The sequence below is a fragment of the Sus scrofa genome, chromosome 17 (genome assembly GCF_054392235.1).
Source record: "Sus scrofa isolate SSC_HxYL_T2T_F1_AM1 chromosome 17, Sscrofa_HxYL_maternal_Yorkshire_Landrace_v2.0, whole genome shotgun sequence".
Taxonomy (NCBI): Eukaryota; Metazoa; Chordata; class Mammalia; order Artiodactyla; family Suidae; genus Sus; species Sus scrofa.
In genome coordinates, this window is record NC_139399.1 from 33,630,339 (window position 1) to 33,701,596 (window position 71,258).

The following is a 71,258-nucleotide window of genomic DNA, read 5'->3' on the forward strand; positions in this document are numbered from 1 at the left end:
GGCGGCTACAGCTCCAATTAGACCCCTAGCCTGGGAATCTCCATATGCCGAGGGAGAGGCCCTAGAAAAGGCAAAAAAAAAAAAAAATTATAATAATCAAAGAAAGTTGGAACTTCATGAGTCATCAAGAACATGGAGATGTTGGGAGTTCCCGTTGTGGCAAAGTGGAGAAACTAATCTGACTAGTATCCATGAGGATGCAGGTTCAATCCCTGGCCTTGCCCAGTGTGTCAGGAATCCAGCATTGCCGTGAGGTGTGGTATAGGTCACAGACTCGGCTCAGATCCCACATTGCTATAGATGTGGCATAGGCCAGCAGCTATAGCTCAAATTTGACCCCTAGCCTGGGAACCCTCGTATGCTGTGGGTGCAGTCCTAAAAAAAAAAAAAGCATGAAGATATCAAAATTTTTGAGTCTCTAGCAAAACTCAGAATTTTTGAGTGTCCCTGTTTCTTCCTTTGGCCAAAGATGGCAGGAATGAAAGATGACCTGCCTCACTGGATCAGACCCCAAATCATTCATTTATCCATTAAGTTCATCAATACTGACTGGGTCATGTGGGAGCCAGGTGGCAAAGGAAAGGAGCTGGTGGCTGCTTACCTGAGCCCTGCACACAGAGGAACACACTGCGTCCAAAGTCCACCCCCCACATGGAGATGACCTGAGCAGAGCAAATGGTCAACAAAGACCAGGGCTGGGGAGGACAGCCTGTGGTCCGTGGCCTCTTCTGGGGACCTAGGGATGCGGATGCTGGCAGACCTGGGCTGGTGGATGCAAATCTGGACTCTGAAGAAATCAGAGTCTAGATGGTGATGCAATCCCAGAGGACTGGGGCGGACCCTCCATTACTAGGGAGGCTTTTCAAGGAGCCAAGCAAGCTGGTCAGCGGGTCTGAGTCACCAGGGCCGGTGGCCTAAACCTCTTAAAGGGTGCTGTCCCAAAGTGGAAGGGACCCAAGGTCTGGCCTAGCTTCAAAGAGGTGGAAGAGTAGAGAGTAAAGAGTATCATTTATTGCAAAATCCACAACAGCCCACCTTAACACCCCCCTTTAAAAAAAAAAAAAAATCGGAGTTCCCGTCATGTCACAGCAGAAACAAATCCAACTAGGAACCATGACGTTTCGGGTTCTATCCCTTGCCTTGTTCAGTGGGTTAAGAATCCGGCATTGCCGTGAGCTTCGGTGTAGGTCACAGACACGGCTCGGATCTGGCGTTGATGTGGCTGTGGCACAAGCCAGCAGCTATAGCTCCAATTAGACCTCTAGCCTGGGAACCTCCATATGCTGCAGGTGCTGTCCTAAAAAGAAAAAAAAAAAAAAAAAGAGGTCCCCCTATATGATGAATGTTACTGTTCCAATTTATGTGTTGCCCTTTTTAAGGTGTCAGGGAGAAATCAGTCAGCTCCATGGACCAAGGATACTGACTCATTACAAAGGGCCTTTGTCTCCCTCATCCTCTGCTTCACAAGCCCACTGATTCCCCTCAATTCCTAGCATAAGAAAGGCACTGTCAGGGAATTCCCATCATGGCTCCTGTTTAACAAACCCAACCAGGAGCCGTAAGGATGTGGGTTCCATCCCTGGCCTTGCTTAGTGGGTTAAGAATCTGGCATTGCCATGAGCTGTGGTGTAGGTCCCAGATGAGGCTCGGATCCCACGTTGCTGTGACTGTGGTGTAGGCTGGCAGTTACAGCTCTGATTGGACCCCTGGCCTGGGAACCTCCATCTGCTGGTACCAGCCCTAAAAAGCAAAAAAAAAAAAAAAAAAAAAAAAAAAGAAGAAAGAAAAAGAAAGGCACTGTTTCACAACACTTTTACCTTAATTAAAAGGTCTCAGATGCCCAATAGAAAAAGTGGGCAAACAACTTAGAGGAATAGCCAAAGGCCTGGAAACAGGGAAAGATATTCAACTGTTCAACATCCGTGGTTACAGGGAAATGCAAATTAAAACTACGAGTGCTGTGACTACCAGGATGGCTAAAACCAAATCTCTGGAAAGGTCCAGAGTGCCTGAGGCTAGGGAGCAGCCTGGATCATACACAGGGTCAGTGGGAATGTGAGTTGACACAGGCGCATCAAAGGACTGTAGGGGAACTTCTTCTTAAGTTAAGCATACACTTAAAATCCGACCAAGCAGTTCTCCGTCTGGGGATAAACCCAAAGGAAAGGAGGCTGTTCATGCGCAACCAAGAGCGTGCACAGAAACACACATCGCAGCTGAAATGCTAACTGCCAGAGCCTAAATACAGCCCAAAGGTCCATCAGAGGAAGAACGGAGAAATAGACCATGCACAGCACAGATGGGAAATGAGCAAACTGCTCTTACAGCCAATGATACAGATGAACCTCAAAAACAATATCAAACAAGCAAAAGAAACCAGACACAAAAGAGCACATCCTGAATAACTAAACGTACACGAAGTTCAAGAGGCAAAATGCATGCATTCATGGTGATGAAGGTTAGAATAGTGGCCGCCTGCTGGGGGCAGGGGGTGGGGGGTGGGGGCTTGAGAACAGGGCTCAAGGGGACTCACGGGATGATGAGTGGTGGTGGTCACCACTAATCTGGGTGGTGGTCACACGTGTGTAAACAGGTAAAAAGTCACCAAACCGTCCACTTAAGATCTGTGCATTTTTTTGTCTTTTCTAGGGCCGCACCTGTGGCATATGGAGGTTCCCAGGCTAGGGGTCTAATCGAACTGTAGCCACCGGCCTACACCACAGGCACAGCCACTCGGAATCTGAGCCGTGTCTGCAACCTACACCACAGCTCAGGGCAATGCCAGATCCTTAACCCACTCAGCGAGGCCAGGGATCAAACCCGCAACCTCATGGTCCCTAGTCGGATTCGTGAACCACTCATCCACGATGGGAACTCCCATTTTACCATATGTAGATTATGCCTCAATAAAAGAATAAAAGCAGTAAAAGGTTTTGGTGACCACACTTCATGGAAGTGTGGCTGAAGATCAAACTTACAGGTAATACCATGAACACAGTCATCTGGGAGTCTACTGGCACAGCCTCAGAGTCCCCAGGCCCTTGGCAACGGTTTTGATCCTTACTGCTTACCTGGTGCCAAAAGGGATGTGTCCCTTTTCAGCCACGCAGGCTATGGCCCCTCCCAGAGCTCTCAGTGGACTTAGTCCCCTGGGTTGTCCTCTGACAGCGCCGTAGCACCTGGGGCCAAGCACTGCCAGCCCAGCCCTGCACTCTGGAGGCCAGGCCTGCTCAGAGCCGCAGAGAGGGCTCTGCTGGTCCTTAGCAGAAATTTAAGGCCCTGAGCACGCTGGATGCACAGGGCTGGCCTGCAAGGAAAGACTAGACAAAGGAAGAAATTATTTAGGAAAGGCCTGTATTTAAAACACCTTCTTGGAGTTCCCGTTGTGGCTCAGCAGGTTAAGAACTTCACAGGCATAGTGTCCATGAGGATGTGGGTTCAATCCCTGGCATCACTCAGTGGGTTAAGGATCTGGCATTGCCATGGCTGTGCCGTGGGTTGCAGATGCAGTTCATTTTCAACCCCTAGCCCAGGAACTTCCATATGCCACAGGTGCAGCCCTAAAAGGAAAAAATAATAGTAAAATAAAACATCTTTTCTGCTGAAATTGTGCAGCTCCAGCCATGTTGCACCCCAGCCCACAGGCCAAGGATTCTCAAATTCAGCTGCATGTCAGAATCACAGGGAGCTTTGAAACACAGGCTGCAGACCAGCTCTACCCCAGATCAACTGAATCACACCCTCTAGCACAGTGATACTCAAAGCGTGTTCCTGAAGCAGAAACTTGTTACAAATGCAAGTTCTCAGGCCCACTGAGTCCTCCCAGACTCTGGAGCCAGCCCCCCCCACCACCACAGTCTGACATAATTATTCTAACAAACCCTCCCAGTGGTTCTGATGCACACTCAAGTGTGAGACCCGCTGCTGTCATCAGAAATGTGTGTTTCTGGAGTTCCCACCATGGCTCAGCAGAAACGAATCTGACTAGCATCCATGAGGATGCAGGTTCAATCCCTGGCTTTGCTCAGTGGGTTAAGGATCTGGCGTTGGCGTGAGCTGTGGTGTAGGTCGCAGACGTGGCTTGGATCTGGCATTGCTGTGGCTGTGGTGTAGGCCGGCAGCTACAGCTCCAATTCGACCCCACGCCTGGGAACCTGCATATGCCGCAGGTGGGGCCCTAAAAAGACCAAAAGAAACAAACCCAAAAAACCCCAGAAATGTGTGTTTCTAACAGGTTCCCAGGTGATACAGATGCTGCTGTTCTGGGAATCACACTTTGAGAACCACTGTCTAAATGCGTAGACAGTTCCGGGAGGGAGGAGGGGAGATTAAAAGCTACCCAGGTGAGTGACTGATGCAGGGGAGGGTTAATAAGCCCTTCCATGATTTTCATCATCTCACCTGAGAGGAGGCCTATACCTGGGCAGGAAGCCCACACCTGTGAGAATGCTACAGGGAAAGAAATGCAATTTGTTCCTGGGGGCTTCTTTTCATCCATAAAACTGCAATTCGGAGCCCCTGGTGGGACGCAATTTACTTTCTAGGTGCCCAGCCCTGAGAGTGTCTTCTGGCAATGTTGGACCTGGAGAGGTTTCTGGGAGAACACTGCATAAAGCCTCAATTTGGGGAAAAGCCTTATTTTTACCTTTAAAGGTTAATCTTTGGTCCAAAATAGATGGGAAGCAAGGGCAGGGATGTTGAGGAGTAAAGGGGATGAAGAAGAGCCTGTGCGGGGCTGGTATGAGACAGGGATGGGGCCGGAAGAGACAGAGCTGGGGTGGGGGAGAGGGCAGAGAGACAGCAGCTTCCTTCCAAAGAGGCCTGACTCTTTTTTTCTTTTTTTTTCCTTTTTTTTCAATTGAGCCCTGAGTAGAGTTTTGTGCAAGATTAGAGGGAGGAGTTGAGCAAGCTGATCTGCAGAGCAGGAAAGAAAAGTGGAGTTCCTACTATGGCTCAGTGGGTTAAGACTCTGACCAGTATCCATGAAGATATAGGTTTGATCCCTGGTCTTGCTCAGTGGGTTAATGATCCGGCATTGCTGTGAGCTGCAGTGTAGGTCACAGACGTGGCTCAGATCCTGCATTGCTGTGACTGTGGGGTGGGCCGACAGCTGCAGCTCTGATTTGACCCTAACCTGGGAACTTCCATATGCTGTGGGTTCGGTCTTAAGGAAAAAAAAAAAAAAGGAAAGAATTTAAATGAGTCTAGAGGAGTTCCCGTCGTGGCTCAGTGGTTAAGGAATCCGACTAGGAACCATGAGGTTGAGGGTTTGATCCCTGGCCTTGTTCAGTGGGTTAAGGATCCAGCATTGCCGCAGGTTGTGGTGTAGGTCACAGATGTGGCTTGGATCTGATGTTGCTGTGGCTGTGGTGTAGGCCGGCGGCTACAGCTCCGATTAGACCCCTAGCCTGGGAATCTCCACATGCCGTGGGAGCGGCCCTAAAAAAGGCAAAAAGACAATAAGTAAATAAACAAATAAATAAATAACTCTAGAGGGATCTGAGAGGAGTGGGGGGTAGGGAGTTTATCAAAAATACACCTCTGATCACCCCAAATACAAGTCTACCCAAGCAGTCTCTAACAGATTCCTTTTTTCATTTATTCTCTTCAAAGACCTCACCACCCTCGAATTCTTTCTCATTTGCTTGTCATCTGTCTTTCCCAGTGAGTGCAGCCATTACTGGCTCCTCCCCACCCCCCACTCCCCCACCAGCCCCCACCCCACTCTCCACCCCACCTCCAGTGTCTAGGAGCTGTTGCCTAGTACATAGTGGGTGCTCAATATTTGCTTAATGAATAAAAGTTAAACTTTCAATATCTGTGAGCTATCCAAGGAGAGATGTCTAATAAGAGTTGTCAGGTATAGGAAAGATCCAGGCTGGAGGTCTGTATTTGGGCATCATTAGAACAAACTCAGTTTTTTTCTATCCATAAGAATCAATGAATCACCTGAAGAAAGACCTAAAGAAGAAAGAGTCTGAGCTCCTCAAAATTTAGAGGCTAGGTAGAGAAAAAGCAGCAAATAAAGAAGAGCAAGAAGAGACCAGCGAGGCAGAAGGAAAACCAGAAGAAGTAGGCATCTTGGAGTCTGAGAGGCAGAAGTATTTCGAGGAGTTTCCATTGTGGCTCAGCAGAAACGAATGTGACAGGCATCCATGAGGATGCAGATTCAATCCCTGGCCTCAATCAGTGGGTTAAGGATCTGGTGTTGCCGTGAGCTGTGGTGTTGGTTGCAGATCTGGTGTTGATGTGGCTGTGGTGTAGGCCAATGGCTATGGCTCCGATTCCACCCCTAGCCTGGGAACCTCCATATGCTGCAAGTACACCCCCTAAAGAGACGAAAGAAAGAAAGAAAAAGAAAGAAAGAAAGAAAGAAAGAAAGAAAGGAAGGAAAGAGGAAAAAAGAAAGAAGGAAGGAAGAAGGAAAGAGCAAGAAAGAAAGAAAGAAAGAAAGAAAAGAAAAGAAAAGAAAAGAAAGAGAGAGAGAGAAAGAAAGAAAGAAAGAAAGCAAGCAAGAAAGAAAGAAAGAAAGGAGGAGTAGCTGCCTGTGTGGAACATAGCCTGTCAGGTGGGCAGCATGGAAGCGGTCAAGACCTTGGCGAGGCAATTCCAGTGCCGTGATGGGCAGAAGCCAGCGGGGATGGCCTGAGGGATGCGTGGGCTGTGAGAAAGTGGACTCTATCCAGAAGATCGGCTGCACTGGATGGTGGATAAACTGGGGGCAGCCACAGGCAGATACAGATCAAGGGAAGACTCTCTTCTGCTCAACTTTCCACTGTGAAAAGTATCAAACCTGCAGAGAGTTGAAGGAAGATCGCACGCCTCTTCACCCTTCACCTAAATTCATCGTTTGTCAATATTCTGCCTCATTCACTTGCCCCCAAGATATTCATTTTGGGGTGACTCACTGGAAATAAAGTTGCAGACACTCCTAACTACTTCAGCATGCTTTTCCTAAGAATGCTTTCCCATTCTCCTACATGAGCTCAGTGCCATATCCCACCCAAGGAAATTTAAGATTTGTTGCTGTTGTTGTTTAGGGCTGCACCTGCAGCATATGGAGGTTCCCAGGCTAGGGGTCCAATCAGAGCTGTAGCCACCAGCCTACACCACAGCCCCAGCAATGCAGCAATGGCATCTATGACCTACACCACATCTCACAGTAATGCCAGATCCTTAACCCACTGGGGGAGGCCAGGGATCAAACCCGCGTCCCCATGGATGCTAGTCAGGTTCGTTAACTGCTGAGTCACGACGGGAACTCTCAGTTTAACAATGAATCAATAACATCATCTAGTGAGCAGACCACATCTACATCCAGAAACATCCCTTAAAGCTACTTTCTCTTCCCCAGTCCTGGATCCAGTCAAGGTTCCTGCATTCCCTTGGGCCGTCACGTCTCTGTCCTCCTCTTTAATCGAAAGCCGTGCCCTGTCTTTTCTTTGTCTGTCATGGCACTGACACTTGAAGAGTTCAGGCCAGTTGTCACGTACTATGTCCCACATTCTGGGTCTGTCTGATTGTTTCCTCATGACTGGATTCGGGTTAAACATTTTTGGCAGGAATACAACATGGATGATGTGAACTTCTCAAGGGAGGGCTTTCAAAAGATGGAAACCACTCAGCCTATTTAAACACAGATGTAAATAATGCAGTAGATCTGAATGGATGGTGGGAAGGGAAACTGAAACACTGAATGAGGCAATAATGTCTTTGCAGTGGGGGGGGCTGGGGAAAGGGAAGTGGACCAGATGAAGAGATTTACCCTGACTGGCAGCCTATACGTCTCCTCGGTCAGAGTAAACAAGGAGGGAGTTCCCATCGTGGCTCAGTGGTTAATGAACCTGACTAGTATCCATGAGGATGCAGGTCCGCTCCCTGGCCTTGCTCAGTGGGTAAAGGATCCAGTGTTGCTGTGAGCAGTGGTGTAGGTCGAAGAGGCAGCTCAGATCCCGCGTTGCTGTGGCTGTGGTGTAGGCCTGCAATGGTAGTTCCGATTTGACCCCTAGCCTGGGAACCTCCATGTGCCATGACTGTGGTCCTAAAAAAACAAAAAAAAGAAAGAAAAGAAAAGAAAGGCATTGTCGGGAGTTCCCTTAGTGGCCCAGTGGTTAACAAAACAGACTAGGATCCATGAGGATGTGGGTCCGATCCCTGGCCTCAATCAGCGGGTTAAGGATCTGGCATTGCCGTGAGCTGTGGTGTAGGTCACAGATGCGGCTCGGATCTGAGTTGCTGTGGCTATGGTGTGGCCCAGCAGATGCAGCTCCTATTCTACCCCTAGCCTGGGAACTTCCATACGCCGCAGGTGTAACCTTAAAAAAAAAAGGAAAGAAAAAGTTTGGCAGCATTGTAGGTGGGAATGTAAAATGGTATAGTCACTGTGGAAAGCAGTGTGGTGGTTCCTCAAAAACTTAAACAGAGAATTACCATATGATCCAGCAGTTCCACTCTGGGTATCTACCCAAAAGAAAAGTAAGCAGGTGATGATCATTGTACAAATATAAATGTTATAAATTCATTGGGTAATATTTGAAAAAAAGAAAAAAAAAAAGTAAGCAGGATCTTGAAGAACTATTTACATACCTACATTCACAACAGCAGTATTCACGAGAGCCAAAAGGCATAAGCAAGCCAATGTCTATCAATGGATGAATGGAGAAACAAAATGTGATACAGACACAAAATGAAATATGATTTTTTATGTCTAAAAAGGAAGAAGGAGTTCCCATCATGGCTCAGCAGTTAATGAACCCAACTAGTATCCATGAGGAGGACGGTTTGATCCCTGGCCTCACTCAGCATGTTAATGATCTGGTGTTGGCCTGAGCTGTGGTGAAGGTCAGAGATGATGCTGTGGCTGTGGTGCAGGCTGGCAGCTGCAGCCAGCTCTGATTCGATCCCTAGCCTGGGAACTTCTATATGCCTCAAATGCAGCCCTAAAAAAGCAAAAAAAAAAAACTCCATACCCACAAATCAATAACTTAAATGAAATGGATTAATTCTTTGAAAGACATAACATACGAAAACTCACACAAGAAGAAATAGACTGTCTTAATAGGCCTATATCTACTGAATAAAATGAATCAATAATTAATAACCTTCCAAAACAGAAAGTCCCAGGCCTAACTGGTTGCACTGGTGAATTCTACCAAACATTTAAGGAAAAGATAATACCTAGTCTCTACCATCTCTTTCGGAGAACAAAAGCAGAAAGAATATTTCCTAATTCACTCTATGAAGTCTAAATCACCCTACTATTTAAACCAAAGACATGTCAAGAGAAGAATAGACCAATATTTCTCATGAACATAGATACAAAAACCCTCAACGAAATATTAGCAAGTCAAAGCAACAATGAATGAACAGAATTAGCACCACAACTAAGTGGGATTTATCCCAGGTATGCAAAGCTAGTCAACATTTGAAAATCAATTAGTGGACACCCTTGGGTTAAGGATCCAGTGTAGTCACTACTGTGACTCAGGATCCATCCCTGCCCCAGGAACTTCTGCATGCTGCAGGCACAACAGCAAAAAAAGTACTTTCTTGCTAAAAAAGAATAGCCTTCCTCTGAGACTTCAGGGATCATAATCTTTTTGCAGTAGTAACATCAACAATTCCTGATCCCAGATCTCTATCACAAATAGGCAAAGTTTGAAATATTTCAAGAATTACCAAAATGGGACACAGAGACATGAGGTGGGCAGATGCTGTTGGAAAAGTGGCACTGATGGACTAGCTGGACACAGGGTTGCCACAAACCTTGAATTTGCAAAAAATAAAATGCAGTATCTTCGAAGTGCAGTAAGGGCAGAACAATGAGCTGTGCCTGTATCACAGGGATGCATTTCCAGTCCCTCTGCTATATGTTTTCATACATATTCATGAGCTCATAGGAATCAAAGAGGGTTGTTTTATTGTGGTGGGTTTTTTTTTTTTCACATTTAACACATGAGAAAACTGTGTCCTTTTTCCGCTCAATAATGCGTCTCAGCCATCCTTCCATGTCAGGTCTTAGAAATCTCCCATCTTTATTTACACAGATTTTGTACTATGGACATAGCATATTTATATAGTCATTCTTCTATTAATAAGTTTGTAAGTTCTCTCCAGTTTGTTTTGCAAGCAACATAGCTGAGCAGCTGGACTCAGAGTCTGTGGTCCAGTGCCTGAGGCTGGCCCAGGAGCTGTTTATTAGTTATGATGAGATAAGAGAGGGGGTTGGGTGGGGAGCATAAGTACTGAAAAAAAATTTATAGCAACTTGGCAGAGTTATGTCATGTCAGATCTCACCATGAAGAATCAAGGGTGGAGGTACCATTGTGGCTCAGTAGTAACGAACCCAACTATCCATGAGGACGTGAATTTGATCCCTGGCCTTGTTCAGTGGGTAAAGGATCCAGAGTGGCTGTGGCTGTGGTGTGGGCCGGTTTGACCCCTAGCCTGGGAACTGCCATGGGCTGTGGGTGCGTCCCTGAAAAAAGAAAAGAAAAAGAAAACAATATCAGGGACTTGTGTTGTCTTCGGTTTTTAAAATTTTATTTCTCCAGCAGTTCATTTTTACAGTAAACGTAAAAATGTATGAGTTTGTGACAGACTGGGAATAAAGGCTGGTGCTTGTCCAGGGACAGCTGAGAAGCACAGCTTTTGTGAACAGCCTTACACACCCCCAGGACCCCACGCACCTATGCGAGTGTCTCTCTCCCACAGACTCAGATGTGATTCTCTGGGTTATAGAATGTGGACATTTTTTATTGTAATAGATAGTGTCAATCTGCCCTCAAAAGGGCTCGACTGCCCCCCTCCCTGCCATCACTAGCATCTTAATTCACTAGTACTTTTTTTTTTTTTTGTCTTTTTGCCTTTTCTAGGGCCAATCCCACCTCATATGGAGGTTCCCAGGCTAGGGGTCCGATCAGAGCTGTAGCCACTGGCCTATGCCAGAGCCAGAGCAACGCGGGATCCGAGCCGAGTCTGCAACCTACACCACAGCTCACGGCAACGCCGGATCGTTAACCCACTGAGCAAGGGCAGGGACCGAACCCGCAACCTCATGGTTCCTAGTTGGATTCGTTAACCACTGCGCCACGACGGGAACTCCTAATTCACTAGTACTTTTATTTAAGTATTTACTGGTCCCTTTTTTTTTTTTTTTTTTTTTTTTTTTTTTTAGGGCTGCACCCACAGCACATGGAAGTTCTCAGGCTAGGGGTCGAATCCTATCTGAAGCTGCCAGCCACAGCCACAGTCACAGCCACAGTAACTCAGGATCGGAGCCCCATCTGCAACCTACACCACAGCTCAGGGCAATGCTGGATCCTTCAACCACTGATCAAGGCCAGTTACCAGTTGGATTCGTCAACTGCTGAGCCAAGACAGGATCTCCTAATTCGCTAGTATTTTTAATGCACATGTTCTTGGGAAAAAAACACCAGTGAGGTGGAGCATCTTTTTATATGCTTATTGTCTCTTTCTGTTTCTTAGAGGAGCCTGGGAAGTCGGCCAGGCCCTTTTGTAACCTCATCTGCTTTGAAGTCCTGGGCAGTCCTAGGAGGTGGACTGGGCAAGGGTAATTTCCTCTTTAAACGCTTGGACTCCTCCAGTGGGCAGTGGAAGCTACACCCCAGCCTCACGTCATCCATGGCTATTTGTCAGCAGAGCCCAGGTCTCCTGCCCAGAATTCTCTCTCCAGACTCATAAAGACAGCCCAGGCCCAAGAGTTCACCAGGAGGACAGGCTGGGGATATACAAGGGGCTGTGAGGAATTGTCGGAATACTAGATGCAGGAGGTTGGGAGGGGCCCGGAGAACAGTGAGGATCTGGGTCCTACCACAGTATGACACTGAATGGGGAAGTTCTATTTTTGGGGGGTGCCAGAGCAGCCTGGGGCCAGAGGAAGGAAAAGACTGTCAGCCCAACAGTCTAAGCAAATAAGAGGCCAGGATTTCTTCCGTCTATTCACTGAATTGTTTAACACTACTCATTGGCAGGGTTGACATGACTCAAGTCTCCTGAAATAATGCAAGGGCTTTTCCCCATCCCACTCAACAACCAACTTGCAGCTACCAAGACACTAGGTGGAACCATCATTCCTGTTGCTGGGGCTTGCCTTGTGCAAACAAACACCCAGCCCAGCCCTGGAGGCCACTTCCAGGCCAGTGAGTGGCAGGGGGCCGGGGGTGGGGTAAAGGGACCTGCCATGAGAAGCAGGGCCAAAGGGAGGAGATTCCAAAGTCTGGGTAGAGACTTTGAACCGTCTGACACGATCTTTACCCAAATTCATGTCCTCAAGTGCCGATACTTGGTACCACTTCTAGACTCCAAATAAGTCACTTAGCTGCTCTGCCCCTCAGTTTCTTTACCTGTAAAATGGGGATCGGCATGGAGTTCCTGCCATAGCCTGCAGACCTTACCATTTCTGTGCACAACTTTGTTGGTGGACCTTCTCCAGCTGCCATACCCCGCTCTGCCTGCGTGCTTAGAAGAACTAGAGAATTAACATGCCAGGGAGCAGCTGACCCCCCTAATTAACAAGAGTTGGTATATAAATATCCCAGGTCCTGTGGACCCCAGCTCCTAGGTTTGCGTCCCACACTGTCTCCCAGGCTTTTCAGCAGTACTGAGCTCTAGTTGCCCAGATGCTGATGATGTACTTGATGATACAATAATAATTCAGTCATGGCTGCCCTTCAATCCCCATCTCACTTCTCCATGCCCCCCTGAGATCACCTCCCATAGAAAGTCCTTGCCCTTGAATCCATATAACAAGGTCAGCCTCTGAGGGAACTCAAACTAAGAAACTTTCCAACTTTCTCAGTTGTTAGTTAAGATCAGGTGAAGCTCATGGACAAAGGTCAAGGTCATCAGCATAAAATCTTGGCACTCTTCTGTCTGCCAGGCAAAGGAAGTTCCTGGTCAATTTGAGTTGGGTGTTCCCACGCTTTTCAACCCTAGGGGCTCACTGGGGAGACTTTAAGGTAGAAGGAAGAGAACTCATAAATGACAGTAGTTTTGGAGCTTAACGAGATCCTGCCTGGTTTGAACAGCTCCCTACATGACAATCACAACTTCCAACCTCCAAACACAAAATCTATGGGATGCCACAAAAGCAATGCTTAGAGGGAAGTTCACAGCAATATAGGCCTTCCTCAAAAAAGGAAGAAAAGTCTCAAATCGACAACGTAATCCACCACCTAAAAGAATTAGAAAAAAGAACAAACAAAACCTAAAGTCAGCAGAAGGAAGGAAATCATAAAGATCAGAGAGGAAATCAATAAAATAGAGATTCAAAAAATAGAAAAAAAATCAATAAAACCAAAAGAAATGGTTCTTCGAAAGGGTAAAGGAAACTGACAAACCTCTGGCCAGACTCACCAAGAAGAGGAGAGAAAGAATTCAAATAAAAAAAACAAGAAATGAAAAAAGGAGAAATCTAAATGGATACTGCGGAAATACAAAAAACCATAAGACAATACTATGAACAATTATATGCCAACAAATTTGACAACCTAGAAGAAATGGACAACTTTCTAGACACTTAGAGCCCACCATAACTGTTATCAAGAAGAAATAGATCAACTGGACAGAGTGATCACTAGAAATAAAATTGAATATGTAATAAAAACACTCTCTACAAACAAAAGTCCAGGACAGATGGCTTCACAGGTGAATTCTACCAAACATACAAAGAACTTATACCCATCCATCTTAAACTTCTCCAAAATGTTGAAGAAGGAACACTCCCAAAGACATTGTATGAAGCCACTATCACCCAAATACCAAAATCAAAGATATACCAAAAAGGAAAATTATATGCCAATATCTTCGATGAATACAGATGCAAAAATTCTCAACCAAATTTTAGCCAACCGAATTCAGCAACATATAAAAAAAGATAATACTCCACAAGCAAGTGTGATTCATCCCAAGTTCACAAGGATGGTTCAACATATGCAATCAATGTCATACACCACATTAACAAAAGAAAAGTCAAAAACCACATGATCATTTCAATAGATGCAGAAAAAGCATTTGACAAAATCCAATATCCATTCATGATAAAAAAATTCTTCCCAAAGTGGGTATAGAGGAAATATACCTTAATATAATACAAGCCATTTATGACAAACCCACAGCTAATATAATACTCAACAGATGCCCACTCTCACCACTTTTATTTAATATATTGGAAGTCCTAGCCACAGCAAACAGACAAAAGGAAAAAAAGGTAACTAAATTGGAAACAAAGAGGTAAAATTGTAACTCTATGCAGATAACATGATACTATATATAGAAAACCCTAAGGACTCCACACAAAAACTATTCCAACTGATCAATGAATTCAGCAAAGTAGCAGGATACAAGGTTAACATTCAGAAATCAGTTCCATTTCTGTATACTAACAATGAAATAGCAGAAAAGGAATACAAAAATACACCCCCAAAAATTAAATACCTAGGAATAAACCTGACTGAAGAGGTGAAAGACTTATATGCTGAGAACTATAAAACAATAATCAAGAAAATTAAAGAGGATTCAAATAAATGGAAAGATATTCCATGTTCCTGGATTGGAAGAATAAATATTGTTAAAATGGCATGCTACCCATTGCTTGGGTACCCATGGCAATCTACAGATTCAATGTGATCCCGATCAAATTACCCATGACATTTTTCACAGAACTAGAACAAACAAGCTAAAAATTTACATGAAAGAAAAAAAAAAAAGAAAAAGAAAGGGAGTTCCCTTTGTGGCACAGTACAAATGAATCCAAAGAGGAACTATGAGGTTGTGGGTTCAATCCTTGGCCTCACTCAGTGGGTTAAGGATGTGGCGTTGCCGTGAGCTGTTGTGTAGGTCACAGATGCAGCTTGGATCCTGTGTTGCTGTGGCTGTGGCCAGCAGCTGTAGCTGTAGCTCCCATTAGACTCCCAGCCTGGGAACCTCCATATGCCATGGGTGTGGCCCTAAAATGCAAAACAAACAAACAAACAAAAACAAATAAAACTTTTCTCTACCTTTTATATGGAAATATAAAAGACCCAGAATTGCCAAAGCAATTCTGAGGAACAAAAACCAAGCAGGAGGCATAACTCTCCCAGAATTCAGACAATATTACAAAGCTACAGTAATCAACACAGTACAGTGTTGGTACAAAAACAGACATACAGACCAATGGAGCATAATAGAGAACCCAGAAATAAACCCAGACACCTATGATCAATTGATCTTTGACAAAGGAGGCAAGAATATAAAAAGACAGTCTCTTCAGCAAGTGGTGATGGGAAAGCTGGACATCTGCATGTAAATCAATGAAACTAGAACACACCCTCACACCATGCACAAAAATAAACTCAAAGTGGCTTATAGACTTAAACATAAGACAAGACACCATAAAACTCCTAGAAGAAAACATAGGCAAAACATTCTCTGACATCAACCTTATAAATGTTTTCTTAGGTCAGTCTCCCCAGGCAACAGAAATAAAAACAAAAATAAATCAATGGGACTTAATTAAACTTAAAAGCTTTTGCACAGCAAAGGAAACCATCAAAAAAAAAAGGAAAACAAAGAGACAACCTATGGAATGGGAGAAGATAGTTTTAAATGATGCAGCTGACAAGGGCTTAATCTCTAAAATATACAAGCAACTTACACAACTCAACAGCAAAAAAAACCAACAACCCAATCAAAAATACTCACCACTATACTAACTAGGACTAGCCTTCCAGTCGAAAAATGGACAGAAGACCTGAATAGACATTTCTCCAAAGAAGATATACAGATGGCCAAAAGGCACATGAACAAATGCTGAACATCACTAATTATTAGAGAAATGCAAATCAAAACTTCAATGAGGTATCACCTCACACTGGTCATTAACAAGTCAACAAAGGAGTTTCTGTTGTGGCGCAGTGGAAACGAAACTGACTAGGAACCATGAGTTGTAAGTTTGATCCCTGGCCTCGATCAGCAGTAGGTTAAGGATGTGGCGCTGCCATGAGCTGTGGTGTAGGCCACAGATGCAGCTTGGATCCTGCATTGCTGTGGCTGTGGTATAGGCTGGCAGCTGCAGCTCCGATTTGACCCCTAGCCTGGGAAGCTCCATATGCCCCAGGTGTGACCCTAAAAAAGATCAACAAATAACAAATGCTGGAGAGGATGTGGAGATAAGGGTACCCTCCCACAATGTTGGTGGTAATGTAAATTGGTACAACAACTATGGAAAACAGTGTGGAGGTACCTCAGAAAACTACATATAGAATTACCATATGACCTAGCAATCCCACTCTTGGGCATATATCCAGACCAAACTTTCATTGGAAAAGACACATGCACCCCTATGTTCACTGAAGCACTATTCACAATAGCCAAGACATGGAAACAACCTAAATGTCCATCAACAGATGAATGGATTAAGAAGATGTGGCATATATACATAATGGAATACTACTCAGCCATCAAAAAGAACAAAATAATGCCATTTGCAGTAACATGGATGGAACTAGAGACTCTCACACTAAGTGAAGTAAGTCAGAAAGAGAAAGACAAATACCATATGATATCACTTATATCTGGAATCTAATACATGGTACAAATGAAACTACCTACAGAAAAGAAACAAACTCATGGACTTGGAGAACAGATTCGTGGTTGCCAAAGGGGATGGGGAAGGAATGGGATGGACTGGGAGGTTGGGGTTAGTAGATGCAAACTATTGCATTTGGAGTAGCTAAGCAACGAGATCCTTCTATAGAACAGGGAAGTGTATCTAGTCACTTGTGATGGAACATGATGGAGAATAATGTGAGAAAAAGAATGTGTATATGTATTATATATATTTATATATGAATGACTGGGTCACTGCTGTACAGCAGAAATTGACAGATCATTGTGAATTGACTATAATAGAAAAAATAAAAACCTTAAAAATATAAAAAGTAAAAAAATATAAAAATATAAAAGTAAAAAAAAAAAAAAAAAAACAACCACGACTTCCAATCTCCCAGTGACACACCAATCAACTAAGGAATATGTTTTCAGTATAATCTAGCCCATAACTGCTATCAAACAGAAGATGTAACCTGTGGCCTCAATAGCCCTCAGAACCCAAGGAAAATATCCAACGCTTCGCTGAGCAAGGCCAGCAGCAAATCCTGGAATACCGTGGGGAACCAGAAAAGATGGGGTGGGGGGAAGCCTCGTCCACAGGACTCAGGAGCCCTGAAGGAGCTCCCCACAGCCAGGGCTGGAGACATCTGAACGATGAAATAAAAAAGGATAGTATCAGATTATCACCCACAGAATCAAATATGCACAAGTCCACACTGATATGAATAACTACTTGATTAATACATCAATCGAGCAGAGGGAGAGCTCTTTCTTGCAATGGAAATCCAATTCATACCTGTGGAAGGAGGGAGGGAGGGAGGGAGGTAGAGGTAGCCAGAATCAGGCAAACACCGCTGAAGGGACAGCAGGCAAGGTCAGCTGAGGGATGCTAGAATCTGTGGGAGGTTTGAGGAGAAAAGACATCTGCCTGAGCCTCAGGGTCTCTCTCCTGAGTCCTCTGTGGACAAGGCATGGGGTGGGAGGTAAAATAACCTTACAGAGCCACTGGACCCAAGAGCAGACATCATTGCAGAAATCAGCGCTGTGATCTCCTGATACAAACGCCATGTCTGGATGCGTGTGAGGAGACCCACAAAGCCTGGGCTGAGAGATGAGCAGCCAAGTGACTGAGCAGCACTCTTCCTGGATGTCCAGGTCCCAGCAGACAGGGCACAACTTAGGAACCGTTGCTGAGGGCAGGACACCTGGAGACATAGAATGACCAAATGTGGGATCCTGGTTGTGTTCCTGGAGCACGAGAAGGACGTGGGTGGAAAAGCTGGCGAGGTTCATGCAGCATCCCGAGTTGGATTAAGGTGGTTAGTGCAGAGTTAGCCTCCCAGGTTTGATTGATGGGCCACAATTTGGAGGGAAGTTGGAAGACGAGGACAGGAGAATTTCTATACCATTCTTGCAATTTTAATTTACTACTTCTTTTTATTCCTGCTTTTGAAAGTGTAGTTCAAAATAAGAATTTTTAAAAACAGCAGCAAATGTCCGGTTTGCCAGCAGCGTTTTTTTTTTCTTTTTTCTTCTAGGGCCGCACCCACCCACGTCATATGGAAGTTCCCAGGATAGGGGTTGAATAGGAGCTGTAGCTACCGGCCTACACCACAGCCACAGCAATGTGGGATCCAAGAGGAATCTGTGAACTACACCACAGCTCATGGCAACGCCAGAACCCCAACCCACTGAGAGAGGCCAGGGATCGAACAGCAACTCATGGTTCCTAGTTGGATTCATTTCCACGCCGCCACAACGGGAACTCCATTATTATTTTAGAAAAGAAACAATCACCACACTAGTGCTGATCCAAGTGATGCTCAAAACTGGGGTGATACCCCTCAAAATATTCTGCAGTGTGGTCAGAGCCTAGGCCTTTTCTCTGCAGTGTGCCCCTCCTCCACCCCAGTTCAAAGGAGGCAAAAGTTACAAGATCCCAGTTGAACAGATTTGGCACAAAAAATGTTCAGTGCCCTGTCCAAGGGCTGGTCACACATTCATCAATGGCACTTGGGGCTCCATGCTCCACGATGGGGTCTCCCAAGCCCATGCGAGGCATCAGCCAAGGCCAGGATCTGATTCCATAGAAAATAACGTACAAATCCGTCTCAAACAGCATGTTCTTTCACCACCTCTTTATGGCTTATTCCAACTGGGATCGGGAGTTCGTGCTGCAGCCAGGAGCAGTTTTGCCACCTTAAGAACTTTCTCAGGAGCTGAGTTCTAGGCCTGTGGACTGGATACAGGACAGGTTCAGGTGACCTGGGAAAGCTGTGCTGGGGCTGCCTGGGGACATGCTTGCAGAGATGGGGCATCCCCAGGGGTGGGCCAGGGAGCAGCAGAGGGCAAGGCATGGAAGTAACAGCTGCCACGTCAGTCTGCTCTGGCCCTTTAAGCAAATACCAGGCTGTTTGAGGCCAGGGGAGAAATAAATATTGACAAAGGTGAGGAAAGGCACAAGGCCAGGAGGCTGAGCCACAGAGGGAGCCTGGTCTAGAAAGGGTCCCTGGAGAGCACTCCCAGGACCCCCAGGCCACTGAGCTCCCCTCCTCAGAGCCTTGGAGAGGGCCCCTGGCACATGCCCTTGATGCCTTTCAGCTGATCCTCCTGGGGAACTTCAGGGTGGTGGCCAGGGCAGTGAGCTGCGTCAGGGCTCAGCGGGCTGTGTTTGGCAAGGGCGTAGCCCAAAGACACTGCCTGTGACCTCTGATGAGCTCGGGCCTGGAAGGTCCCGGGTAAACATGGGTACTGCTTCGGCAGTCTGCTTCATGGATCCCAGTGTCCAAAGGGCCTGCTGGACTCCCAGGGGGTGTGGGGGAACTTCTCAAAGTAAAGGCACAGGGCCTTCATCAGAAAGGCACAGCCCTGTGCCCCACCCAGCCAACATGCACCCCTCCATTCGCTCAGGGACAAAGCCCAGGACTGTGTGTTTTTAGCACCGTCCCTGTTGATTCTGATGCCTGTTCAAGTGTGAAGCTGGTTAGACCCATTTAACAGAAGAGTAAGCTGAGTCGCAGAGCAGGAAGAGGTAGGACACAGCTTTGGTTACAAGAGAATTGAGAGGTAGAGAGGGAGAGTCCTTGGCATCCACTCACCTCTCCCAGCCTCCCAGGGGGGAGCCGTAAGTCAGCTGCTCTCCGCTTTGGGAAGGCCTTTCTTCCCTCCAACCAGATTGTCCAGACAACCCCTCTGGGCCATGGGGTCTCCATCCCTTCCTACAGGAAGCCTTCCTTGAACCCCTGCTCCAGTCCCAGGAAGGAACCCCTGCCCTCCTAAGACTCCAGCCCCTGCCACCACCACCACCACCCCCCCCCCCCCCCCCCCGCCGCCACAGTGTGACTAACCACTGACCCCTGGAGGTCCCATAGCAGCAAGGACAGTGCTGGAGCGACACCATCAGGGATCTCTCTCTCTCTGCAACGCCACATGGACCCCACCCCCACCTGGTGGCTCCTACAGGCCAGCAGCTTGTCCTCAAAGTCCCAGCACTGCCCCTCATCGGCCAACCAGTCAGGGGAGAAGGCTCTCCAGGCCAGACCTCAGTGCTCCAGCCTCGCCTGCGAGCAGAGACTGCGGGCAGCTCCAGCAGAACGGCAGGGCTGGGAACAAAGGAGAGGCACCATGGGGGTCTTCCCGGAGGAGGCAGCTGGGTAGGCAGAGCCCAGAACATGCCCACCTCCCCTTGAGGGCTGTGCTGACAAGATATCTTCATAATCCAGCCCAAGCCCATATCCCTGTCTCCTGTCATCACACTCGGTTGGTTCTGCCTTCCGGGGCCCCCCGAGCACCACCTTCCCCCATCAACCATCGCAGGATCCGCTCCCCTCACACCGTCTCCCCCTGGCCCAGCACTCCCACTTCCTCTGCCTAGAATTCCAGATACCTTCCTTGTCCAGTAGATGCCTCCCACAGCCCCAGCCCTCAGGACACTGACTTCAGCATCATTTAATACAAAGCTAACAGCAGGGCCCTTAAACCTTGGTGGGGCAGGGGCACACCCTCTACAGGGAAAGCTTCAGAGACTAAGGGAGAGGGGAAAAGGCGGGGGGCCCTTTGGGGCAACTGCCACCTGCACCTCAACCTCTCTCCACGTCCCCCAACCCCAGGCACCTCAGGGGATCAGGGTAATTTAGGAGGAAAACTTGACTTGGAGTTCATAGGTGAGTGCTCACATTTGCCGTGGTCCAGGATCTTCCAGAGTGGACTTGGGCACAATGTTGTATCTGGCAGGTGGCCCAGGAAGCCCAGGAGGGGGTATGGAGGTGAGCCAGGTCTGAGACTGTGGACCCACCTCCAACCCTTCCTACAGAGGGGAGAGGACCCTCCAGCTCCTGCCCCTCTCCCATGCCCCAGGACATAGGGCCAGCCTGTATGTGCAGGAAGAGTGTCAGGTAGCCTTGGTGACCAGGTTTAACCCAGGATACCTGCAGTGCCCTGGGGGAGAGAGGTCACAGAGTAGCTCCCCAGGGCTGTGTCAGCAGAGGAGATGGGCAGGTGGAGGACTCCTATGGTTGACCCTCCACCTTCAGGCTGGGCACTGGACTTTCTGGGTCCACCTGGCTAAGGGGCTATGCCTGTAAAGGCAGCTGTATGAGAGCAGTGTCCACAGAGGGCAGTTCCACAATCCAGGGAGCAGGGTCAAGCCCTCTGCGGGAGCAGCCTGCCCAGCCATAGAAATCCACAGCCTGTGACCTCCAGCTGCCCTGTGAACACTTGAGATATGGACTCTGGCAGAGATGGAATTCCTAGAATAAGCCCCGCAAGTAAATGGCTCCAAAGCAGAGGAGCAAACAGCCCTGACTGGGAGTCTGACGAGTGCATGGCCCTCAGTCAGGAACCAATAATAGGACATCACTTTTATTCACACTGACTATATACGGGCTTCTTTCTAAAGGCTTTGGTGGACCACCTCCCTTGGTCCTCACAGCCCCTTGAACTAGTCTGAGAGGTTATCCTCATCCTAAAGGAGACTGATATTCCAAATGCCTCTTGGGTGCACAGAGGGGGCCAAAAAGTTACCTGTCTGGACCCTCCTGTTGTGTTCAGAGCAAACCTCCTCCCCCAGTGCAAATGTGTGAGCTGCAGGAGGGAGGCAGAAACCAACACCCGCAAGGACTGAATGTCTGGAAAACATGACTAAGTTCCCACCCACAGGAGACACAGTCCAGGAGGAGAAACAAGACCTGGAGGAAAACAAGCAAGAAAAATTAAACCCCAACACCAGGCAGTGACTCGAGAGAGGCTGCCACCAGAGCATCTAGCTGGGGCCCCAGATGTCCTGCTCCTGCTCTATTACCAGTTCTGTGAAGTTTCTAAAAAGTGTCTGAAAAAGTACTTAGAATGGGACCTGGTGGATGGAAGGGGCTATTGCTTCCTACTCTATTTGCCAACAGGTTTTCCACCCCTTGCAGGGCTCTGCAAACAATTGTGCCCCTCCCCGCCCCCAAACAGGAAAGCAGCCCCTTTCATCAAGGCTGGGAGGGGCCTCCTACTGGAAACAGGACCCCCAGGTCTTGGGAAACTGCTGAGAAGACAATAAAATTAGAGGGAAGGGCAGTGAGCAAATTACAGAGCGGGAATGGGCGGGGCCAGAAGCCTCTCATTAGCCTGGTTCTCTGTGGTCAAAGCACAGGCCCTGGAGGAGGGGTTACCTACCTCCTGGGGGACAGAGGGCCCCTCCAAAGCTCAGGGGGCTCCAGCTCCAGCCTCAACCTTCTGGGAAGACCCTGTCCCCTCCTGGCTGAGCCTGGGCCTGAGCCTGATTTTCCTCATCTGTAAAATGGGGCTGATGAGACCACTGGCTCACAGGTAATGACCAGGATTCATCCAAACAGTACCTCTAACCCTGGGTGATATTGTGAAATACCAACATTTGGGCTATAGCCCAGTAACAGCAGGTTGAAGCTAGGTCATGCCTGGAAAACGGCTAATTTGGTTCATGGCACCCACACTGAGATGGCTGTTTTGGGGGTCACTCTCCTAGAACATGAAGCTATTTGATGACAATGACTGACAGTGTTGACTAAAGACAGAAAGAGGCTTGTGAAGATTTGTTAGAGAGTTAAAGCGGAAAATTACGGGGTTCCTGTCGTGGCTCAGTGGTTAATGAATCCAACTAGGAACCATGAGGTTGCGGGTTTGATCCCTGACCTTGCTCAGTGGGTTAACGATCCGGTGTTGCCATGACCTGTGGTGTAGGTCGCAGACTCAGCTCAGATCCCGAGTTGCTGTGGCTCTGGTGTAGAGTGGTGGCTACAACTCCGATTAGACCCCTAGCCTGGGAACCTCCATATGCCATGGGAGCAGCCCTAGAAAAGGCAAAAAGACCAAAAAAAAGGGGGGGGGGAGTAGATCCGGAATTAAATTGGGTGGCAAGGGAGGGAGTGAAATCTCACCTCACTGAAAGGCGAGATTTGAGCCAAGATTGGAAACAGGTGAGGGGAAGAGCCAATGGCATGAAGGACATTCCAAGACAGGGAGCAAAGGGGCTGAGGCAGAAGTGAGCTTGGGGTCCTGAGGGGCTCCAGCTCCTACTGAGTTACAAACCACCATCTTATGTGCTCTGGAATTCTGTGGGTCAAGGACTTCAGGTCTACAGGGAATGGCTCCTGTGACTTAACACTTGGGGCTTCAGCTGGGGGACCATGACTGCCTTGGGGTGACAATGACTGGACCTGGCACTCTCTCTAGATTGTGCTGTCCAATACAGCAGTCACCAGGGGCGGGTGGCTATTTAATTAAAACCTTTGAAAACTGAAAATTCTATTTCCTCAGTTGCACTAGCCACATTCCAGACTTAGCAAATAAAAATGCAGTAAATTTGGATATCAGAAAAACAATTGTTTTGTTAAAAGCACATCCCAAAGATTGCATAAGACATATACTAGTTACTTTCGGATTCATATTTGACAGGGGCTTCTGCTGTTTCTTTTAAACCCTAGCAGACACATGACTATTGGCCACTGTACTGGACAGAACATTTCCATCACAAAGTTCTACTGGTTACTGCTGCTCTGGAGATTTCTTCATTCACTTGTCTGGTTCCTGGGCTGGAGTGATTTGGAGGTGGGGCTTAGCTGGGACCCTGGACCTCTGCTATACCTGGCTTGTCTTCTCCCAGCATGGCAGCTGGAGAGAGAGAGACTCGAGATGGGAGGAAACAGAAAGAAAGGGTTTGAAAGAAACAGAAAGGGTTCTTCTGATCTATACTGGAAACCCGCCCCCCACCCCTTGTCACTCTGCCCCATTCGACAGATTAGAAATGTGTCACTCAAGCCAGCCCAGGTTCAAGGGGGAGGAGAGTCCCAGGCTGAGCAGTCACGTTACAGAAGCACGCATGGGATATGGGTACATTGGGAAAATAAAACCTCGAAGTGGGTGGGGGCTTGCAGTTGCTAGAGACTTGGGCCTTTATGTTGCATAAGATGGATCACAGAAAAAGAATGTGTGTGTGTGTGTGTGTACACGACTATATGACTGGCTCACTTTGCTGCTCAGCAGAAATTGACAGAACATTGTCAATCAACTGTAAAAAAGTAATAAAAAATCTTTTTAAAAAATGGCACCATTGAATTTTTTTGTAGATTAAAAAAAAAAAATCAGCACATGAGACTTAGATTTTAAAACGAGCCAAGGGAAGGACTGAAAGCTTGTCCAAGGCAGGGCCAGGGTGCACTCAGGCAGCCAGTGCTGGTGATGCAAAGGATCCCTGTCCAGCCTGGCCTCTGCCCACCTCCTCGCAGCAAGACCCTCATGACAGCACCTCACACTGGCCTGTCTCCAGTGAGACAAGCGATTTGCAGCCAGTGTAATCAGCAGGGGGGCAGGAGCCCTGCAGACACAAAGACTTTTGTATAGAAAAACATTCATGGGAACCCCATAGGCTTCACAGCAGGCGTTTTCCTCTCAAATGCCCAGACTGGAGATTTCCTGTCTTCTAGGTCGTCCTAGGGCAGCTAGCAGCTTCCTGAGCAGATTCCTGGAAGAACAGGCTCTACTCATGGCTTGACTACAGGCACTCCACTGACTGCCTCTCCCCTGGCCCCTGGACATCCTCTTCCTGTGTTCTTCCTTCTGCCACTTTTTCTGCCCCCCCCTCCCCCAAATCTATGCCGCCTGCTTCCCAAACATGACAAGAGTTTGGGGACACAATCAACCCCTAAGGATCAGGGAGGCCCTGGCCACTGTGGGTGGAACCAGCTGGAATCCAAGGCTGCCTTGCCCTCAAGTGATCCACTCAGCTGCTTTGCAGAAACCTCCCTTCTCCTGGTGGACAGGCCAGCAGGGAAGTTGGGAGTTTCATCCCCAGGTCCAATTACCAAAATGGAGTTCCCATCGTGGGCCAGTGGTTAACAAACCTGACGAATATCCATGAGGACACAGGTTCAATCCCTGGCCTCACTCAGTGGGTTAAGGATCTGGCGTTGCTGTGGCTGTGGTGCAGGCCAGCAGCTCCAGCTGTGATTCAACCCCTAGCTTGAGAATTACCAAATATCAGGCCTGATTCTGGAGTCATTGGAACTGGCCTTAATACCCAGCAGCAGTTTTTATTTGCTGTTCCAGAATCTTGCCTTGTCTTATATTATCTGAAGCAGAAACAGTCCCCTCCTGTGATAATTTTTTGGCCACACACATGGCATGTGAAAGTTCCCAGGCCTGGGATCAAATCTGTGCCACAGCAGTAACTTAAGCTGCTGATGACACTGGATCCTTAACCCACTGCACCACAGGGAACTCCCCTCTCCTGGGTGGAGGGGACATGGCGAGGAACAGCAACATGACCTCCATTCCATCTTTAAACTCCACTAAAATGTCGGGAAAAGGGTCTGCACAGTAACAATCTAAAACAAGGACAGTCATAAACAGTTGCCGAAACAGAAGCAGCCAGGCCAGTGTTCCACTACATAATCTTTGCAACAAGCTTCAGCTTCAGCAGAACCACTATCCTGACCGCCCAGGTCCCTCCCCTTTTGACTGATGCTAAAAATCCTCCTTTAGACAAGGAAGGGTGCACCAGATGAGTTAATCCAAGAGCTGCAAAGGCTACCATCAGAAATAAAATTGGCTGTGGGCTAGGATTATGGATACTCCTCTTCCTGGAGTCTTTCAAGATTACACATCTCACAATTTAACAAGCTTTAAAAGTTTCATTAAGCATGTAAGTAAAGCATGAAAGTTTAAGACCCAATTAAAATCAAAATCCTTCTAAAATGGCTCTGTTAAATCATTTACAGTCTAACAAACGGCACTTTCGCAGGACAGGAAGACTGCTGGAGGAAGGGTCACGACACCCTCACTTCCTCCCTGTTTCCCTCCAGGGGGTCCTGCAAAAGGTGTTCAAGCCTCTGGACCATGGAGACCATTCCAAAAAAAGAAGATAGTCAACAGTTCAGAACCTCCTAAAGAAATCCTCACTATGGCATCATTTTCTTTTCTTTTTTTCTTTATTTGTCTTTTTGCCATTTCTTGGGCCTCTCCTGAGGCATATGGAGGTTCCCAGGCTAGGGGTCGAATTGGAGCTGTAGCCACCAGCCTACACCAGAGCCACAGCAACGTGGGATCCGAGCCATGTCTGCAACCTACATCACAGCTCACGGCAACGCTAGATCCTTAACCCACTGAGCAAGGGCAGGGATCGAACCCACAACCTCAAGGTTCCTAGTCGGATTCGTTAACCACTGAGCCACAACGGGAACTCCTGGCATCATTTTCTGTAAAATACAGTACACAAAAATGGGGGGGGGGGGATGGTCTAGAAACAGTGATTTTTAAGGGGTATGGTTAAAGGGTTTTTACTTCCTAGTTTATACTGCTTGTATTTCTTTCCAATAGTCAGAAACAAAGATCAGAAATAGAAAACAAATGCTTTTTGAATAGTGACAAATTAAGCCTCCAATAAGGAATCACTGTGCTCTGCATACCCAGGGGCAAGGGGCGCTGAGTATGTGTTGAGGGGGGTGGGAAACAGGTATGGGGAGGCGCCCCAGGACCTCTCAGCACCCAGCTGTGCCTTAAGTTCAGGAGCCCCTGTCCAGAAGCAGAGTTCCCTGCCTTCCTCTTGGCACACGCCACATGGTTGAGCTCTGTATCCATTACCTCACAGCTGTTTGACAACAGGAGGAGCAGCCTCAGCAATAATGGTTTTATCTAGGGCCACCAGGAATGAGGCCCACATGAATCCAGGAGAGGACTGCTGGGCTAAGATACCGTCTGGAACTTGAAATCTTGGATCCCATGACATTCTTCTTCCTGCTACAAGATGATCCTCTGAGCACCTCTGCAGGAACACCAGGCTTCCCCCTCAGTCACACCCAGAGGTTCCATAAGCTGAGGGCAGACAGCTGTCTTAGGTGTCTCTGCCCCCTACAGGTGGAAGGCTGATGGTGCAAGGCTAATACTCCCTAGTCTGCAGAAACAGCTTTCAGATAGAAACCACCTCTTAACAGAGCTGGGTCAAATGAACCTCAAAACCCCCAAGATAGACAAGGCAGAGTGATCCAGGAAAATGAGGGTGGGACAAGCAAACACGTGGTGAGAGCCGGCCCACTGCTTGTGCCTTGTCACTAATGAGAATGAAGGCAGGCACAGACTTCCCACCCAAGCTTCACAGAGCAGAGGCAGTCTTCCCTTGCTCATCTACATCCCCTCGCCCTCATCTTTCTCTAGAGAAAGGGCAGTACCTAACATGCAGCTGTGTGCTACCAAAGTGTCACTAGGTATCAGGTGTCTCAAAGCAAGCCTCAAATTAAACAAAAGTCTGTGGCACAAAGATGTGAGCACCCTGACATTGCCCGCTTTCCCACGTCAGGACATGGGCTTCCTCTTCAGCCAGTTCCCAAACTCCTCAGAAGGAACACAGGTTTGCACTGAAAGGCAGCAATGGCTCCACTGACTGGTATGGGTAGCTAAGAACTAGAAACACCCCTCACCCACCCAGAACCCCATGCAGTTTCATTACTGACCAGCAGACTACATTAAGACTTTCACATTGAAGGTAGACACAAACACACTTGAGATCACCACTGTAAAATTTACTTGAGGGGAACTTAGTTGAAAGCACTGCTGCAATTTACACATTTGTCTGGCTCAGAGAGGGTGCCTTCTTGGGCACTAAGCAGGGTCAGGACCACAGCATTCCAGCCAACAATTTCACATCCAGCAACAGACCTAGTCCAGCTCAGGTTCAGTCCCCAGCCCAGGAACTTCCATATGTTGGTCAAAACAAGAGTGAGGAAACTTTTACATAGTCTCTAATTATCTTACTAATAATTACAAAGGTTAAGATGTTATAAAACTTCACAGGGCAGAAAACCTGGCAGGCACCACCCTTAAGGATTAGTCACACCAATGATGGAACAGATATACCCTAAAAACTGGTCTGTAGTCTTCAAAAATGCTAAGATTAGAACTGAGGCTAGGACAATTGAGAGACACCAAGGTGCACCTGGCCTTGTTTTCCACAAAAACAATGTATGGTACAGCATGGATTATTATTTTATTGTATATCTTATAATAAAAAGCCTAAACACACACATTCCCCCCTATCACCATTAAAGGGGGGGGTTCACATCTTAATGTAGATCGGGCCATCTTCTCAAAGAGGCTGTATTACTTTTCTTAAACCCTTAAAATGCTTCTCTCCCCTTAAATATTTATATCTCAACTATAAAAATGGAGTTGCAAAGGGTATATATAAAGATATGAGATTTTTCTTGGATTTGCTATAGTATAAAAAAATTAAGGTGACTAAAGAACCATGAGAATAAGAAGGGGGAAAATTACCTAATGAAGGGATGGAATGTCTGTTACCTCTAACAACAGCTGAATCATGTTGTAATCGGCACCTGCCCTAAAAAACAACTGGTTTGTAGGGACACAAGCACATGAAACAGTGAGCCTACATGTGCCAAGAAACTACTCAGACTTGTCTCCAAAAGGCACGTGATTCCCATGATCTTTCTTAATTACTAAAGACAAATTAGAGGAGAACCCAGTATTTAGATTCTACCCACTGTGAGGTATTAAGTGCATAAGGAAAACATTAGTTATGTCCAAGTACATGCAATAGAAATACTTTTAAACCAACATGGTTAAATGTTAAGATTTTTAGAAATCAAAAATTATTTATTCACGTATTTTTAAACTGAAGTCAAAGGTAATAAATCTCCCGTGGTAATGATTCGAGTGCAAGTGATGCTGGCTCTCTTTACATTCAAGCCCTTTGTTCAGTTGTTCTTGAACAAGTCAATGCAGCTCTGCAGGAGGGAGACATTGTTCTGGAAGACAGAAGTCAAGGTGGGCCAGTGAACATTCTTGAGCCAAGACTTCCTAATTACTTAAGAACTAACCTCAAACCACTGACAGCTTTTCACAAGAAATCTGGGCTGGTATTTTCATTAAATGACAACTGAACCATAATTCCCCTGATCCCAATTTCATATTGGTGAGTTGCCACTTCAGCCTCTCTACCCCCGCCACCCCAGGTTTCCTCCCAGTGCAATCGTGCCAATTCTGCTTATGTGACTTAACCTAAACGCAATATAGATGAAGGCCTGAAAGACTGGATAAAAAGCAGCAAAAAAACTAGTTGGGTGAAATTATAAATGAGATTTAAAATGATAAATACTCACTTAGGACTTGTTTTTACCAAGTCCTCATCTGGAAGAAATTCTGAAAACTTAGAATACTCAGAACACTATGCATAAATAACATAAACGATACTTTAAAACTCCAATTTAAAGGATCATACACAACACAGAATAAAGTGAATAAACATCTCTGTTGTCTAAATAAAATTTAAAATAGAAGCAAATGTTTGAAGTAGCCCTGCTTTAACCAGTGCTGATGGCCAGTGACAGTGATCCAAATGCCCTGGACCAGACAGCACCCTGGGCAATATCTACTGCACCCAGAAACCACCCCAAAGCCTTACAAGCTTCCTAACTAGGATTGTATGTGTTCTAGCACTGAGAACACTGTTCTCCATTTTTTTCTGGGCTAAATTATGGTACAGAAATTAAATATTTAACGAAATTTCTATTCCTTTTTAACACAAAAAAGAGTAGAAGACACTTAGCAAATTAGAGAACAATTAATTTAAAAAAATTTTTTTTCCAGAGTTCCCATCATGGCGTAGCAGAAACAAATCCAGCCAGGAAGCATGAGGTTTTGGGTTCGATCCCTGGCCTCACTCAGTGGGTTAAGGATCCGGCGTTGCCGTGAGCAGTGGTGTAGGCTGGCAGCTACAACTCTGATTGGACCCTAGCCTGGAAACCTCCATATGCTGTGGGTACGGCCCTAAAAAGACCATTTTCCATGAAAATTCCAGATAAAAGGACCGTATAATGCTATGACGGATGTTCACAAATTACTGGGACAAGTCCTTCAGAGTGTGGTCCACAAGGACCTCAAGAGGGAAGCCCAGTAACCACCACCAAGAAAGCTCATCTCAAAAAGCAGTATTTCATCAGAGTTCTCACTACGGCACGGATGGTTAAGGACCTGTGCAGGTTGCAGCTGCAGCTCAGGCTTAATCCCTGAGCTGAGAATTTACATATGCTGCAGGTGTGGCAAAAAAAAAAAACCAAAACAAAAAAAATCAAACACAAACAAAGAGGGCACTATTTTATCAAGACATTATGGATTTTTGGTTTGCAGTAGGTAAAAAAAAACACTCCAACAAATGGCTCTCACCCACAACAAAAACCACAAAGCAAACTAACTCCATCTGCTTGATGACACTGGAATAGTGAACTGGGAATTGGGGGAAAAAAAAAAAAATCCCTAAAAGTTGGCTTAATTTGGCAACACTTACCCTGGCATGCTTTATTTCCAGTTCTGACATTTCAATTAGATTCTTTCTAAATGCCGCCACTCTCTTTCGTTTGAAATTGATCAGCTCTACAAAAAAAAAAAAAAAAAAAGTTTACCAAGAAAAATTGAACAATTTCCATCTTTAACTTTTTTTTTTTTTGGTCTTTTTTTCCTTGCCTTTTCTAGGGCCACTCCCACGGCATACAGAGGTTCCCAGGCTAGGGGTCTAATCGGAGCTGTAGCCGCTGGCCTACGCCAGAGCCACACCATAGCTCACGGAAATGCCAGATCCTTAAGCCACTGAGCAAGGACAGGGACCGAACCCGCAACCTCGTGGTTCCTAGTTAACCACTGAGCCACGACAGAACTCCTCATCCTTAACTTCTAAATATTTTTTCTGGCCACACCCACAGCATGTGGAAGTTCCCAGCACAGATCAAACCCGAACTGTAGTTACAACCTGCACCACAGCTGTGGCGATGCTAGATCCTTAACCCACTGTGCCACAGGAACTTCCCAAGTATCATTCTTAAAAATTAAATGATCTCCAAAGTCTTGGGACACTACCGTATTTTCTCATATTTTTATTATCTCTGCAATCAGATCACATCAGCACAGTGTTACCAAAGTGCTTACCACTGCATTTAAATGACCACAACCCAGAGTTCTCGTTGTGGCTCAGTGGTAACAAACTTGACTAGTACCCAAATACATACATACATACATACCCACCACCAAATCACTGACAGACTTCCTGGAGAATTCTGAACTGAGCAGCCTTGCCCTTTCCTTCTAGGATCCAATGCTGTGGAGTGCCCTATGGAGGTGGTGGGTCACACATATTTGCACTAAGGACCTTTTTTATGGAGTACTTTTAAACTTTGAAAACTGCTACTTTCACGTCCAGACAGCTTTTCAATGCTGAGACCTATAGGACATGCCACCTTTATGACTATCCTTCCCTTTCCTATTGTCACCAGTTCCTATTGTTCAGGATTAAGGTCCTATTAGTAATTAGGCTAAACCAAAAAAGGATACTAACTCTTTCCATAAACTTAGACCGTCCTTTAATCAAACTCCTCCCTTAGCTTAAGGTGGTACCCCAGGGTACCCAGGAGCAAACTTAATCCCTGCATCTCATCTATATGACACTGTCCAACAGAAATCTAATACAAGCAGCCACAGCAAAAAGTGAAAAATCAAAAAATGTATAGTGATGTAAATCATAGTAACTTGGATGTATCAGGCTGATCTTGCTAGATGTCAAGATAAGCTCTCCTCCTTCCCTGAGGACCAGGACTCAGAAGAACCCATCTGTCTCCCATGATTTCTGCCCACTGTACTACATTTGTTCAATCCAGCCACAACCTTAGAACTTTAACCAAAGGCAAATAGGTCAAGACCCATTAATCTCTACATTCTACAGAATATTATAGTTTTAAATATCACACACCCAGGCTTACATTTTGAATAGATGACACAATCAAATAACATAGGGATAAACCTTAGGCAATAAAGACAGACTTAAACTGGCACCATTTTGAAGCACTTTGGTTTTTCTTTAAAAAATGATTACCAAAGTCACTACACTCTGGCCTATACATAATAGCCTAAGATTTTTAACTCATTAGTTTTGAATTGTTCTTCTTCCTTATAAATTTAAATTAGTAGTTTTGTTTTGTTTTAAGGCTAGAATTTAATTCAGGTATGGGCCGGCAAGAAGTTCCTCTGAGGAGTTCCTGCTGTGGCTCAGTGGGTTAAGAGTTTGGCTGCAGTAACTTGGGTCACTGTGGAGGTGTGGGCTCAATCTCTGTCCAGCACAGTGGGTTAAAGGATCCAGCCTTGCTACAGTTGCAGTGTAGGTTGTGACTGTGGTTATATTCAACCCCTCACCCGGGAACTTCCATATGCTGCAGGTGCAGCCATTTAAAAAAAAAAAGAAGTGAAAGAATCCCTGTGAATGTGTCTGCAGGCCATCTGCAAAGATTTTGTACAGAGAAGGGACTGCAGTCCTGAGCAGACAGGAGCCAAGACAATGGAGCAGAATCTACTCCAGATACACCTAGGTTTTAGAACCATGGAGATGGAAAAAGTCCCAGAGAAAACTTACCATGGGGACTTGGGGTGGAATTCTGAGTTGAGAGTGAATCAAGTATAGTATCCCACTATAATTTACATTCACATTCTAGAAGACATGTCTTTTACTCTTTGCTCTGGGCCCCTTAAGAACTACAGGGCAGTCAGATTCCCCAAGGAATATGCATGTTAAATGGGAACGTTACACCATCTCCTAGTAAAGTTAAACTATATTTTAAAAGCCCCTTACTCTGGAATGGTAGAGAACCCCATGGAGATGGACTATGATTCGTGATGAGTATGTGTGCACATCACTACACTTGCCCACTGTCACCTGAAGGGTCTAGGAGCAGAGGCACCTCAGAAGCAATAAGCACACTTGGTACTCAATCCTGTTACTGTTCCCTAAGTAAAAAGAACCGGGCTCCTAGAAGAAATGATGATTTTCAGAGCTGGAAAAACACCAGAAATGAGGGGAAAGTGGACACAACATACCTTCAGATAAACACCCTAAGACATACTCACTACTAATAGAGTACTCTACTGGCAATGCATAATCAGAATCCAATCGTGAGAGAACAGACCAATCAAAAACAAGGAATAGTTCATTTGCAAAAAGAGATTATGGTCTTCGAAAAGGCAAATGTCAATTAAAAGAAAAGGGGGAGGCTGAGCTAGGTTTCCTCTAAATTAAGGCAGAGTTCAAAGTTATGATTACTAAATGCTATCTAAGACTGGAGAAAATGATTGTAATAAAGTGAGAATACAGACAGGAGACTGCAATCTAAGCAAAAGCTAAGTTTACTAAAGGTGGTAACTATATAGTAAGGATGTGAGAGAAAAACATAAACAAGTTTCTAGGGATAAAAAGACCAAGAAAGATACAAGTTAATCTCAAATGATTTAAAAAACAAACAAAAAAACCACCCCAGATGTGTTGATAAAAATCACAAGTGGGAACACATGTAGATGTACAAGTGACAGTGAAAGGCAATCAGGACAGTGAGGTGACTCCAAGTCAAGGATGCATGGTATGGGGGTTCTCTGCACCATCTATGCAACTTCTCTCTGTAAGCTTCATTTTATATTTATTTATTTTTGCTTTTTAGGGCCACACCCTCAGCACATGGAAGTTCCCAGGCTAGGATCGAATCAGAGCTGCAGCTGCTGGCCTATACCACAGCCACAGCAACAGATCCGAGCCACATCTGCGACCTACACCACAGCTCAAGGCAATGCCAGATCCTTAACCCACTGAGCAAGGCCAGAGATCAAACCCCTCATCCTCATGGATCCTAATCGGATTCATTTAAACTGCGCCACAATGGAACTCCCTCTCTGTAAGTTTCAAATCATTTTCAAATAAAAAGCAAAAAGTAAAGAGCTCAACCTTCTTTTGCAGATTCAGAAAGCTGTTCAAATTTCTGGCAGCATTCTTGCTGGTGTGCCTCAGCCAACTTGATGTCTCTGCTTTTTAACCGGGCCTTATCCAATGCTTTGTTTGAATTCTCATAGTCAATGAGGGCTTTGGTGCGTCTGTATAAGAGATCCTGAGAAGAAAATTAACAGATATGTAGTTAAACCTATCCTAAAAGATCTCTAGAACAGAACAGGAAGACTAGCTAAAGTACTCTAAAAAACAGACCCTGAACCATGGTGCCAACACACCGCCTGATGTACCTCCCCATTTTTTCCCCTCAATCTCAACATCAGGCTGGGAACAGCATTGAGAGCCTTTCCAGAATTCTTTATATGGAGTAAAAGAAGAAACCCAACAGTGAAGACTATAGGATATTTTTACCCTAGTTGACTCAATAATAAAAAGTAATTTCAGACAATAGTGTTTATCAAAACATATAGAGCAGAGTCAAGTGATAATGCTATGAGAAAGCAACCGGGCAACCAGGTAGCAACAGTCTTATAACCCTACCTTGCCAACCCAACCTCTAGGGAATCCACCTGAGCATCTAAACTGAAACAGAGTCTTTGTAACTTTACAGCAAAGCAGAGGCAAACTCACTATCTAAAATCAAGGTTATGGAATTTCTGTCGTGGCTCAGTGGTTAACGAATCCGACTGGGAACCATGGGGTTGAGGGTTTGATCCCTGGCCTTGCTCAGTAGGTTAAGGATCCAGCGTTGCCGTGAGCTGTGGTGTAGGTCACAGACTCAGCTCGGATCCCAAGTTGCTGCAGCTCTGGTGTAGGCCAGCAGCAACAGCTCCGATTAGACCCCTAGCCTAGGAATCTCCATATGCCGTGGGTGCGGCCATAGAAAAGACAAAAAGACGCCGCCGCCCCCCCCACCAAAGGAGGTTACGGTGCATGTGTGTACAACAGACATGTACATTCAAAACCGCAATTTTATCATCAGCTGTTTATTAAAGTAGAAGATAAACGATAAAAAATAGAGACTAAAGTGTATAAAATCACATCCAGGAGTACCCGTCATGGCTGAGCAGGTTAAGAATACAACTAGTAGAGTTCCCGTTGTGGCGCAGTGGTTAACGGATCTGACTAGGAACCATGAGGTTGCAGGTTTTATCCCTGGGCTTGCTCAGTGGGTTAAGGATCCAGCATTGCCAGAGCTGTGGTATAGGTCGCAGACGCGGCATGGATCCTGTATTGCTGTGGCTCTGGCGTATGCTGGTGGCTACAGCTCCAGTTAGACCCCTAGCTTGGGAATCTCCATATGCCACAGGAGCAGCCCTAGAAAAAGGCCAAGAAGACCAAAAAAAAAAAAAAAAAATACAACTAGTATCCATGAGGATGCAGGTTCAAGCCCTGGCCTTGCTCAGTGGGTTAAAAGATCCTCCAGCATTGTTTTGAGCTATGCTATAAGCAGGCAGCTATAAGTCCAATGTGACCCCCTAGCCTGGGAACTTGCATATGCTGCCAGTGCAGCCCAAGAAAACAAAATAAAATACATATCCAAATATTTTACACTAAAATAAAACCAACCTTAGGGAAAAGAATGAATTTCTACTTCCTGATATTTTCCAGTTAAGCATTTTTCCTAACTTTATGCTGCCTGATTTAGTACATTTCATATAAAAATATTTTAAACATTTTCCTTCATGACAGTGCTAGTGTAGTGAAGAATACAAGCTTCACTCCCAAAGGTCATTTTGCTTACCACTTAGTCTTGCTTTTGGTTAAGTAATGCTTTATAATATGCTTTATAACTCAAAGGCTGTAGTGAAACTGCAATTGAATAAAAGATCACAAACCCCAAAATCCTTTCTGCCTCAGAAGCAGCCACTTTGGGGAAGTTCCCCTGTGGTACAACAGATTAAGGATCTGGTGTTGTCACGGCAGTAGCTTCTTGGGTCACACTGTGGTGCAGGTTCTATCCCCTGGCCCAGGAACCTCTGCACACTATGGGTGCAGCCAAAAACAAAACAATTTAATCCCCCAAACTACTCTCTAGCTACTCAGCATCGGCCCTACTGCTCCTAAGCAATACAAACTCAAGACACAATGCCACAAAAAGACATATCACTGTGAAAAGCGTTCAATCTAAAACAGAACTAGAGGTTACATATACACCCTTCACAATAGAACTTAAGAACTGAGAGAGTGACTTTCCATAAATGCCTGATATACAGAAGACGGACACTTACCATCCACCAGTGAACTTACTGCTTGAGACCAGCAACCTTAAGCCAATGAACTTACTGCTTGAATTCTTCCTCAAAATACTCTCCCCTGGAATCAACTCAATTTTTGGTAATTTGAATCTGCCTACTTCTTTATTTTGACTGATACCACTTACTGACAAATTCCCATCTTCTTTCAACAAAAGTAGTCTCTATCACCAGACCTCTCCTGGGTTATGGCAGGAGTTAAAGAACTCTTGTCCTACCTTAGCAGCCTCAATGTTGAGCATGTAGTACCGGAGGAGCTCTGTCAGCTTCAAGTCTTCATCTGAGGAGACCCGACTCTCTACTTTCTGTTAAAAAATCAAAAGTCACCACCATCACCTAAACAGAAATCCATATATATTATGTATTTTGAAGCTTGTAAAGACCAACATAAAAATCCTTACCCTAAGTTTTTCAAATAGCTCAGCAACCTTCAATAGGTACCTGCAAATATACACAATTTTGGCTTAAGGTCTTCAATCAGGTATGCAATACCATCTTATCAATCCTCTACGAATGAATGGCTAAATTCAGGAGTCCCAGTCTGTGGTGCTTTAGATAAAGTAGTGCTTTCAACACTACTGGCACAGTCTAGCAGAGAAGATGGTTATAAATTGCATACATTTACAGTTCCACACCCACAGCCATCAGTCTCTCTTGGTGCCCCCTCAGCCCCCTGTGTGCAGAACCTGTGTTAAAGTCAGGTTTTCTGCTATAATACAAATATACTACTATTTTGTCTTGGGTCTGCCATTAGCCTGACTTCCATTTTCAAGTCAGAAATACTACTACCACCCATTATACCAAGCCTCGGTGTAAGCAAAACACAGCCATCCCACAGTAACAGCAAGGGATTGATTCCAAGAAAGCCCTCCCAACCCCACACAGACATCAAAATTCACAGATGCTCAAGTCCCTTATAGATGGCATATTTGCACATAAGGCACAGACACTCTCCTGTATACATAAAATCACCTCTAGATTACTTAACATACTTAAAACATAAATGCTATGAAAATAGTTTCCGATGTGTAGCAAATTCCAGTTTTCTTTTTTGGACCTTTCTGGAATTAAAGAAATATTTCCCATCTGCAGTTTTTTGAATTTGCCCACACAGAACCCACAAATACACAGGGAGCTGATTATGCCACCTCAGAAAATAAATAACCAGGATGGAGAAACTGTAAAAAAAAATTCATATAAAAAATGCTCAGGATCAGACTGGGGTCATTGCTTTATCCTTATGACCACCTTAACCAAATCTCTTCAAGTAAAGCGTAAGCACCATTTGCCTCAACACACAAAGCAATCTTCACTCAAAGACAGTTCCACACACACACACACACACACACACACACACACACACAAAGGAGTTCCCGTCGTGGCTTAGTGGTTAATGAACCTGACTAGAAACCATGAGGTTGTGAGTTCGATCCCTGGCCTTGCTCAGTGGGTTAAGGATCCAACGTTGCCAGTGAGCTGTGATGTAGGTAGCAGACACGGCTCGGATCCTACATTGCTGTGGCTCTGGTGTAGGCTGGAGGCTACAGCTCCGATTCCCCTAGCCTGGGGAACCTCCATATACCTTGGGATTGGCCCTAGAAAAAGCAAAAAGCAAAAAAAAAAAAAAAAAAAAGACAATTCCAAAATCAAAATAATCCTCAAGAAACAGACAATAAACTTAACACAACTGAAGGCTTTGACAACAGCTACCATGGTTGGTCTAGATAGAAGTCCACCACAAATATCTTACAAGTATTTCTGTTCAGAGGGTATGAACGATTTGAGTGGTGGAGACCAGTCTACCCTCAGTGGGCTTGTACTCATTCAGAAATGAAACTACATAGTCATTACTCATATTTCATAACAGTTTTCAATTACAGGATTAGACAAAATGTCTTCCAACAAAAACTTACTTTTTGATGACCGTGGGCTCTTCTGAAGCAAGACTATGCAGGCAAGCTGCAGTGTGGATATAGTCGTCAGCAACATCTGCAGGAACAAGGAGAACCTTCTTTATATCGAGAGCTGGAACGTTAGCAAAGCAAAGTGGCTAATGGGTAAATGCACTTACTTTTATGAGATCTGGTCATTCTGTCAGCCTTTGCACATGAATCCTTGATTCTATTATAATAGTTAATGAGAAAATTCTTCTCTTGTTCAAAGAAATCATCTACCTCCTGAAAGGTTAGGGGGAAAAAAAGCAAAGCTTTTAAAAATATGAATATGTATTTTATATTAGAAAAAACATGAAATAAGCTCATGCATAATTAAGTTTAACCTCTAAGGACCAGCAAAATACAAATAACAAACTTTTATGAAACTGGCATTTCATATCTGAGATTAGCAAAGGTGAAATGCTGGCAGGAAATGTCAACAGAGAACATTCTGAAGGGCCATTTAGCAAAGCCCAGTAAAACTCAGCAATTCTGCTTGCTAGAGTGGACGTTCTGCCTGGAAAATGGCTACCTTGCCTTAGATACCCTTATCTAAAAAATTTGGTAGTTCCAGACTGGGAGGCAATATTGGCATCCAGTGGTCAGTGACCAGGGAGCCAAACACCCACAATGTCTGGGGACAGAACACCTTCAGCTGCACCAGGGTTTTCAAATTCCTGACAATGCCCTCTTCTCACCACCTACATCCTAGGCTCCTTACACAAACTCTCAAGAGACAAAGTTAGGTGCCACACAACAACTATTAAGGTAACTCCTGAAGAGCTAGGAGTGTGGTATTGAAGAGTGAAGAAATGTATCATACCCATGAGTAGCAAGAAATTTGTATATTTTATGTTCTAGAATAACACTGTCCAACAGAAATATGTGACCCACGTGTGATATTTAAACAGGTAAAATTACTTCTGTTATTTTATGTCTTTTCTTCCCATCGAGTCAGGAAATTCAGTTTCTTAATTACACAGGCTACCTACCAAGTGCAGTTCTGAAGAGTAGCAACAAATCCTGCACTTTTAGCTTATTTTCTTTTTTAACATAATTGAGAAGAGTTCCCGCTGTGGCACAGAGTTAGAAATCCGAATGCAGAGGCTCAGAGTGTTAGAAATCCAAATGCAGAGGCTCAGGTCACTGTAGAGGCATGGGTTCATCAATCCCCAGCCTGGCTTCGAGGGTTAAAGGATTCAGCATTGCCACAACTGCAGCTGATTCAATCTATGGCCCCCGGGAGCTTCCACACGCCACGGGTGCAGCATTAAAAAGAACAGTAATGATGATGATGCTAATTGAGAAAGCTCTCTCCTTAACAGAAAAGGAGAAAGTGAAGACGAAAGTATGGAAAAGCTCTTATTCCCTTACCTGGGAAACAGGACATTTGGGGAAAATAAGTAAAAATTCAGTGAACAGATTAAAAATAACCAAGATTTGAAAAATTATCATTTGAGTAGTACCATTTGCTTCCAAATACCTATTTTGTAGAAATAAAAAGTCACCTATTCACATCAAGAGAAGAATTTTTTCAAACAGCTAAAGACCACTTAACTTACCTTAACTCCTGAAAAAAGGACTTCATCAGCACTTTTCACCACACTTTTGAAAAAGCCACCAAACATCTCTTTGGTATTTTTCCTCCTAACACTTAGCTGAAGAGAAATCCAAAACAGTTAATGGTACGTATATTTCTCATCAAGTCCTTAACACATTCCAAGTAACTGTTTCCTAGGATAAGCACACACTTAAGATTACCAGATCTAAAATATCAAATAGGGAGTTCCTGTTGTGGCTCAGCAATAACAAACCCAACTAGTATCCATGAGGAAGAGGAGTGGGTTCTATTCCTGGCCTCACTCAGTGGGTGTAGGTCGAAGATGCGGCTCAGATCTAGTGTTGCTGTGGCTGGCAGCTGTAGCTCTGATTCAACCCCTAGCTTGGGAACCTCCATATGCCGTGGGTGCCGCCCTAAAAAGCAAAATAAATATTTTAAAAATAAAATACTGAATAAACAACTAAATCTAAGCACAAATTACATTCTAAAAGCATGACTTAGATATTGTGACAAACTATCCAGATACCAAGTTTTACTGGCTTTTAAATTCTTTTTGGAATTACTGTTCTTTTGTGCTGATATTCATCTTCACTGAGGAAATTCCTAAGTCAGGACTTACCTTATACCTGTTAAATGAGGAGAAATATTTAAGAAAGCAAGGGAATGTCTTCTTTCTTTGAAAAAAATGTGAATCTACTTAATTTCTTTTGAATAATCCCAAATTTAACTGAGCAGAGGTCAAAATCTTCAAGGAATGTTTTAGAAAAATGTCTTACACATTGGATTTACTGCTAGAGATTCCCACTGTGTTGAACTGAACTTTGAAAGTCAATTTCTCATAAAATATATCAAGTTTATTTTTGCACATTTTAACTGGATCATGGAAAGGGAATAAAAATGCCTTACATCTTGGTCATATTCCAGGAAAACATGAAAGTTTCGATCTTTACTGAGAACAGGATGAGAGGAGAGCCGCTGAAGGAAGACCTCATGAGAGGACACAGTCTTCTTAAAGACAGCAAGATACTCACTGGAAGAGAAACACAGAAGGCTTAGCTCAGCTGACAGGCACTGTGCTACTCCTGATTACACAGAACACCTGAACAGGACCCAAAGTATCTTGGTATAATTTAGTATTTAATTAGGTAATAAAGCAGTTCTCATTTTGGAATCTAATAGCCATCAAAGGGGGAAGTGATATAACTGGGGTTGATGGACGCCCACCCCACGTACAAAAACAGCCATAAACACTGAAAACCCTTTAAAACAATGAAAACCCATTAATTCTGCAGCCATGTATACAGCACTGAGTCTAACGAGGCTTGAAACTACCAGAAATTACAAGGTGGCTTCACCTCAATCTACACACTAAGATGACTACACTTCCCAACGATAGGAACTTGAGTCAGCTGTGTTTGGCACTCTATTCTCAGAGCTCAGTGAGCCCCACCCTAGATAACATGGGCCTGTGGCACCACATTGAAGGGAACTGCTGAGATGGATACCTGTCCTCCAATACACTAGAGAGGGGAGGGAGCTAAGAGGTCCAAGGATGGTTCATAAGATACTTTAATGCAAACTTCCAACTATGACACAGATGAATCCACTTTTCTTTGAAATAATTACAACCAGATTAAAATACACTTCTTGGGGTTATTATTAGAATGCTTCTTTTAGCAGCATTCAATGCAATCTAGTTTCAATTGTGATTCCAGGAAACTTCAGGGACGAATGTAGGAATGTATGTTATCAGTGGCCTGGAGATTCATACATAAAAACAAAAAAGTACAGTTCCTAAGTGTTCCCATTGCTGCTCAGTGGTAAGGAACCTGCCTAGTATGAGGGTTCATTCCCTGCCCTCGCTCAGTGGGTTAAGGATCCAGCGTTGCTGTGGCTATGGTGTAAGGCTAGTAGCTGTAGCTCCGATGACACCTAGCCTGGGAACTTTCATATGCCATGGGTGTGGCCCCCCAAAAAAGAAAGAAAATCCACTTACGCTTCCAGCTCTTGCTTCATCTTGGCAAATTCTTCTTTGGTCATTGACCCTTCACCCTCTCCCAGTTTTTGCATCTTTTCTCGAGGCCCATCAAAGTCAGGCTTCGTAGGTGCAGGTGGAATCTGCAGCAAAGACAAGTAATTCTTGAGTGCTCTCACCCCCACACTGATGTCCTAACTTGGTACCTGTGCACAGGAGGCAGGTAGCCCAGTGGGGTCATCTAAAACTCAACTTGTGCTTTTAACCTTACTGCTTCTGCTTTGGCCATTTAAAAGAAGTATCGTGGAATTCCTCTTGTGGTTCAGTGAGTTAAGAACCCAACGTTATCTCTGTGAGGATGCAGGTTCAATCCCTGGCCTCACTCAGTAGGCAATCAATCGGGTGCTGCCATGGCTGTGGCATAGGCCTCAGCTGTAGCTCCAAATTAACAGCTAGTCCAGAAACTTTCATATGCTGCAGGCGCAACTGTAAGGATAAAAATAAGTGTCCTTCAGGGAATTCCCTGGTGGTTTAGTGGTTAAGACTCGGTGCTTTCACCATGCGGCCCAGGTTCAATTTATGATTTTCGAACTGAGGTTCCCACATCAAGCCGCTGCTTGCCGAAGCTTGATGTGGGAACCTCAGTTCCTAGACCAGGGATTGATCGTATGGCTTAGCAGGTTAAGAATCCAAGTAGTATCCATGAGGATGCAGGGTGCAGCCCTAAAAAGACAAGGAAAAAAAAAAGTGTCCGCCCTACAACTGGGCACTCACTTTGCCATCATTTGTTCAGCTCATCACTACGGACACTTGGTAGAGTACAACAGTTTACCCTGCTTCAGTTCAATTTATATTACAATTGATGCTTAAATAAAACCACTGATGCACCATCAAGATTACAGTCTCTAGGCTTACAAAGGAATTTTTTATTCTAGAGAATAATTAAGATTCTAATTTTGAGTGAACATTCTGAAATACAAGCTTCAGCACTGATTTTGTTTTAATTATTTGACAAGATTCTTCAGTTGGCCTGGCAGAAAAAAGCCACATTTATCTTTCCCTTTTATTTTCTGGCTTTGCCTGAGGTAGCAACACCACATCCTTAACCCATTGCACTGTAAGGGAACTCCCATCTCTCCTTTAACATCAGCTAAGTCTCTTCCTGCAGCCACGCATTCCCGCTCCATCTCAAGGGTGGAGCACAGACAACTGCTTCCTTGATTACACAGGAGAAGTCTTTGCATGTCACAATCAATAGAAATCAAATCCACCTGATGCCTGAAATGAAATGCCAAAGACATGCCAAACCCTAAGGCATATAAGAGTTTAAACTACATAACTACTTACCCCCTTATACTGCACATAATTTAAGGTCTGCTTCATCTTATAGCTCTAACACTATTTTCACATACTTTAGACCTCACTAGTAATAGTTAACACATACTCTATCTAGTTGACAGACTACTTTCACCATCTTTTTTTTTTTTTTTTTTTTTTTTAAGGGCTGCATCCATGGCATATGGAAGTTCCCAGGCCAGGAACGGAATCGGAGCTGTAGCTCCTGGCCTACACCATAGCTCATGGCAACGCCAGATCCCTTAACCCACTGAGTGAGGCCAGGATGGAACCTGCATGCTCATGGATGCTAATCAGATCTGTCTCCTATTTTCACAATCTACTATAAAAACTGGATAAAAGTCTCCTGAAACAAAATGAAAGCAAGGTAGAAGAAACTGGCTTCAGTAATTATTTGACGATCCAAACTGCACTTACAATAAGCCCAGCATAGTCTGTAGTTTCAATAAGAGTGTCATGTAGCCACACAAAGTCTTCATGTTGCCTTGTAACAGAAAACTCTGGACTCTGAAACGTGGGCAGCGTGGTCTGCAATAAAAAGAGAAGTAACTGTAACCACCATGTTCAGATAAAATGGTTTGGATTTCAGCAGTGCACCATGGGAAAACTCTAAGTAATAAAACATCCAGCTTTATTATGAGATCCAGTCAAGAACAAGGCAACTTTTGATCATCCCACCATTAAGCTGAAATTCAACATGTTCTCTAGGGGAATTCTCTTCACACAATTCCACTGTTCAGCTAACTCAGGCAGATCTAATCAGGTCGGCATCACACTGCCTCCTGAGTGGCAGTGTGTTAATCAAGCCACCAAAGTATGAAGAGAACAGGGACAGGCCCTCACAGATAACACATATGCTGCAGACGGCACAAACCAAGAGCTCTAGCTTCTCATTTCCTGATTGAAATAGCCTCAGCCATTTACTTTATTCTAAACCTGTACTTCAGTTCCTCACCTACAGAATACCATCAAAGGTTATTAGAAAGAGAAAATTAAGTTCACAGAAACTCTTTACAGCAGTGCCTGGCATAAGATATCTTAACTAGTATGGAATGGAGAGGAAGCTGAAAATGTTCTTGAAAGAAATGATTCTGAGAAATTAAATTTTTTTCAGATGGACATACTGCTTTTGTCAAATTAAAAATCCGGAGGGAGGAGGAAAGTCTTTTGAATTGCTAACAGGTGGGGTGAAGGCCAAAAACAGTAAATATGGAAAGCAAGCACCTCCCATGCAAAGTGGGGTTGTGTGGGTAGGTCGTTCCACCTATGTGACTCTGCCTGCTTTGGTTCCCCGTGGAGCAGAGGACAAGTCACACTTAACACCAGCAATTCCCACAGCCCTAGGGCTCCACCACAGTGGAAAGTGCAGAAGAACACTTATCTGACACTTCAGGTACAAGAAGAGAGAGGTCCTCACTGATGTCAGGGCAGGAAGTCTCTTACCCCCACTGAATAACGAGGCTGTAACCTAGCATTGCTTTTATTACTGAAGTCACTCTGTCACTTACCTTGGTGTGTACTGTAAATTTGACCTTATCTCTCTCACTGAGTGCATCAGGTATGTCGATCTGAAGCGAAGGATCAACATTCAGGTCCACTGATACAGATCTTAGCTGAAATACATTTTTTGGCTATTAGTCTCAAAGTCATTTTAGTCCTAAAAAGTATTCTTTCAAAAACAGAGAGCTAGTAATTAAAAAGCAGTCTACCTTGCTGTACAGTGGGAAAAAAAATAAATTAAAAAATAAAATAAATAAATAAAAAATAAAAAGCAGTCTATACAAGACCATTTGAAACTGGAGAAACTTGCCTGGGTGGTATAGTGAATTCCTGTAATCTGAACGAAGGAACTATATCATTCTAATATCATGTACATTACATATTTTGTTTAATGAAAAATACATTTACCCAAATACTTGAACCAAACTAAGAATAAGAAGGCTTCAACTATATAGAATGAAATCCTGAATACATAAATGTCCAAATTACAAGAACATTCAAGAGGTGTTAAAAGACTAAGGTGAAATTAGGAAAATTTGGAGAGAAGGTACAAAGAATAGTTAAGTGGTATGGGATCTTGGGTGGAGAGACAAAAATCCACTCAAGAGTGGACCTATTTATTTATTTTTTGTCTTTTTGCTATTTCTTGGGCCGCTCCTGCGGCATATGGAGGTTCCCAGGCTAAGGGTCAAATCAGAGCTGCAGCAACGTGGGATCCGAGCCACGTCTGTGACCTACACCATAGTTCACGGCAATGCCAGATCCTTAACCCCCTGAGCAAGGCCAGGGATGGAACCCACAACCTCATGATTCCTAGTCGGATTTGTTAACCACTGAGCCACGGGAACTCCCATGGACCTATTTATTTATATTCAGGGACTGTTGAAGGAGATGAGAAATCTAGACATAAGAAGTGAACTGTAAAAACTAACAAAGACCTTAATTAGCAGAATTCCACCATGATTACATATAAGGGACTATGTCAGCACTGCCCTAGAAACAAAAGTAACCGATTCTGTGAGTTGGAAATCCAGAGGCAAATACCTATTTCCATTTTTGCCAGTTTAAAAAACATCAGGAAAAAGTAGTTTAAATGGTTTTTTGTTTTTAAAAAGTTTTCCTAATGAATTTAAATTATGATAAATTATTTCATTCTTTAAAGCAGACAAGCTGACAGTAGGCCTGACACAAGTGAGAATAAGCATGGACTGAGCACCTCATTTCTCCACCCCCACCCGAAAGAAAGCCAGTGGCAAGAATACTCTAGATTACCAAACTTAGAGAAAATGCCCAGTCAAGACAAGAGACTTCTTGAGAGTTCTGTTGTCACTCAACAGAAAGCAATCCAACTAGTAACCATGAGGATTCAGGTTTGATCCCCAGCCTTGCTCAGAGGGTTGGGGATCAGGCGTTGCCATGAGCTATGGTGGAGGCCAGCAGCTGTAGCTACACCATTTGACCCCTAGCCTAGGAACTTTCATGTGCTGTGAGTGCATCCTAAAAAGAAAAATAAAAAAGAGAGAATTCTTTTCTCAAATATAAAAAGACCAAAGACTAATGAAAACTTAACCTCTAAAAATGGAAAAGCTAGTTCTACCTGGTATAAAAAGATTAAACCCCTGGATTACTTCTCTCTGTTGTATCTCAGAAGTAGTCAGTAATTCCCTTTTCCTTCAGCTTTGTGGCTAAGAAAAAAATTTTTAATCACAAAAACCAGAGACAGCCCTATTCTAAGAACTAAGCCTCAAGTCGTACCATCAGAACTTGACCTTAACATCAGTTTAAGATCACAATATACTTAATTTCTGACATTTCAACCTAAACACATCTTCCAAATAAATTCTTGATGAGTCCCATGAATAGCTGCTTGTTTGGCTTAATTTTCACATGTCCATTTATGAGATCTCTGCAAACAAAGATAAAGTTTCAAGGTCAGGGATACTTCATTTTATCACAGCTGTGACTCTAGCTATGACACAGTTCTGATAAAAGCTTCCTTCCTCCTCTGATAATTTACCACTGGACAAACACAGCATTCAAAATGACCTCAAAATATACACTAAAATTTGACTACAGAGAATACTGGCCACCCCACTCATTTTATATTTACATGTGTCAGAGTCAGTACATGAATAAAGTGGGCCAGGTTTCTGGTGAAGTTGGGGCAGTCCATGGGCCAGGTCTAAGGTGCATTTCCCTGAGCTCAGCAACAACTGCTGTGTTTTCGGAGATCCTATTTCCTAAAAAGGTCACAAATCCTGGTTTCTAGCCATCTCTCAATCTCTGAACATGCTGACAACTCTATTTTAGCTCTCTACAAGCCCAGTGAGCCTGTGAGCTCTCCAGACTACCTCTGGAATTAGAGCTGGAGGACCAAAGGGGAAGGTCATCTGTTAATGGGGCTCACTGAAGCACCAGTCAGAATTCCAATGGACTTCATGAGCTGCCTTTTGTTCTCCTGAACACTGGTATCACCTCTTTTCCCACACTTCCAACCATACAGAATAGCCCAGATATTATTATCAGCATATTTTTTAGTGTTAAGAGTATGATAAGGACATAAAATAACAAAAATCACTAGAGGTTTTGAAAGGCTTTGCACTACAAAAAGAAAAAGCACCCAAGCTTCTTCAGAAGTTGTTTTTCTTTTTAGGGCTGCACACGTAGCATATTCAAGTTCCCAGGCCAGGGGCTAAATCAGAGCTGCAGCTGAGGCCTAGGCCATGGCCTGCAGCAATGCTGGATCCTTAACCCAGGGGGCAAGGCCAGGAATTTGAACCTGCACTCTCATGGAAACAGTCTCGTCCTTAACCACTGACCCATGATGGGAACCCCTCTTGCAGTAATCATTTTTTCCTGGACATATCACTCTAAGAAGGGATTAAAAAAAAAAAAAAAAAATCTGACCACCTGACATAATAAACACTCCCCTTCCCCACCCTACCCCCAAAATACCAACAACAAAAGACCACCACAGAAAACATGAAAAAGTATGCACTCGGTCCTTAAAAGAATTATCTGAAAAAAGATAGTGGCTAAGTTTTGAGCTTGCCACTGAGTATGCAGGCCATCACACCAACTCCCCATTCACAAATCAAATGAATCTTCTTGTATTGTAGCACACAACCCTCCAGATAATGAAGCAGATAAAACATTAAGGAGTAAAAAGTTGTGAAATGTTTAAAGCTTCTAAGTCAGCACTGTATCCTCACTCCGGAAACATCAAGTTGTGACTAAAAGCTCAGCATTCCCTTTTCTGCTTGGTCAACAAAACCAACACCCCATAGCTCTTTGCCAGTGGGCTTGCTACTAAATAAATAAATCATCAGGATGGAAGGTATAGGGAGTAGGGGGCACCCTTCTATCTACTTTCCCCCCATTCACCAGCCTATCCTAAATAAGCATCCAGAGTGCTGCCTTAGCCCTACTGGCCCTGGCCCAGACTGTTTGACTTGGGCCACAGATGTCAAAATAACTAGAATGGTTGTTTAAATCAACGAGGAAAGGCAAAAGGCAGGCTTCAAAACCGAGTCTGAACTTAAAGCATGTTAATTTTTACATTTCCCAGTTCCCTTAGGTCACTGGTGAGAATCAAACTTATATTTTACTCTTCAAGGTGGAATAAAAGTTTTAAAAGACTTTTTGTAGATATTTCCATGGAAACCACTGTATCCTAGATGGAGTTTCAGTCACCAGTATACATATCAGATTAATCCTTACTATATGGATTACAAGCATTGCTTCACTTAGAAAACAAAATTTTAATTTTGTTTTAAGAAATCTGAGGAGTTTCCGTTGTGGTTCCCACATTGCTGTGGCTGTGGCATAGGCCAGCAGCTACAGCTTCGATTGGACCCCTAGCCTGGGAACCTCCATATGCCACAGGTGTGGCCCTAAAGAGACAAAAAAAGAAAGAAAGAAATCTGAGTTAAAGGATTTGTCACTGCTGTGGCACAGGTTCCATCCTGGTCCTAGGAACTTCCCCATGCCATGGCCAAAAAAAGAAAGAAATCTGAATGCTTGAAGAGAAATTGAAAAAGAGAAAAGCACAGAACCCCTGTACATTCCCTCCTGCTTATCAGCCTCCCATCTGGGGCACCTGACAATGGCCGAAGGACAAGTCTGCAGAGCTCTGAGCTTAGTACTTCTTTTGGTCCAGATCTCACTTATGATTCACTCTGGTACAAGACTTTCACAACCAATTGCAAAACTCCACTACTGTCATATTGCCCAGTGAGAGGACACGATAAATCACTGCCACAGTAACTCTGATCCAGAACAGGGTCTAGCTGAACAGCCACTTAAGTCTAACCAGTTTTGTATACAGGTAAGAAATTGACTATGCCAGCCCCTATATTCCCAACTTAATTTGAATGTTGCAAGGAAACTACTTGCTATATTCCAGTCCCAAAGCAGAAGAAATGTACTCAGTCAGTACATGCTACATCAATCAGTGTCTTCCCTTCAAATTACTTCTCTCCTAAGGATTTTGCTTTATCCCTTCCTCCTACTGCCTAAAGACCCCTACCACTGAAAGGGTCAATATGACAAATCATCCATGAATGATCTGTAAGCAGCATGGAGCCAAAACAGGCAAGAAATTGGGCATTTTTCAGCTAGAAAGATACAGGTACCTTGCCTGGCCCAATACTCATTAGTGAGGAAATAAATCCAAAAAAGCTCTGCAGCAGACACACTGGATCTGCAGTAATTTCTAAAAAGAGATTCACATGATACTTCTGAAAACCACATATATTACTGTTACTGTTTTAACTCACAGGAAAGGAGTGCTCTGTAAGAAATTCTAATACCTTATCCTGGAAGGCCTCTTTATAGTTCAAATACTGGTACGGGAACTATGTTACTATTTTCTTCTCCCCTGCCCATTCTATCCCAGTTTTTTGTTGTGGTACTGGTGCATGAGAACAGTGTAAGCAATATGTGCTCTACTTTTACAGGGATCTGTCCTCATCTCCTCCCCACTGCCGTTGTTGGCTCTCCCTTCCTGTAATGCAGGCCGGACTTCTAGAAGATCCCAGTCTACTAAGTAGATAACAGCTACAGAAATTAGTCACAAGCTTAAAAAACCAGATAAAGAGCTGCAGCAAGTGATCAGATTTCCACCACTCATCTTAGAGAGATGAGGCCCACAGGGACTCATCCCTGCTGACGCCAACCATTCTTACCGGTAGTCCGCCAACACACAAGCTGTCAACGGCAGAACACCGCAGACTGCATGGCATTTGGAGGCTACAGAGCCCAGAATTCCTAGAACAGGAACCAAGGCTTGGAAGAAGGTCAGTGCAGCGCACTCAGCGAATGGATAAACTGAATCATCACTTCACAAGGCTGCAAGCCCATGAACTAGTCAAAGCCCAACATGGAACCAGAAAAAGTAAGTTGAAATATTGGCTAAAATAACACTAGTTTTGAGAAATACATCCAATTACAAGATTACCTGTATTGTCTAAGAGTTCACAAAGTCAAAGGGGTGAAACTCTATGATCTATAAGGAACTCCTAGCACTGAAATTCTACTGGGAATCAACAGATCACTGCTAGAGTAAGCAGCTACCACAAATGAAAAACTAATTCTTCCCATTCAAAGCTAAAGCCCTTCAGCTACTACTTGATCTCATCAAGTCTCCCTCTCCAAAGTCCCTGGTCTATCAGGTCCGAAGCTCATTACTGCAAACCAGTCTTACTTTATGATCAACGCACAATGAAATAGAAAAAGATTTCAGAATAAAATTTATCTTCACCACCAACAAAGATAATTCAGCAACATGGATAGAGCTCTGAGACACAAATGGCAGCATGGAAAGAAAAGGTTGCCTGCTTCCTGTGCTGAGTCAGAGGTGCTACACATTTCCCAGGTCATTCAAATATAACCGTACCAATATCCCATTATTCACCAGCTCTCTATACCCATTAGCCCAATATGCAAGCTTTGTATTGCTCTTCCATCAGATACAAGCCATAAGGTTGAAGACATGTGCCTTTGTACTTCACCATTTATACTGACCAGACCCAAAGGCTTAGGGATCTGCCCCCTCAAAAAACAGTAAACCATAAACTCTACTGGGCAGAAAACATACACCGCAGATTAACAGAAGAAACCATTTTGAGAAAATTACTTTCCTCTCCAGACAATACAGCAGTGTCTGAAAAAGTTACACCAAATTTGTAAAAGTAAAAGGCAGAAATTGGTTGTTTCTCTAAATACCACCCAACTTCACTGCATTCTCCCTTTTAGCACTAGCTAATTGAAGCTTTCAGGGTACTACTGACCTACAGAACTATTCCTACCTAATTTCCTCAAGCAATTACAATAGAAAGCAAAAATTTTTTTAAAGGATTTCAAACCAAGTTCTACCTTGCAACACACTTCTCAGTGAACTTCAATTCTGCTTCACAACAGAGTGTTGTGGCATTAGAGCCTCCGGTTTCTGCTATTCAAAGTGGGCAATGAACTCCAAAAGGGTAGTGGCCTCTGAAATTCAGCTGCCCAGAACTCTACCATTTTTTGGTAAGGTTCCTCAACACTGGGGGGAAGGCCAATTCTACCAAAAATAGTCAATAATGCTTATGTTTTATACAGCATATTTTCTTAGACTTCACCAAAGATTTGGGGGAAAAAAACTTTAAACTAGCACACTCAAGATTAGCTCTTTAAGACAACCTGACCCACCCATATCACACCATTTTAGAAAGTTTAAATTTGTGATTCTCAACCAAGGGATATTTGACGATGTCTGCACTTATTTTTGACTGTAACTAATGAAGGGAAGGGAGCTACTGTCACTGAAGAGTCCAGGAATACTGCTACAATGCACAGGAAGGACAATTCCCTACAACAAAAAATCACCAAGCCCAAAACGGCAATCAATAGCGCTCAGATTAAGAAACCCTGGTCTAGGAGTTCCCTTATGGCACAGCGGGTCTAAAGATCTGGCACTTGATTTAAAGATCCGGCACAGGTTGACGCTGTGGCCTGCATGTGATCCCTGGCCCAGGAACTTCTGTGTGCCATGGGTATGGCCAAATTAACTAATTGAAATAAAACAATGGATGAAACTAGAGACTCTCATACTAAGTAAGTCAGAAAGAGAAAGACATACCATATGATATCACTTATATCTGGAATCTAATATATGGCACAAATGATCCTATCTACAGAAAAGAAACAAACTCATGGACACAGAGAACAGACTTGTGGTTGTCAAGTAGGAGGGAAAGGGAGTGAGCTAGACTGGAAGTTTGGGCTTAGTTGATGCAAACTATTGCATGTGGAGTGGATAGGCAAAGAGACCCTGCTATATAGCCTGGTTATCACCTGTGATGGAACATGGAGGATACTGTGAAAAAAAGAATGTATATATAACTGTGTGACTTTGCTGTACAGCAGAAATTGACAGAACATAATAAATCAATTACCATACAAATTTTTTTCAAAAAACTCACCACAAAAATAAATAAAAGTAAAAAGCCCTGAGGAGTTCCTATCATGGCTCAGTGGAAAAAATCCAATTAGTATCCAAGGAGATATGGGTTTGATCCCTGGCCTTGCTCAGTGGATTGGGGAGCCAAAGTTGCTGTGGCTGTAGTGTAGGCTGGCAGCTACAGATCCAATTCGACTCCTAGATTGGGAACCTCCGTATGCCGAGGGTTAAGCCCTTTAAAAAAAAAAAAAAAAAAAAGCCCTGGTTTAAACTAAAGCTCTACATTACATGTCGGTCACTTACTAGGTCTCACGCCAAATTAGAACTTGGATCTCAGAATCCAGAAAGTCCTGTAACAGCCTTCCTCTGCCATTTCTTCCTACAGCCAAAAAAATGTGAGATTAATGGACCTACAATAGTAGTATTCACAAATAGGAATCTTAAGACACTGTGTGCAAGTAACTGAGCCAGAACTAAGGGTTGGGCAGCTCTTTTAAGTCATACTTCCCTAATTTGAAGAGGAAAAAGTGAAGTCAAGGAACTAAACGTAGCAGAAAACTTCAGTCCACGAGAATCAGTTACTTTGAACTTGTGTAATATTAGTGAAAATTCAGGATCCTTACTATACTAACACAAATTGTAGGACACTCTTCATAGAAGCTCGCGGGGTAGTATCACCAAAGACAACTACCGTACCATTTAACAAAAAACTACCAGCAAACCAGAGCAGTAACATAAACACAAGATATTAGTGACAGGCTTTGAGAAGGGAACACCATCCACCCAAAACCCATGTAACCAATGCACCTAGCCCTTACAAAGCTATCCCTGTGTGATCATTTACTTTAGTCCACCAGAAATTTAAGCACCTTTTTTTTTTGTCTTTTTAGGGCCATACCTAAGGCATATGGAGGTACCCAGGCTAGGTCGAATTGGAGCTGTAGCCGCCAGCCTATGCCACAGCCACAGCAACACTAGAACCAAACCGTGTCTGCGACCTACACCACAGCTCACGGCAATGCCGGATCCTTACTTAACCCACTGAACAAGGCCAGGGATCGAATGTGGGTCCTCATGGACACCAGTCATTATTTATTTCTGCTGAGCCACGACGAGCTGAGCCAAAGCATTGTTTTTTAAAAATCCCAAGACAATGAGAACCCACACTCCATTTGCCATCGTTTGCAAAACTAACAAGACAGAGACTCGTCACAATAGAAAAATACACACTGGGAGGGAAAAAAAAACAACAAAAAAGTTCTCATTGTGGCACAGCAGAAACAAATCCGACTAGGAACCATGAGGCTGTGGGTTCCATCCCTGGCCTCATTTGGTGGATTAAGGATCAGGCATTGATTGCCCTGAGCTGTGGTGTAGGTTGCAGACTCAGCTTGGATCTGGTGCAGCTGTGGCGTAGGCCAGCAGTTGTAGTTCCGACTAGACCCCCAGCCTGGAAACCTCCATATGCCAAGGATGCTGCCCTAAAAAGCAAAAGAAAAATACACACTGAACCTGAATGGAAACCTAAAAGTGATGTTTGCAGAATAAAGGACTTTTTGGCAAACAGGAAGCCTAGAGAAAGTGGAAGGTGCAAATGACTGAAGGCCTTGGTATTTTATGGGAACAAGGTTCTGTATAATCTCCAATTTTTCCCCCTCCACTAACTTCAGACACCAGAGAAAGTTGATCCAGCCGGTACAGGAAGTAGGGAAAAGCATAGCACTATACACGAAGATGGGCCTAATGGTGTTTTAGTCAACTTTTTAGGATCTAGACTTGGCAAAACCTTACTTTTCTAAAGACCATAATACAATCTCTCCTATCAGTAGAGAACTAGTTAAAAAACAAAATTAGGAGTTCCCATCGTGGCTCAGTTGTTAACGAATCCGACTAGGAACCACAAGGTTGTGGGTTTGATCCCTGGCCTCACTCAGTGGGTTAAAGATCCAGCGTTGCCGTGAGCAGTGGTGTAGGTCGCAGATGCGGCTTGGATCCTGCGTTGCTGTGGAGTAGGCGGGCCGGCTACAGCTCTGACTAGACCCCTAGCCTGGAAACCCCCATATGCCTGGGGTGTGGCCCTAGAAAACGGCAAAAATACAAAACAAAAAAACAAAACAAAATTAACCATGTAACTCTTCCCCTAAACTGTCCTGGGAAAGGACACAAATCAACACCTTCAATTAGAAACGATGACTAAACAGAAGTGCCAGGCTACCAGATTCAGGCCCAGGGCTCCTTTTCTTTTTGCTGAACTAGCCAAAAGTTCTACACAAGTATTCAAAATCCTCAACAGTTATTATGTTCCTGCTCTATTAATGGGTCTAAACCTCAGGAATCGCCATCCTCATGTAAATCCCAAAGCAGGTAATCAGAAAGTTTAAACTTAAAACATTTTCAGTAAAAAAAAAAAAAAATTTCAGTCAACTAACAAAGCTGTATTACAGCAAAAAGAATAGCATGCCCACAGCCACAGCAACTTGGGATCCGAGCCGAGTCTTCGACCTATACCACAGCTCACGGCAACGCCGGATTATCAACCCACTGAGCAAGGCCAGGGATCGAACCCTCAACCTCATGGTTCTAGTCGGATTTGTTAACCACTGTGCCACGACGGGAACTCCGATTTTTTATTAATTTCATTCCCACAATTAGGAAAAAATACCAGGAAAATAATTCTACATAATCCTTTCATGTAGTCTCTAAAACCAAGAGTCAGGAAATGGCCTTCAGAATCCTATTCTGCTAGAGAATGAGATTCTGTGGTGGGGAAATTATTAAAAACCAACCATCGTTCTACTATACTAACAAATAATGAGGTCGGTCTAGCTTTTAAAGAGCCCTCTAAACTCGATTCTGGATCAAGAAGGTGCCAGGTGGGGAGAAATCAATCTACCAAAATTCCTATTCAGCCATCTGCTTTGGAATGTTCTAGAAAAAAAATCGTTCTCAAGTCCCCACTTCCGGCTTTGGGAGGGGGTTACTTCTTTCAACTTTAAAAGAAAAATACCCCAAGATCCCAATTTCATTTCGGTAACTAATACAGCAATGACACCCTTACTGGAATAACTCAGCAGCTGTATCTGAGCTTTGGCACAAACTAAAGTTTCTCCAAGAGCTATGGATCAAATGTGCCTTAGATTGCTAAAGAGATCCTTCCAGGTTTCTTAAATTCGAGAGTGCCTCCAATTTTTAGAATAAATTTCATTTTCTGTCAGATTAACTTCTGTTGACGATTTTGCACAAAACGTTGCTGCTCATACCAATCTCTATAAATTTCAAAACGGGTAAAGGACCAATAAAGGCGGAAGCTTGCCCGTAAACCTTTTACTAGCTAAAGTAACATGAATTTATTGCATCAGTTACCTTTCAGACCTAAAGATCTAAGAGCCTGGGGGTAATTTACATAATAAGTCTTCAACTATTCGAGCACCTACTAAAAATGACAGAACCTCCACAGTGACGCATTTAGCGGTTAATTGTAACGAATACGCTGCATATTTGACTCGATAAAATTTCCCCAGTATCTGAGCCAAAAAGTTTTCTCGAGGGAATGGGACGCGGATCGGAGGCAACAACAACAAAAAAAATCAAGCTGTCATTTGTCGCAACAGCGGATTTCACGTTCACAAGCCGGTCTCCACCGAGCCAAGGGAAGTTCCAGGAACTTTTCCACGTCAAGCACGCGCTCCCGGGTCTCCAAGGAGCGCCCCAGGGAGCCCAGAGGGAGGACAGCCCTGGGGCCCCAAGGAGTAATCCGCGGCCGGGGGAAGGAGTGTGGGGTCCGGGAGATCACCGGGGCCTCCCAAGCTGGAGCCTGAGGGTGGGCAGGGCCTCACCTTGCTGCGATCCTCCTCCTGCTGCTGCAGCAACTCGGGAACCGCGGCCATGGCGACGCGGGCCTCGAGCGGGGCCGCCTGGCTGTGCGAGGAAAGAAGAGGCTGGGCCGCCACCGCCGCCGGGGAGCCTCTCAGGGGCGGCCGCGGCCCCGCCTCCGCCAGCCTCCCTGCCCGACGGCGGCGGGAGGCCTCGGGACTCCGCCACCATCCCAGCAGCCCCAGGAAAGGCGAGCGGCGCCCCACGTGCTCCCCCTGAGAGGCCTCCCCCGTCCCCTCTGCCGTCCATCTTGGAGCCGGGCAAAGAAGTTACTCGGGGCCTACCCTCGCTCCGGGCCACGCGGAAACCGCCGACCGTAGGGCCGCGACGGAAACGCGGAGCCCTTAACACCTCCCAAGTGAGGCGCCTCTCGCGAAAGACCGAGCGCTCGTGCGGGGGAAATTTATTACTCAGCCAGAGTCCAAGATGGCGACGACCTCTGACGTAAGCAAAATCTCGTGAGAGAGAAAAGGCGCGATTCGGAGGCGCCCGCGCTTCGGCCAGCGGGGCGGTTCTCCCCATGGTTCCTTAATTGTCAATGGAGAAGAACGAGGGGCTAGGGGCGGGACGTGAGCTCCGCACTGCATGCTGGGACTGCGGCTTGTGGGGCGGGGCCTAGTTGGGGACGGAGGCGCGGGACGGATGAAAAGTACGCGCCAGAGGGTTGTTCGCACCCTGGGAGTTACCAAAGCGTGGTGGCCTTGAGGTACCTACCCCTGCCATGGGCTGGGCTTCTGTTTAAGCTGCCTCTTCCCTCATCCTGACTCCCATTCGAGGGGCCGCAGGCGACATCTCCCCCACTATGGTTCCGCCGCTATCAGAGCGGGAGGCCTCCTTGGGGGAGTATGGGTTAGTGGGCCCTGGGGACTGCCGCCCTCCAGCTCAGGAGCTCCTTAAGACTGATCTCAGTAGTGCCCACTGAGTGTTAGGGGCTGAATGAGAAATCACACAGAATTAATTAGCCAAGAATCTAACATTTGGGAATTAGTGGTAAACTTAACTATGACTGGCATGCCTCCTCTAGATCCTGGTATTTCTTTTTCTTTTTTTTTTTTTTTGTCCTTTCTAGGGCCGCACCCACGGCACATGAAGGTTCCCAGGCTAGGAGTCAGAGCTGTAGCCGCTGGCCTAAGCTGCAGCCACAGCAACGCAGGATCCGAGCCGTGTCTGCGACCACAGCTCACGACAACACCGGATCCTTAACACACTGAGCGAGGCCAGGGATCGAACCCACAACGTCATGGTTCTCTAGTCGGATTCATTAACCACCGCGCCACGACGGGAACTCCGGTCCTGGTTTTTCTTTACACACGCCTCCCTTCCTAGGCGTAGTACTTCTCCGTATTGAATATTGGAGACATCTTGCCCCAAACTGTCTTCTAGTTCTCAATAACTGCTGGTCCTTTAAAAGTAGTTTTGTCTGAATATTACCAACCTTGGCTGCAGCATAGGCTAATAAATCGACAGAAGGGTTGTTGGGGCAAGGAATAGCGACTTTATTGGAGAGCAGGCACTCAGAGAAGATGGTGGAGGAGTGTCCCAAAGAACCATCTTATCAGTTAGTATTCAGGCTTCCTTTATACTAAAAGGAGGGGGGAATTCCCATCATGGCTCAGTGGTTAACGAATCCGACTAGGAACCATGAGGTTGTAGGTTCAATCCCTGGCCTTGCTCAGTGGGTTGAGGTTCCGGCGTTGGCGTGAGCTGTGGTGTAGGTCACAGACACAGCTCAGATCGTGTGTTGGTATGGCTCTGGCTAGGCTGGCAACTACAGCTCCAATTCGACCCCAAGCCTGGGAACCTCCATATGCCACAGGAGCTGCCCAAGAAATGGCAAAAAGACCAAAATAAATAAATAAATAAAAGGAGGGGAATGTGGCTGGTTGTTGCCAACTTCTTGGTGCAGGAATCCTTTGCTCTTGCTACTGTCCTTGTAGACCCAGTCACAATGTTCCTGTAAACCTCAGTAAGATAATTGTGGGGCTTTTGTTTTATTTTTGTCTCTTTGAGGCCGCATCTGCAGCATATGGAGGTTTCCAGGCTAGGGGTCAAATCAGAGCTGCAGCTGCGGGCCTACTCCACAGCCACAGCAGTGCCAGCCAGATCTGAGCTTTGTCTGCGACCTGCAACACAAGATCCTTAACCCACTGATTGAGGCCAGGGATTGAAACTGTGTCCTCACGGATACCAGTCAGGTTCCTCAATAAGATAATTTTTATTTTCTGTTCTACAATTTTTTGTCTATATGAGGGAAAAGAGTTATACCTTTAAAGGTCAGAACCTTGGGAATGGGTTATCCTATATTTTTCAGGCTATAGGCAACATTCTTTTACATATGTGCAGAGCCCACATGACTAAGCACAGGCAATAGAGCTCAAAGTTGAGCTAAAGGAATAAATTGAATATGGAGCCATGTTTGTTCTTCCCTGTTAAACATGTCAAAAAAGCTTATTGAATACAGTTTTAATGTGCAATATCATACTGTTGCTGCTCTTAATTTTTGATGGTTCAAATATTTAACACATTTGTTATCTAACCCCACTTTTCTCTTTGATAGGAATGGAAACATTTTAAAGGCCCTCAACATTACATGTAGACTAGAGGGAAGTGGGAAAAAAAAAATCTAAAGATGAAGGCATTTCAGACCATCTGCAGGCAGCTTAAAAGTTCAAAGGGGTTTTCTGTAGAACCAGCCTCCCATGTGGTTTTCTCCACTTCCTCTTATTTGTGTGGCCGGAAGAAAAAAGTGAACCCCTATGAAGAAGTGGACCAAGAAAAGTACTCTGATTTAGTAAAGTCTGTCTTGTCATTCAGAGGCCATGCTCAGACTCCAGAATCATTGTTTAAGGAAGATGCTTTACTCTATGGACCTGTGAGTAAGTGTAAGGCCTCAAAGCAAGAAGAGGAAGCAGGAGTTCCACAAAACTGGTTTCCTCTCTTCAATCCAGAGAAAAGTGTAAAACCAACTGCAACAAGTGATCCTACAATTCCTTTGAAAATCCCTTTGCAAAGGAATATGATACCAAGTGTGACCCGAGTCCTTCAGCAGACCATGACATCGGAACAGATTTCCTGTTTGGAGAGGTGGAAACAGCGCATGATTTTGCAACTGGGAGAAGATGGCTTTGCAGAATATACTTCAAGTAATTTTCTCAATCCTGATTCTGTATGGTTATTATGTTTTCTAGAATATAGAGGACCAGTGTCAAAAGAATGAGTTGTTCTTTTTCTAGTCTTAATTAGTGAGGAACTACTTTCAAATGATAATTATTATTAACAGCATTTTATATATATTAACTTACTTGTTCCTCCTTTCAACACTATGAAGCACAGATACTGTTATCCCTATTTCATAGATAATACTGAAGCACAGAGATCAAGTACTCTGACTAAATGATGTGTAAAATTCATTTATTTTATAAGCTACAAACTGAAGTATTAGAATTGCCTGTTTTCTTTGATTATAGAAAAGTCTATCACCCTATAATGGAATTCTAGTTGTTTGCTAGGCATCCTGTTCAGAATCTAGTAAACAGCCTCCTGCTCTACTTAGCAACAACTGTCTCGTAAATTTAAAGACTGGCAGGATCTCCCCTCATGGCTCAGCAGAAACCTATCTGACTAGTATCCATGAGAATGCAGGTTCCATCCCCAGCCTTGCTCACTGGGTTAAGGATCCAGCATTGCCATGGGCTGTGGTGTAGGTCGAGGACGAGGCTCAGATCCTGGGTTGCTGTGGCTCTGGCATAGGCCAGCGGCTACACCTCCGATTCAGCCCATACTCTGGGAACCTCCATATGCAGTGGGTGTGGCCCTAAAAGACAAAAAGAAAAATAAAGACTCTGGCAATAAGCCAGAACATATGATCTGTATTTAGGTCTTGGTAAATTGAGATAATCAGATGTTCTTCATTAGGAACCAAGAATAATAAACTTTAGCCTTCAACTCCTACTAACTTACTAACTTACTAACTTAGGCAAGTAAAGAGAATAGCTTCTTTTTTTTTTTTTTTTTTTTTTTTTTTTTTTTTGAGAATAGCTTTCTTAAGACAGATTCCATTCAAAAATAAGATGAAACATGGAGTTTCCATTGTGGCTCAGCAGGTTAAGAATCCAACTAGTATCAGGATGATACCAGTCAGCAGGTTAAGAATCCAATTAGTATACTGACGATACGGGTTCCATCCCTGGCCTTGCTCAGTGAGTTAAGGATCTGACATTGCAGTGAGCTCAGTGTAGGTCACAGATGCATCTTGGATCCTCTGTGGCTGTGGCCAGCAGCTACAGCTCCAGTTCAACCCCTAGCCTGGGAGCTTGCATATGCTGCCCTTAAAAAAAAAAAAAAAAAAAAAAGGAAAAAACTCTTGGTACAGGTGAATTAGCTGGTCCCCATCAGTATTATATTTGTTAAAGCTAAGTTTTACATTGAGCATTCCTTAGCCCATGCTTCCCAGAGAGCAGTACATGTACCCCTACTGGTGCACAAGCACTTTTAATTTAACAGCTGGTTGAGGATCGGGCATTGTCACTTCTATGGCTCAGTAAAGCTGTGGTGCAGGTTCGATCCCTGGCCTGGGACTTCTGCATGCTGTGGGCATGCTTCTACCCCACCCCAAAAAGACTAATGCACCTAGAAAAAAATGCTTTTTTAAAAAATCCTTTTAAAGACCAAAACAATGGGAAAAAAAGTAATGTACTTATTTTAAGGCATCTTAGAAACAAATTGTGTGCAAAACACATGAAGCCTGTGGTCACATGTGTTTTAAAGCAAAAGTATTAAGCATTTAGTTGGCACTTGGATCTGGCAAAAATGGTCAAGCCCCTGCCCCCTCTAAATTCCTCAGCTGCCTGGGCCAAGGAATATATATACAGAGGCTAACTGCCTTCATAAGATAGTTAATTAGTAACTGCCACCAAACTATTTTCTACTTGTTAAGCAACATTTTAAAAGTTTTTTTGTTTTTTTTTTTTTCTTTTTAGGGCTGCACCCGAGGCATATGGAGGTTCCCAGGCTAGGGGTCCAATCAGATCTGTAGCCACTGGCCTATGCCACAGCCACAGCAATGCCAAATCCAAGCCGGATCTCTGACCTACACCACAGCTCGTGGCAATGCCAGATCCTTTAGCCAGGGATGGAACCTGAGTCCTCATGGATGCTAGTTGGGTTCATTAACCACAGAGCTAAGACGGGAACTCCTGTAAAAGATCTTTTAGTGGCATCTTGAGTTTTTTATTTGTACCACTAGAATTTTAAAATAATATTGTTTCCAGTGGGAAATTTTTTTTGATTCTCTTTAAGCCAGAAATGTCACAGCTTGTAGAAATCTAAGAAGCGTAAAGGGAGGAACCTCCTGAAACCTGGGAGCCTAGGTATCTAGTTCTTGGCACAAAGTAAGGAAGTGCTTTGCTAGCCCCCTTGATGAAGGAGAGGAATTCCTATTTGGAATGTGTTTGAGCCCCACTATCCAGGTAGAGAGAAAGCTAGGGTTTGACTCCATTGCGTCAGCTTTGTTGGTCTAGATTTCTACTCTGATATGTTTCTTCACCAATTTAAGATCAACCTTAAGGGGCAGAATTAGTTGGGGTTTTTTTTGTTTTTTTTTTTAAATAATGGCAATCACATACAGATTATAGTGTCGTGGCCAAAAAAGAAGAAAAAAAAGAGCATGAAATAACCCATTAAATTGCTTAATGGATTAGAAAAGGCAGTTTTAAAGATAACTGGATTGATAAATTCCTTTTTGCCAAGTCTTGTCCAGGGTCAGAGCTTAGAGATGTGCCCAGAGCTGGCATTCTCAAGGATGGGGTCGTTCTATTTTCCAAGCATCAGTTTACCTTTTGAAGATTACAGAGGATGAGAGAGTCTGGGGTGTTTTTTTTTTTGTTTTTTTTGCTTTTCAGGGTCGCACTGGCAGCATTTGGAAGTTCCCAGGCTAAATTGGAGCTACAGCTGCCAACGTATACCACAGCTCATGGCAATGCTGAATACTTAACCCACTGAGCGAGGCTAGAGATCCAGCCTGCATCCCCATGGATACTAGTCCAATTCATTTCCCCCGGGCCACAACGGGAACTCCAGAAAGTCTCTGCCTTTGATTCACAGTTAAATGTTGATTGTAATGGAAAGGAGCTGGGGTTTATTTTTTCAGTGTTTTTGCTATACTGATTTTTTTTTTTTTAATCCTAAAATATCCATGCTGCCAGTCAGAGTATAGAAGACTTTTTTTTTTTAATTGTTGAGGTGGGTTTTTTAAGATTTTTATTTTTTCCATTATAGTTGATTTACACTTTTTTAATGAACATTTATTTACTGGGACTTGAAATCATTTCATTCCTTTATTGAGTGAAATACTCTGCCTTGATGTTATCAGCAATAAATCTTGTATCTTTTAAAATTTTCACAAATCAAATCACGTTTGATGATCTTAGCTTTACACTTTACAATCTTTTTTTTTTTTTTATTTTTTTTGTCTTTTTGCCATTTCTTTGGGTCGCTCCCGCGGCATATGGAGGTTCCCAGGCTAGGGGTCGAATCGGAGCTGTAGCTGCCAGCCTACGCCAGAGCCACAGCAATGCGGGATCCGAGCCGAGTCTGCGACCCACACCAGAGCTCACGGCAATGCCGGATCATTAACCCACTGAGTGAGGGCAGGGACCGAACCCGCAACCTCATGGTTCCTGGCCGGATTCGTTAACCACTGCGCCACGACGGGAACTCCCTACACTTTACAATCTTAAGGGATCCTGTCACCCAGATTCCCGTGTTTGTCACCTCTTCCTTGTGGAGAACCCAGCCCAGCCCTAAGTCTTACAGTGGGAAACAAGTTGTCTTTTTGCTTGGCTGTTGATAAAAGCAATTTTTTTTCTTCCTGTCTTTGACATGTTTGTGTTCTACTTTATAAAAGCTAGTCTTTAGACAAATATTACACTTTTTTCCCCTAGGTTTTAATTCCCTAAATCTTAAATTTGTAGATCTTTTATGGGCTAATAAATCCAATTGAGCCAAGTAAATGTGGAGTAGAATAACTTAGTTCCTCTGTTGAATTTCATTTCACTTTCCAAGTAATTTCCAGGAAGCAATTCCATTTTTTGTGTCCATCTTTTTAGGGCCTCACCCACGCCATATGGAGGTTCTCAGGCTAGGGGTTGAATCAGAGCTGTAGCTGCTGGCCTACACCACAGCCACAGCAACTTAGGATCCAAGCTGCATCTGGGACCTACACCACAGCCCACGGCAATGCTGGATCCTTAACCCACTGAGCAAGGCCAGGGATGGAACCAGCATCCTCAGGGATGCTAGTCTGTTGAGCCACGGCAGGAACTCCTCCATTTTTTGCCAACATAGGACCAACCTTTCAAAGTCTTTTTAAAAATTTTTGACAAACATTACCTCACTAGATGAATTTTTCCTCATTTTCTGTGGGTCTGTCTTCAAGCGTATGTTTCCTACTCTGTTTCTGTGTGTCTCCAATTCATGCTCCATGAGTTTTGCTCTCTGGCTGTGCCATGTGATAGAGTAGAATGAATATATACTCCAGTGGCAGGCAGCTGGTCCAACATTTTGCTTTGGGGCAAATTTAACAGCACTGCCATTGCCTCACTAAAATACCTTCTCTCTCCTTATCAAGAATCAAGTGAATATGTAGTGTTTCTTGCATTTATTGAATATGTTTATGTCCTGTTTACTTAATAGTGTATAAGGGAGGAGTTCCTATTGTGGCTCAGAAGGTTAAGAATCCAAATAGTATCCCAAAAAAAAAGAGTTCCCATCGTGGCACAGCAGAAATTAATCCGACTAGGAACCATGAGGTTGTGGCTTCAATCCCCGGCCTCACTCAGTGTGTTAAGGATCCGTTCTTGTGCTTTGAGCTGTGGGTGGTATAGGTGGCAGATGAGGCTCAGACCCCAAATGGCTGTGGCTGTGGCCGGCAGTTATAGTTCCAATTCAACCACTAGCCTGGGGACTTCCGTATGCTGAACCTGTGGGCTGGGGGGGGGGCGGGGAAAGTATGAGGAAAAAGAATTTAGGCCAGAACCACTGCCTTGGGCTGTTCTTGCTCTAAAAGAAAGTGCAGGAGAAGAATGTCATATATTTTCCTCTCCTCCCAAGCCAAGCCCCACAACATCAATTCATGTGTGCCTTGATTTTCATTCCTTGTCAGTCACTAAACCTGTTAGTAAAAGAATGCTTCCACCTGTGTTCATAATTAAGATTTGGTTGTGACAGGAACTATAAATATAAATAAGCATAGTGCTCTAAGTGTTTAAAACTATTTATCACAACCAGTTAATGAGTTACTTAAGTTAAATAGATACTTAAATTCACAGTGTGAATTCATTAGATGTAGTTCTATAGCCCCCAGATCTTTGATTCTAGCTTTGGCCTAATTCTACTAGAAATATTTCATTGTAATACATTTTATTGTCTAAGCTACTCTAGTCCCCTTTTTTTTTTTCAAAGTGCATTCTTAGGTCTCATAAGAGGCTGAAATGTGGTGTCTTAAAGGTGATTCATGTAATTTTTAATTTTATTGTTCAAAGTTTAATAGAGTATTTGTTCTTTAGTACTAGCTTTGTTTTGGGGGTTTGTTGTTGTTTTCCTTTTCCCCTCATTTTCTTTTCAGACATGTTTTTACAAGGGAAACAGTTTCATGAAGCCTTGGAGAGCATACTTTCACCCCAGGGGAACTTAAAAGAGAGAGATAAAAATCTCGACTCTGGCTATGTCCAAAGTGTCCAGCACGTTTTGAAAGATGTCAGTGGAGTGCGGGCTGTTGAAAGTGCTGTTCAACACGAGACCCTCAATTATATAGGTCTGCTGGACTGTGTGGCTGATTATCAGTAAGTATTAGACATTTTACATCAAGTGTGGAGGTGAACTAATTCTGGGTGGGCCAGATGGTTCCCTTCCAACACTTTAACTCCTGCTTCAAGGTCAAAACTTATGTGGTAGGTAAAAGCCACAAATCCTTGAAAATCAGTGTTCCGAAATCAAAGCATTTGGTGGAGGAAAGGTATAACTTTCCAGTATCCTTGGGATGGCTTGTTTTCTAGCATGTCCCTGCTTTTTTCCCCCAAGCAAGGTACCAGCCATAAGATCCAGTTTGATTCCCCCATTTTCTTTCCTGTATCCCCCTTGATCTGTTGACACCAACAGTGAACTCTTTTCCTGGCTTCCAGGCTGTGTTTGACAAGGATAGGAACTCTGAGCTTACTAAAGCTTCCTATGATTTTTTAAATTGCTTCTATGAAAAAAAAAAAAAAGTTCCTGTCGTGGCGCAGTGGTTAACGAATCCGACTAGGAACCATGAGGTTGCGGGTTCGGTCCCTGCCCTTGCTCAGTGGGTTAACGATCTGGCGTTGCCGTGAGCTGTGGTGTAGGTTGCAGACGCGGCTCGGATCCCGCGTTGCTGTGGCTCTGGCGTAGGCCGGTGGCTACAGCTCCAATTCAACCCCTAGCCTGGGAACCTCCATATGCCGCGGGAGCGGCCCAAGAAATAGCAACAACAATAACAACAACAACAAAAAAGACCAAAATAAATAAATAAATAAATTGCTTCTATGTTACTGTTTCCCCCACTTATTCCAGATTTCAAGGGTGGATATAACCTGCAAATACCCCTATTCCAACAACAACAAAACGAAGCATGTGAACAATACAGCAGGATGGAGGGAAATCTCTTTGCGTGTGCCCCTTGGAACTGTAGTTAAAAGATACTGGGCTCTGGAGACAGGCTGCCTGAGTTTGGCTTCTGGCTTTTCTTAACCTTAGGCTACATATTTACTTAGCCTCTCTGTACCTCAGTTTGTTCATCTATATGTAAATAGGACAAGTAGTAGTACCTACCTCATAGCTTTATATAGAGGTTAAATGAGACATTCCCTGTACAGTATGTAAAATACATACCATCTACTCAATAAATGTTGGGATTATTATTTTGATTATAGTCTCTCTTTTTTTTTTTTTCCCCACATCTGCAGCATATGGAAGTTCCCAGGCTAGGGGTCGAATCAGAGCTGCAGCTGCCCACGAACACCATAGCCACAGCAACTCGGGATATGAGCCACATTTGCAACCTACACCACAGCTCACGGCAACGCGGGGTCCTTAACCCACTGAATAAGGCCAGGGATCGAACCCGCAACCTCATGGTTCCTAGTCAGATTCGTTTCCACTGCGCCAGGACGGTAACTCCAGTTTTTTCTTTTAGGCCACACCTATGGCATGTGGAAGTTCCTGGGCCAAGGATTGAATCCAGGCTGCAGCTGCAGCTGTGGCAACGCCAGATCCTTTAACCCACTGCAATGGCCAGGGAATCAAACTGCACCTCCATATTGACCTGAACCACTGCAGTCAGAATCTTACCCCACTGTGCCACAGCAGGAACTCTAGGTTATTTCTAGTTTTTCACAATTACAGGTTGCAGTAGAGACCAGGTCTCCTATTATGTTGTGAGAGTTTCTCTTGGCTGGTTTACAGGTTCATTTGTTTGTTTGGTGAGTGATGTATTAGGGTTAGATATATTTCAGCTGATCTGAAGTAGGCCTGGGCTTGAATACTTACTGAATTTTCCAGGCACTTGCCACTTGCACCCAGGATATCAAACCATTGCCCTAAGATACAGGCCTAAAAGGGAAATTGTGAGGTTGCAGGTTACCTGCATTTTAACACTGCACCTCATCATTTCAGTCTGCATTTCAAAATAAATTAAGCTGAGCATCTTTTTATTTGTTAAAGAGCTATTTGTGAACTATCTTACTGCAGTTCTAATTTGGGTTTATACTATTAAGACTTTTTTTCACATTAAGCTCTACAAGTTATAATTAATTGCTAGAAACAGTCGTGCATGGCAGAAATCTTTATATTAGGGTATTTTTATTTTTTCAAAGGAGGGGAATGGAGATTCCTTGGGGATGTGGGAGCCCTCTCTTCATTTGCATAGATTGTCAAACTTTACAATATTAGAAAACAGTTGTAAAGATGATATATTACCTCTATTCTTGCACTGTCCATTAGAGTAGCCATTAGCCACATGTGGTCATTAAGCACTTGAATGTAGCCAGTCCAAACTGAGGTATGTTGTGAATACACAAACTAGATTTCAACAACTTCATACAAAAAAGATTGTTAAATATCTCAGTAATAGTTTTTTTTAGTATTACGTATTGAAATGATAATATTTTGGACATGTTTGATTAAAGTATTAAATTTCACCTTGTTTTTTTTTTTTTTTTTTTAAGGACCACACCTGTGGCACATGGAAGTTCCCAGACTGGGGGTCAAATCGGAGCGGTAGCTGCCAAATACACCACAGCAATGCAGGATCTGAGCCACGTCTGCAACCTACAGCATAGCTCATGGCAACTCCAGATCCTTAACCTACTGAGCGAGGCCAGGGGATTGAATCCACATCCTCACGGATACTAGTCAGGATTGTTTCCGCTGAGCCACAATGGGAACTCCTCTGCTACAAAATTTTAAATGATATATATAGCTTGCATTTTTTTTTTTTTAGACCGTGCTACTCTAGACTGATTTTATAAATACCTTGCATAAGTTGTAACTCTAGGGTTACAGTAACAGGTAGGTAAAATACTTTAAGATTGCCCTCTAAACTGAAGGCAAGAAAGGCAGAGCAAATGGATTGAGAGTCCCAGTTATCAGTCCACTGGCCTTTCAGTTCTTTTGCTATCTGAGCAACAAGTATAAAATCCCATCAGGATGGGGGGAGTGGGGAGGAATGTACTGGGTATCTGACTAAAAGAAGTGGCAGGAATTTTTTTTAATTTTCCCAATATCCCTAATAGTAAGATGCCCCACCCTGTGTAAACTTTTAGGACAGGGACTTGGTCTCCTTACTTGTATTTCTGCATTTAACTGATGCCTGTTAATTGATGGATTTGAATTCCAGCTTTGGTTTCTGAGGTGCCATTTATGATGAGGACTTTGCTGTACTGACCTTTCATGGTTCGTTCTGATAGACTTTTGAAGCAAAATCAACTAAGATAGTAATAGATGTAGTTTCAAGTCTCTTGTCAATTGTTAAACCATGGAGGTCCAGAGAAGTTTCTGGAAGGTTTAGAAACTTGCCCTGGGGATCTTGTTTCCTAGCACATGCACCTGGGCCTGTACCTAATAGCTCTCATCAGTGCACTTTAGGAAGCCTCTTCCATCATACCTTGTTGCTGACCTGAATGAGGGGCTCCAGGAAAAGGAACATCACACCTCTTTAATCCTGAGCAAAGCTCAGGAGGGCGGGCTATCTTTTTGGAAAGTGGGGAATAGAAGCACCAGTCACCAGGCGACAAGTAGTAACTATATATAAGAAGAGGTTTAACCTATTAGAGTTTTCTAGTTTGAGCTATTATCTACAAGGGCTTCCTTTGGTTTCTCTTTAGGGGCAAGCTGTGTGTGATTGACTGGAAGACATCGGAGAAACCAAAACCTTACATCCGAAATACATTTGACAACCCACTGCAAGTCGTGGCATATGTCGGTGCCATAAACCATGACTCCAACTACAGCTTTCAGGTCAGGACACTTGAGCCTCCCCTCGCTCACAGCTTTGCTTGATGCTGGTCTCTAGCTAATCTCCTTAGGGCTTTTTTTCTGTTTGTGTCCCACTGCCTACTCTGTTCCTACCCTACCACTTCAAAAGGCACCTTCCCCCTCTTTCTGGGCTTGTTGCTGTTAATAGTTCTTTAATGATCACAGCCCATTCTTTAGTGTCCTAACTGTCATCTTTGTGTTCTTGTGTATCCTGGTCCAGTCTTTCATTAGCCTGTCGTAGACACCGACTTCGGAGCTATTACCGTAGATTGTTTTGTTCTGGGTTTGCCCCAGAGTGAGAAGGAAATGAACCTCAGCTCTGAGGCTGTTACAGAGATACCGGAATTGCCCTGTGATCTTTCCTAGGTTCAGTGTGGCTTGATCGTGGTGGCCTACAAAGATGGGTCCCCTGCCCACCCACATTTCATGAACGCGGAGCTCTGTTCCCGGTACTGGGCAAAGTGGCTTCTTCGACTAGAAGAATATACGAAGAAGGAAAAGAACCAGGATATTCAGAAACCACATTAGGGGGCAGGCTGCTGTTTGGGAACAGTCAGCACTTGCTCAGAGTTTGGGAAGACATACCACTATCTACTGTGATCTCAAAGGAGGTACCACAGGATCTGAGAGCTGCATTAACAAGAGCAGAACTAGTAATTTGCTGAAATGTATTGCAACCAAACAAAAGCAGAAAAGTTAAATTTAAGGAGCCGGAATTCCACACATAAAAGACCAAGGGAGCTACCTCTGACTGGCATTTAGCTGAAAGAAAAACCAGCAGGATTGGCTCGGTGTTGGTGGTTCTTGGAAATCACCCCCTCCCACCCCCGACCCCCTGCATGGCCTTTCTGTGTCCCGGGCAGGATGCCCAGTCTTTGAACTGAGAGGCAGAGGGCTCAGCGTGCTGGACATTTCCCCAGGGCACAGCAAGAGGGAGGGACATACACCCCAGGGCAGGGGATGAGAGGTCACATCAGCCAACCACCACAGCCAGTGTAGTTTTCTAAAACTTGTTTTATATATTGGGGTTCTTGATACTGCATTTGGGGAAAGAAGGTTCCATTTAACATTTTTGAAAAAGATTCCTTCCCCTCAAGTAAACATTGCTCTCAGGAGAGATGGAGCACGTGCACCATCTCAATGGCAGTACCCTTTGGCCTCCCCCAAATAACCCTCAGAAGTAGTCAGGCTCCCGTCTGAGAATTGTAACTATAGGTATTTTGGTAGCTATGCTCTGGCTTGAGTCAAGGAATTGCGTACATGGAGAAAATGTATTGTTTGTGGAGTTTTTCGGCTATGGGGAACAATAATAACATCCGTTTTTTTCTGTGTTTGATAAGTACTAAAATTGACTAGTTGTCACTGAGTTTGGGAAAGTTAAATAAATGCCCACTACAGTCCTAGAGAAGGCTCCCTGTTATATGGAGTAGGTTAGCATTTAAGTTACAGTTGCTGTAGTAAAATAGTAGAGTGCTACAATCATTTTTTTTTCCTTCATTAGCCATTATAAGAAATAAAATATAAGATGTAAGTAATAAGGCCTTTGGTTTTGCTTTTTTTAGGTAAATTTGTGTATTTATGAGAAATTTTACAAACCTGGAAATTGTTTAGATTTTGGGTTTTTTGTTTTGTTTGTCGTTGTTTTTGCTTTTTGTTTTTTGTCTTTTTGCCTTTTCTAGGGCCGCTTCCTGTGGCATCTGGAGGTTCCCAGGCTAGGGGTTGAATCCGAGCTGTAGCCACCACCTAGGCCTGAACCACAGCAACGCGGGATCCAAGCCGTGTCTGCAACCTACACCACAGCTCATAGCAACGCCAGATCCTTAACCCACTGAGCAAGGCCAGGGATCGAACCCACAACCTCATGGTTCCTAGTCAGATTCATTAACCACTGAGCCACAACGGAAACTCCTAGATTTTGTTTTTAAATTCAGAATTTTACTACTGACCCGGCAGCTTAGGGGTGTATTGCATGGAAATGCATGCAGAAAGGGGGTCTCAACCACAGTCACCTCACAGGGAAGGTAAGTATCAGGTGGGAGAGGGGAGACCGGACCCCATGCACTTTCCTATTTTCCAAGCAGCATATATTCCTGTAGCCTCTAATTTCCAAAGTCAAAAAGCAGGTGAGAGAATTCAGAGTTGTCCCGGCAGACGTGGCCACACCGCTCCACCAAGCCTCACCCTTGAGTTCAGGAGCCTGGATGCAGTAAGGCCTCATGTTAGCATAATTCTCTTGGGTTAATCTAAGCATGGCTGGGACCTGTCGCTCTTTTTTTTTCTCTTTTTCTTTTCAGGCCACAACCGAAGCATATGGAAGTTCACAGGCTAGGGGGTCAAATCAGAGCTACAGCTGCCGGCCTGTACCACAGCCACAGCAACTCCAGATGCCTCGCCTTCAGCCTACACTGCAGCTCATGGCAACACCGGTTCCTTAACCCACTGATGAGGCCAGGGATTGAACACTCGTCCTCATGGATACTAGTCAGGTTCGGTACCACTGAGCCACAACGGGAACTCCCAGACCCATCAATCTTACCAAGAGTCCCCAAGCTAACGTGGCATGAACTGCTCCACAAAAGAGGGTCGGTCTGACCAGGGAGGTGTGGTTAGAACAGGAACAGTCAACCTCAATTTCGGGCAGACCTCCTTGACCAGCACCAGTTTCTCCCTGCAGCCCCCATACTTCCAGTCTCACCAATAAAGAAGGCTCAGCCATCCCAGCGGGAGATGTGGATTGAAAAGAAGTTATTTTCTCTACTAAGGAAGTACAGCCTCTCCACAGGAAGAGAGCCAAATCTCAGCTTCTAAGTGAGTCACAGCTTTTCAAGAATTACCATGGATGTTCCCGATTTTCAGATACCACCTGTTCCCCTAAGTGATGTAGCATATTAAACTCCAGCGAAATGAAACAGGATTTGC

At 44.3% G+C, this 71,258-nt stretch overlaps 2 protein-coding genes and 1 non-coding gene across 8 annotated transcripts; 1 reads left to right on the forward strand and 2 right to left on the reverse strand.

Moving 5' to 3' along the window:
• Positions 1-27,626: 27,626 nt before the first annotated feature.
• On the reverse strand, positions 27,627-56,169 carry SNX5 (sorting nexin 5). Of its 6 annotated transcripts, none has more exons than XM_085004547.1 (15): positions 56,075-56,169; positions 55,754-55,831; positions 52,221-52,296; positions 44,485-44,589; positions 43,394-43,504; positions 41,642-41,763; positions 40,552-40,675; positions 39,647-39,742; positions 38,222-38,327; positions 38,064-38,139; positions 36,552-36,591; positions 36,369-36,455; positions 33,896-34,055; positions 30,431-30,516; positions 27,627-28,892 (listed from the first exon to the last, which is right to left on the reverse strand). In XM_085004547.1, exons 6-15 carry the CDS (start codon positions 41,713-41,715, stop codon positions 28,842-28,844), a joined length of 900 nt encoding a protein of 299 aa, XP_084860673.1. In that variant the 5' UTR covers positions 41,716-41,763; positions 43,394-43,504; positions 44,485-44,589; positions 52,221-52,296; positions 55,754-55,831; positions 56,075-56,169; the 3' UTR covers positions 27,627-28,841. The 6 variants fall into 6 exon arrangements, 4 of the variants coding, with proteins under 4 accessions (XP_084860673.1, XP_020933991.1, XP_020933989.1 ...); XM_021078332.2 differs by having other exon boundaries at positions 55,754-55,835; XR_014832883.1 differs by lacking the exon at positions 33,896-34,055 and having other exon boundaries at positions 55,754-55,835.
• On the reverse strand, positions 49,585-49,821 carry LOC146395208 (small nucleolar RNA SNORD17). Its single transcript, XR_014833012.1, has one exon. It is a non-coding gene; the product is annotated as a small nucleolar RNA SNORD17 (small nucleolar RNA).
• A 2,296-nt stretch (positions 56,170-58,465) lies between the features above and the next one.
• Positions 58,466-69,874, forward strand: MGME1 (mitochondrial genome maintenance exonuclease 1). Its single transcript, XM_085004553.1, has 4 exons — positions 58,466-58,933; positions 64,414-64,630; positions 68,189-68,321; positions 68,706-69,874. The coding sequence occupies exons 1-4, from the start codon at positions 58,807-58,809 to the stop codon at positions 68,865-68,867; spliced, it is 639 nt and encodes a 212-aa protein (XP_084860679.1). The 5' UTR covers positions 58,466-58,806; the 3' UTR covers positions 68,868-69,874.
• The last annotated feature ends 1,384 nt before the right edge of the window (positions 69,875-71,258 follow it).

Excerpts from the sequence above, each read along its gene's own strand:
- SNX5 (XM_021078330.2), bottom strand. The coding sequence starts at position 55,804 with ATGGCCGCGGTTCCCGAGTTGCTGCAGCAGCAGGAGGAGGATCGCAGC. Across the intron at positions 44,590-55,753 it reads AGGAGGAGGATCGCAGCAAG|CTAAGATCTGTATCAGTGGA; the intron begins GTGAGGCCCTGC and ends AATGTATTTCAG. Across the intron at positions 36,592-38,063 it reads GAGCCCACGGTCATCAAAAA|GTACCTATTGAAGGTTGCTG; the intron begins GTAAGTTTTTGT and ends GTATATTTGCAG.
- MGME1 (XM_085004553.1), top strand. The coding sequence starts at position 58,807 with ATGATACCAAGTGTGACCCGAGTCCTTCAGCAGACCATGACATCGGAA. Across the intron at positions 64,631-68,188 it reads GACTGTGTGGCTGATTATCA|GGGCAAGCTGTGTGTGATTG; the intron begins GTAAGTATTAGA and ends GTTTCTCTTTAG. Across the intron at positions 68,322-68,705 it reads ACTCCAACTACAGCTTTCAG|GTTCAGTGTGGCTTGATCGT; the intron begins GTCAGGACACTT and ends GATCTTTCCTAG.